Source organism: Callospermophilus lateralis, chromosome 16 (assembly GCF_048772815.1).
Source record: "Callospermophilus lateralis isolate mCalLat2 chromosome 16, mCalLat2.hap1, whole genome shotgun sequence".
Lineage (NCBI taxonomy): Eukaryota > Metazoa > Chordata > Mammalia > Rodentia > Sciuridae > Callospermophilus > Callospermophilus lateralis.
This window is the reverse complement of record NC_135320.1, coordinates 61,600,992-61,673,080: the sequence shown is the minus strand read 5'-3', so window position 1 is coordinate 61,673,080 and position 72,089 is coordinate 61,600,992. Positions and strand designations below refer to the sequence as shown.

Genomic DNA, 72,089 nt, shown 5'->3' with positions numbered 1-72,089 from the left:
TTGACCAAGATGGTGGTCACAGAGAAGGTAGAGTGAAATAAGAAAGTCAGGGATAAATTTTGTGGCAAAACCTCCACTTAGGACTAATGTCTCAGTGGCCAATTTTTCTGTTCATGGCTATTCACTTTTAGAAGATCAAAACTAAGGGAGGCTTTGATTTTCAGTGATCTTATGTTCCAAATAAGTATGTTGAGCATGGAGGAGGAGAGAAAGCAACTTAATCCCAAATTAGCAGCTAATTAATTTCAGCGAAGGATATAGTCAATGGGGGAAAAGAAAACATGATTTCAAATCCCTGATCAGCTGTTTGTTAGCTGTGCAAGTTTTACAAGTCTCTTCCTCCGACTACCCCATTTCTTAGCGTTATGAAAAAAATAAATAAATCAGATGCAAAAATGTCACATAGCACTTACTACAAAGTACTGAAAAATGTTTTTTTCTCATTTCTCATTCCAACAAGTTGATCATTAAGTGAAGTCTTCCTTAAGTAAAAGGGCAAAATACAATGTTCCTAAAAGTAGTTAGCTCTGTGGCTTGGGGCAGGATAAAACTTCTAATACTCATTAACTATACAAGTTATCCAAATATCTTAAAGCTCAATGTCCCCATCTTTTAAATATGAAGATGGCATCTACTTTGCAGGTTTTTCCAAAGATTGAGTAAAATGACATGTGAAAAATACCTAAAAATAATTACAATAGTAGATGCTCAATAAATCCTATGAAGTAAGCATAGGTGGCAAAAATTTTAATCCAGTAGTTCAGAAAGGAGATAAGGATGAAGGCCTAAATGGGGTCTTCTAAATAGAGAGGATAGTTGATGTAAGGTTGAGATTGGGAACAGATGCTCAAAGAGGGGAAAAGCATTTACTCTTCAGGAGAGCCTATATTTAGAGAAGATGGGAAAGAAGAGATTAGTCAAAGGAAAATAGAACCAAGGATTAAAGTGCAACAAATACTATCAGATTAGAGGGAGGAAGTAGGGACTAATCAAGTAGTAAATGGAGCTCAGAAGTCGATAATGAGACGCCAACCAAAAGACTTTGAATTGTGGAAACTGGATATGAAGGATGAAGAGCAGTTGCTTTTGAGCTTAAAAGAGAGTGAACTAGTACAAAGTGAAGAAGTCAGTAAATATATACCAGTTATCAAATATAATTTACAGACTGTGTGCAAATGAGATCGTCTAGATATTTTTGTTTGGGTGTTTTTTTTTTTCCTTTTTAAAGTTGGCTTTGAGGTGGGGAGGCTACTTTGGTTTAGAGAGATAATGAGATCTGCAAAATTGTTGCTTTGAAAAAGTCAACCCAAATGAATATAAGGACCTCCAAACGTTGAGGCATATAACACTGGTAGTGAAGGTTTGAACTATGCTGTCAATAAATGAGTTTATAACCGTTTGCATATGTACAAACATATGTACAAGTTATAGAAGTTTATGCTTTGGAAAATGAAGCCTCTAAAATGTATTTTCTTACCCAATACTGTAAATACTCTCTCACTTGATACTGCTGAGCTAATAGTGAATAACAATGTTTTGAAAATGTTTCATGAGAACTTAAACATGTATTCTCAATGAACAAAAAAGTTTGGTGAATATTTTTGTTTTTTTACATGTCTTGGTGAAAATACTAGATGCATTTGCTATATTACAAAAGGGTGAAGAGACATTTGACTTCTATGACTATTGCTTTCACTTTACAGTGTTATGAGATTGTCCTTGTGTTAAAATACAAAAATTTCACCATTGATTCAGATAATTTATTTTGATGGGTAAATTATCTATTTAATGCTTTCCCCCATATATCATCCTTTAAAGGATGTTTTGTTTTTAATTTCTGTGCCTGATATATCCTTGTCATTTTTTCTACTCTTTACACTTTGTTACTTTAGATTTGTCTCTTGGAAACAGAATATATTTGAACTTGAGTTTTTCTTCTCTCATTTAACATAAAATTTTATACTTATTAAATTACAAACATTTGTTCTTTCATATATGTGTTTTGACACACTATCTACAACTTCCCCTGTCCTTTAACTTGCTTCCATCTTTTGCTTTGTGGATCATTGCTATATTTCCTTGGCTTTCATCACTTAAAACTCACCTAAAGTGCCAGAGCGGTCCTGAAATAACTTTCTTCAGATCAATTAAAATGCAAGAATATGTCCCCTGAAAAATAAATGTTTTTGATTCCTTTAATTATATCTGCCTACTCATTTATAAAATGCAGCTTTCGTTATTTACAAACTAGGATTTTTGAAGCCCAGATCATTTTTATTGTATTGATTTTCTTTGGGCATGTTCTTATATTCAAACTATATTTGTATTTATATTTGCAGCAAGAATATGGGCTTATAGCTATGTGTTGCAGTATTTAACAAATCCTTTCATAGTGTAATTTTTCTTTAAGTTTGTTATTAGGTCTTGCTCAAATACATAAATTATATTACCCATCTACCTTTGAATATACTTTGAGTCTGATTTTATAAGCCAGTGTCATTTATTGTCATGGTTTGTTTATTCCTATTTCATATAGATCTTACATAAAGAGAAAAAAAAATGGGTTTGAATTTTTCCCAGGACTATAGATATAGTGCTTTAGATTCAAATATTAATATTGTGTGGAAATGTAAAAACATTTTTCATTTGTAGCTGCCTTGGTTTGCTTCTATTTTTTTTTCTGCCTGGATACTTGTTTCAGAGGTGGAAAGCACTGTATTTGACAATTCATCAGGGTGGGCATAAGGATTGTTCTTTTCATCAGCTTCCCTTGCTATTTAAGTGAGCTTGCTTCATCTACTATGGGTTTTTCTTAAATCAGAAAAGCTTCATATTCTTTCCTCCTCACTCCTTGTACTGGGGATCAAACCTAGGGCCTGCTCAAGCCCAGCAAGTGCTCTACTATTAAGCCACATTCCCATGCCCCTAGCCTTCATTTTTCTGATTAAAAACTCTCAGAATAACGAAATATTTGTAAACATCTCCTATGCCCTTTACTGCCTCTTTTGATATTGTAAATCATGCTACATAATTTTTTACTTTGAATACAAGGTTTTTCTTATTTTCACCTGAATAAAAGCCCCTTTTCTTTCACCCTTTGTCTTTTATATACTTAGGCCAGTCATCTTTTAGTAGTATAATATATTCTATGTTCTATATTTTATTGAAAATACGAAGAAGATAGTTACTAGAATTTGCCTTTATTTTGTGGTTTTAATAACTTCCAGAAGTCTGACATTTCTGTACAATGAGAAAAATTTTCCCATTCTTTATATTGTGGAATCTTTATATAAGTTGAATATTCTTCTTATCCAATTCCTTATCTTTAAATGATGAGTGCTTTACTTAGGACACAGGTTTTCCACAAAAACAGCATAAGAACATTGTCCTTAAGAACCCGGAATCTTCATTCTAGTTAATGTCCACAACCCTGAAACAAAATCCTTAGGCACCTTAATACACCACAGTGTAACAGTTCTCTGTGCAAATTCTATAGCCCAACTACCTAGGTTCAAACCCCAAACCTATCTCTGAGGAATTGTGTTAATTATATACGTGGAGAAGGCCCTTTGGGGTTATGGTGAAATAAGAATTTCAAAAGCTTAAATCCTCCTCTCTAAAACTGTAATAATAGTTTCTCTCTCATAGGGTTATGAGGAGAGAAAAAATTACTATATGTGAAGTATTTGAAATAATGCCTTGGCACAGTGTTATGTGGCATGTTTGCTACTTTTAGGAAACTTTAGCTTACAAAGAGACTGTGGGAAGTTTTTTAGGCTCAGCATTGGTCCATATCTGTGCACTTTCCAATAGGAACTGAACCAGCCAGAGAAATAGAAATAATTGAAGACTCAGAGTGAGTGGAAAATCTTTGACTGTTAATCATCCACTCCATTCTGAGGAAATTGTGCCTCCACAGAGTCAGTTCCTCTTTGGATGTGCTACCCCTGACATCATGTTCTAACAATTCCATAAATCCCAGGATGTATATTCATGCCTATTAAAACCCTCACATGGAAAAATGTGTCCATAATGATATAAGTATTCTAACTCTCTGGCTGGCAGTGAACAATAAAGAGAAGACAGCTGTGTTTTTGGAATTTGAGACATCTGGAAGGATAAAGAAGTGCACTGAGGTGGCAAAGGAGATAGGCAGCGGAAAGATGGGGGCTCAGACAGAGCCAACAAAAAGACCGAGTTGCTTAGTACAGAGAAAAATGCCCATGACATTTCCAAAAAAAGATAACAGAGAAAATTGGTCACAAAGGATTAAATGCAGAGGAGGAAACCACCCCACAAAGGACATTAAAGGACAGGGTGTGGGTGCTGCCTGTTGCTGGCTCAGAGAATACCCACTGTGTGCAGCCCACATGGAGGTCAGACCATCCACAGAAGAGAAAGGGCTCTGCACCCAAACTTAGAAAAGCTTCTGCAAAGCAATGAAATTAAAAGTGGTACCTACCCCTGGTGAAATCAGGACAAAGGAAGAAGAGAAAAAGTAGTTACACTCATTTGTTTAGCTACAAACATAGCCTACCCCATTCTGGTCCTGATCTGTGATTATAGGAGGTAAAAAATGAAAGGTAGAGAATCCTTCTCTCTGCTTGATGGACTTCTCTCATTCTTCCTTTATCAGTCGTCTTGCTCGGTTTCCAACCTAATCATCACAGGTTTTAAGAAAACTAAACAAAACTACTTAAGTGAAATTAGAATTTGATGATACCAAAGAATAAAACAGATTCTTTATGTTCCTTCACTCTAACTGGATCAAGTGTAAGACAGTTTACTGGAAATTTTGTTTAAATCGCTTTAGTAATTGGTGCAGTACAGGTAAGTTCCCCTTTCTCATCTTAATCATCTGAATGATTATCTCAATTCATGTCTTTTAAAAACTGCCCTCTCCTCCTTGATTTGCTTTTTGGCCTGTGAGCAGTCACGATTCACCAGAGCCCCCTGCAATTCTCACTGTGTCCTCAAGGTGGCAGAGGGGAACTGAGATTGAACTTCAGGCTTCTATTGAAGCTGTTTTTAGTTTTTTCCCTGGTTCAGTTCTATTGTTGAATCTATTGGCAACTCTTGTTTGAATGCATTTCATGTGACAAGGATTATATTAAACTTTGGGAGTAATGTCACACAGTTCTTAAACGTTCCTTAATTTACCGGTTAGAAAAACGTTGGATTTGTGTGTGTGTGTGTGGGGGGGGTATTTAAAAAAAAGGGGGGGGGCAAGAATTTTTTAATAGTATACTAATATAATTATACAGTACACAAGAGGCCCCAGCTGAAAAGTATGAAAGAAATGCAATATATCAAGCAAGAGTCAAAATATTGGAAAAATTAGGGCATATTTGGCAATTTAGAAAATCCTTCCAGGATTACCACAAAAATCTGAAGATTGTCTCCAAAATCCCAAACGTTTTTTGCTTCCAAAAATATTTTATTGGGAATTTAGTTTGTTTACAATAATAAAATTTTAAAATATATTTTTCAGAAACCAATGTTAACCTTGCCAACTGAAAATAGTGAGTATTTCTCAGCATTGATAATCCAAGCTATATTACAAAACTCAATAGAATTATATTTTTTTTAATAAAGGACATTTGAAAGGTCAAGAGTTAAAGGAAAATGTTCACTACCCAAAATATTAACACCTAAATCTGATAACTTTCCTTTCTACCACTTTGATACTGGACAATCTAGATTGAAACTGTTTATATTTCAGTATAGTTTATTTTTCATGTGAATATATTTTCAATTATTAAAATTAAAATCGTAAGAAACTTTAATATCAGTATCCAATATTAAAGACATTAAATAATGTGACAGTGCAAGATGGTATCATCAATGCGATTCTGGAATTAAAAATAAAAGGTATATTATTCAGTAGTAAAGTTAGTAAAAATCTGAGTAAACTTTGTAGTTTATACTATGATTGTTAATTTGTTGGTTGTGACAAATGAAACCTGATTTTATGACAAGTTAATATTAGGGAGACAGGAACTGAATGAGGGTCATCTGCAACACAGATATAGTTATAGGAAAAGGATAAGAAAATAGAAGAAATAGTAAGAAAGGAAAGGCATGTGGCCTCATCTGAAATCTCCTCAAACTAGAAGCCTGGACTGACCTGAGCCAAGCCTGCTCCTGCCCAGTCATTATCAGTAGGTGGACCCCAGGCAGTCCCGCTCATTGGATGTACTAGAGGCTTCTGAGAAAAAAAAGCCAGTATTTCTGAGAAATTTACTACCTTTAACACCCTCCTTTAGTAAGTCAAAATAATTCAGTCTCCTCCTGTCTGGGTCCAAAAACCCAACACAACAGATTATTTTCTTGAACATATCACAGTCTCTGTAATGGAGTATATTTCAGTACCAGGAGACATGGGAATGGTACAGGGGAAATTTGTAACTCAAAATTGAGTTGACTGGCCATCTAAAATGTAATGATATTTTACTAGAAAATATTTCTCATTTCAAAAACACAAAAGTTCATGAAGTGGGAAATGCTCAGAGAAAGGCAACCCCAATGATCAGAGGAAAGTGCCAGAAGTTCAGAAACATGGTTTACAAGGGCAAGGCTAGAATGGGAACAGGAAAATGAATAAAATGGTTCAGTACGTGTATTAACAGACTCATTCACCAAATTCTATAATGCCCAAATATCCCTTGAAACTTAACATGAGGGCCAGTTAAGTCATATGAAAATATTGCTCTTTCTTTTAGGTGATTTATGGAATTTAAAAGATGAGAATAGTGAATTTGTAGAAGTTAATTCAACACAGGCTTGAGGACAGAATTTTGACTAAAACATCCTAAGTGACCGCTTGACGACCGCTTTGCCCATCACGGCTCCTCCAGGAATGGATTCCTTCTCAACCTCAGTGTTTGTTGCAGGAGCCGTCAGGGGGCCTGCCTACTGGCCAGTGAGTTTCCTTCCCTGTCAGAGATCGGGACCTAAGTCAAGAGAATTGAGACTGTCCTTTCGTGTGTGCTATACTGCATCCATGAGGCCTAGGAGTTATGGCCATGTTCTGTCTTGCAGGTGGAGGAGAAAAAGCTGGGTTATAATTAACAGAGAAAAATAAACCTGAACAGAGTGAGGAGCAGAGAGAAAAATCCAGGAAGAGTCTTGTCATGGGTTCAAATCCCCAAATCCCTGAAAGAAATTTCCCGAGGCCCAGAAGCAGTCCTGTTCTTTGGTTCTAGGCAATAACCAGTATCCTCACAACAAAACTTCTGGCTAAAATCCATTTGACTTGGTTTCAGTTTCTTTCAACTAAACAATCCTAACTAAATTAAAAGCTATACCCTCCCCGCCTCTAATTTTTTTCTTTGGCTATAAAGTGAATGTGTTCTCCTAAAACTTATATGTTGAAACTGAGCCCATGATATGATGGTATTAAGAGGTGGGCTCCTCTTGAATGGGGCTATTGACCTCATAAAAGAGACTCCAGTGACCCCCTCATACCTTCCATCATGTGAGGACTCAGTGAGAGGTGGCCATCTATGAACCAGGAAGGAGTCCTTTCCAAACACCAAATCTGCCTGCACATGGATCTTGGCCTTCTCAGCTTCCAAAACCATGGGAAATAAATGTATTGTTTATAAACCACCTAGTCTGTGTGTTGTTATAGCAACCCCAACTAAGACTAAACCTTCAATCTCTGTGGAACCATAATGTACAGCAGGGAGAAAGCAGAGGAAATAAGCAAGGTCCCTGCTGATGGGGAAGTGAGAAGATTTAACCACAGGTACAGCTACTTGGGTTTCAGGCGGGGGCCGTGTGGAAGTGGCACCTGATGATGCAAACGAAGAGTAATGCATTTAGTGATTAGTCCAAGTCAGCCTGAAAGGGTTAGCCTCTTCCAACAGCATTAGGTTACCCAGAAAGATAGCTTCCAATGCAAACACTGGCTGTGCTAAATCTCAGGATTCAATATTTGCACATATTCTCTATTCATCTTGATAAGATATCCATCCCATGACAGAATTATTGAAAAACCTTAAACCAAGATATGACCGCTTGGGTGTTACTTTGGCTCCAGAAGGGGAAAAGGATAGCAGGATCATTGAATGTGGACTAGTCCATGAATCAGACGTATACGTGGTCTATTAGATCTGCTCAGAGAGCATCTCTGAGAACCTGCCACATAAGAATCAGGATCAAGATCAAGTATTTTTTATATATCTATCACAAGTATTTCTCCAGTTCCCTGGGTCACAGGACACCCACATATACTGACATATCTCATTTCTAGGAAGAAGTCCTAGCAAATGGAGCTGCTTGGGCAATTTCAATTTTTCCTTGCAGCCGAGCATGCTGCTGTGCTTTTTATATTCCCGAATGTGAAAGCACTTTGAGGTAGATGCCATTAACCAGCCATTAGCAATGACAGTAGAGGAAGTGGGAGGTAGTAAAAAGGCAGAGGAAATTAGTAAGTGTAAAAAGCCATTTATTTCATCAAAAAAGGATTTTTCTTGTTAAAATATTTGAAGTTTTTAGAACATGTCAACATCAAAATACCTCTGGAATAGATATCATGATTCATCCAACTAATTGACTCTTCATTCTCACACTTCTACGTGCATTAGCAAAAATACATATATACACACAGTCAGATTATATGGATATGTGTTTTTCCCCCCCACACTTTGAATACTACTTTGATGCAACAATACAGACCTGCTGCCTTCTCTTCAAGTAAAACCTCTGAAGAGCAGGCTGGATTAAGTTACGAGAATAACAATCAACTTTGCTTGAGAAATTAATATGCACCAGGTACTTTTCTACTGTATATGTAATGTTCATCCTATTCCTGTGTGTCAAGTATTGTTCTGTACTTATAAACATCCCTTCACAGATAGCAAATTAAAGCACAGAAAAATTCTGTAACTTGCCCAAGGACCCACATCTAGGAGACTGAAGTGTTGGGATTTGAACCCAGACTTTCTTCTTTTAGAGTTGCACTCATGATCTTCATGTAACACAGCTTTTGGAAGCCCCGAGGGTTTGTAGGATAAGATTTCATGTATAGGGACTTGGTGCTGACTCTGAAAACAGCCCCCAGAGCCTCAACTCAGGTGGAAGACACCAGTACAAAATTGAAGTGGGCCATTTTGAGAAAAATGCAATAGATTTTCATCTACTTGGCTAATAAATAGCATATGATAGGGGACCAAATACAAGTTTAAAGTCAGTTCCACTCTATTTACTTTATGTTGCAGTAAGAAATAGCCCGAACCATAAAAGAAAATATCTGATTACTATTTTGCCCACATAAAGTTCAAAATGATTATTAGGCTGCCGGGACCCAAACCAAGTCCCCTAGATCATTTAGTGGCTGCCTCAATCACTCATTCACCCATGTGAAAGTTAATAGGGCCATGCAAATAACTCCCAAGGAACTTGATTTTTAATATTGTTCACTGACTTTTAAAAGTATTTAATAATTTGGGATAATTGTCTTATTAAAATTGCCTTTTGGAATTGAAATTCCACGGAAGTATGGAACTAGTAGAGAGTTTATAAAGCAGAATTTACATAGAAGTCCAGGTTATAGAAAATACTAGAAGTCTAGCAGCCTCGTTAAGGGGACCATGGAGTTCTGGAGTCTCCTTCTCCCCCACCACACTCTCTCCTTTCCCTAAGGGACTGCCTCAAAGGAGTCCATAAAAGTCTCCATCAAACCCCTAGACCTCCAGACCATTTGAAAAATCATTGGTTATTATTGAGTTGAAAACAAATGGAAGTACTTCCAAACTCCAGCAAATATATATAATTATTTCTGAGGACCATGAAAAAGAGGTTGCATTTTGACAATCTCTGTCAAACTACCCGGTGATATCCATTTCTCAGGTCTTCATAGGAATGGAACTATAGAGGAAGGGATAACTTATGACCTTTCCTAGAATTCAGAAAAGCCCAAGTCCATATCATAAGCCAATCCCAAGTTCATTGACTTAGGATTTGAGGAGCATTTCAGTTGAAAGTCACACCGAGTTAAGAATGAACCAAGCTGAGATAATTTTAAGAAGATCATTAATGCATATAGGAAAGGTGTGAGTAGAAGAAGGAATGGCTACACTCAAAGGCAGAAAATCGGTTCATGTTTTAGTGACAAAAATTGTTTGAATTTTAGAGAAGGTTTGCTGAAGCAAACGTGTACATATGTACTTATGCACACATTTATGCATATAAATTATGTACATACGAATATATATATGTTCCAAGTCATGATATAAAGTGTTTTTTTTTCTTAGTGTTGGGTCATATTCAAGATAGTTTTGAAAGTCATTGGATCATATGACCTTCTGGTAGTGTCAGTGTAGGGGAAAAAGTCATTCCTATGCACTTCAATTGAAAATGTGAAATACTATAGCCACTTTAGAAGACAACTTGACAATAGGTACCAAAAATTCTCAAAACCCTTCAGACCTTTTGATATGTAATTCTGCCACTCTAAATTTAGCCTAAAGAAATATTTGATCAAGCACTTACATGTTTCTCACAGCATGGTGAAAAATAATGAAAACCTAGAAACAGCCAAAGATGAAGTAATGCTTTCAACAAATGTATGTCAGCCATATATCATAAAACCAAAATTGCTAGTTGTCATTTATCAATAAGGATATTTATAATAAGTTTACAGAGCATGAATGCCACCTAATTTTTCTAATGTTTGACCATAGAAAAATTTCTGAAAGGATATATAGAAAGAAAAAAAATGTAAAAATTTAACTGTGGAAAGTAGAAAGCTACTACAGATGAGTTCTATTTCCCCTCTTCTATTTTTTTTCCCAAAAATTCTATTTTTTCAATAATTCTATTGTTTCAAAAAATTCTTTTTCTATATCTAGAAATGATCTGAACTTCTGGTGCTCAGCCCAAATAATTTCTTATTTGAACATTTTGACTTAAATATGTCATAGCCTAGAGTTTGAAGTAGGGAATCAGAACTGTGTACAAAACAGACGAGAAGAATCAATCCAACTAGAATAGGCTGTAGTTTAAGAATATTCCAAAAGATTAAAAGGATGTCAATGAGATCAGTCCTTGAGTTTTTGTTTTGTGGATACTGGGGATTGAATCCAGAACCATGCCATTTCTTTTCTTTCATTCTCCCAGTAGTGGGAACTGTACCCAGAGGTGCTCTACTACTGAGCTGCATCCCTAGTCTTTTTTTTATTTTGAGACAGGGTCTTGCCGAGTTTCCCAGGCTGGTCTTGAACTTGTGATCCTCTGGCCTCAGTCTCCCAAGTCATTGAGATTACAGGTGTGTGCCACCTCACCTGGTTTAGACCTTAAGATTTAAGATTTGCAATATGGCCTAAACCTTTGTAAAGTAATGCAGAGTAATTTCATAGGTAGAACATCAATTTCTTCCTATCAGTACATTTCAAAGTTCCCGCCAAACAATTAATACATTGTGAAAACAAATTCTAAAGTGTAGTGTGAGATCCTGTGCAGAGTGAAAGTGGTGATATTTGGAATGAAAAGTGAAAGTGAGGCAAGAGAGTTCTATCATTGAACTCTTCTAAAACGTCAGACATTCTATTCCGATTACTCTAGATGGCACTTAAATTTTTATGACAAACTGATGAACGTTGCATTTAGGTATCCACAAATATCAGCTTAAGCCCTAAGCTTAATATTAATGCTCCATTTTGTAGGGAAAAGGTCTTTAAAGTTCTTTCTTTGCAATATCCCAAGCATTATGTTTGGAATGCACTGTGCCTTTATGTAATAAGGCATTATGTTGCTCTAAGGAAAATAACAGACTATACTTAGTATTTTAAAAGTTAGGACCACACATACATTTTGCCTTAATTAAGCCTTAGTTTAGGGGTTGGCAAACTTCTTTAATGGGCCAGATAGTAAATATTTTGGGACTTGATGAGCCAAATGTTTTCTGTTGTAATAGTAAGCACAGATCATATATAAATAAAATCAGCTATGTTCCAATATAACTATTTTCAAAGGCAGATTATGGGACCAATTTTGCCCATAGGCCAGTTTATGAGTCCCTAACTGGTACAATACAAGCTGTTACAAAACAAACAATTTAATCCACATTCAGAAATTTATCAAAAATTAAAGTAAATGAGCAGAGATTATTTTATCTTTTAAGAATGTTTTAGATTCTGTAAAGTAAGTCATGACATACTGAACTTACTTTTTCTTAGATTTTATAAAATTTGAAACTTTCTAATGATATACAGAGGAAGATCAGGTCTCTTTAGATACTTATACTCTAATTTCAAATTTAATATTGTTGGAATTATAACTTGGAATTTGCACACATTTTCCATATATAACTGTACAAATATGAAGATACCTTTTCTAACTGAAGTAGACTAGCTCTATGGTAGAATCAGTCAAAATATAGTTCAAATTCCCTCCACGTTTTGGTCTTTGTTCAGCTCCTAGATAGCTCTATAGTCCGAACAGTATTATGGTTCTAGATTTCATACCTGAGTTTTTAATCCCATTTTCCCCTGGATCACAATTGATACATGTTCCTCTAATGAATAGAATGGCAAATTTAACAAAACTGATTCCACTTCCTTCCTCCTTCCTGGCTTTTAGGATCTGTTGAAATTCCAAATTTCCTAAAGATACCTGGCATCAACTATAATTCTCATGATTCCTCCTCCTAGGAGGAATCTGGCTGGGCACAATTCAGGAGCCACTTGTCAAAAGAAACTAACTTTATTTTTAGGAACCACACACACCAAACAAAACAGCTCCTCAGGAAAAAACCCTCAGAGCCCAACTGCCACCACCGGCTTCCCACAAGCCACTCCCTCAACCATTTTGCCAGGCGCCATCTTGACTTGTTTACAGACTCTAACAATTCCCCCTTTTGTTTAATTTAAATAACGACCATAGTGGTTTTTACATAAACACCATAAATAATCTGCTACAAGCACAAAGGGGGGATACAAAATGCCACAATACCAAGCCAATTGATGGCTCCGTGCAAGAAGCCCTTGGAAAAATTATACCAGCAATGACACCGTTTGCAAAGATATCGAGTTAAAATTTGTTGTAGATTACAGTTTGTTATCTCAGTTCAGATAAAGCAGTGTCTCAATAGATTAACTCACAGTCCAGGTAAATCACAGTCCAGGTAAGTTCTGCAGGCAGCTAGCTTAAATCACAGTCCAGGTAAGTTCTGGAGGCAGCTAGCCTAAATCACAGTCCAGGTAAGTTCTGCAGGTAGCTAGCTTGATCCAAAGTCTCGTCTGTTCCTCAGCCGAAGTCTCGTCCAGTTTTTAGCAACACTGGAAATTCTGAATTGTGCCCAGCCAGACTGCGGCACTGACCACCTGGCGACAGACCAGGGAATAATTCCTTTTTGCCAATTCTCTCCAATCAGACTCAGGTTCCTGTCAAATGGTTTGGAGCACCAAGAAACTCAGATGGGGAAAAAGAGCAGTCCCTGACCCTCTGATACTACAATATATTGTTTCCATTTTCAGCTGTTCCCCACACCCACTGAGGTCAGTCATGTGGGGGACTTGTGAAGATCTGAGACTTGGAGTAGGTGTAAATTCAGTCTCAGATCCCCAAATCCAAGTGGCAGTGGAGGGATGTTTAAGGTGACAAGTCAGGGCATCACATCTCTACCAACTACTACCTACCTCATTATTTCCACAGGTAATTCTTAACATCTGATAGAATAAGCACCATCTAGAGCAATCCCTTTGTCAAATCTCACTTGATGAGATAGATGTTAGGATGATTTACAAACAAAACCCAAACCTGGCCTCCTAGATGGAGGCCAAGATTCTCCCAGCCTTTATCCCAAGGAAATTCACACCTCTAGTTGTCAACATCCCAGAAACCCAGGAGAGAGTGGTGGGAACAGGACGCTTGACTAGAAGAGGGAAGTAGGCGACAAATGATGAAAAAAAATTTTTTTTCTAAATGATTCATACATTTTAAAGAATTTTCAGAAGGCAGTAGGAGCGTGATTTAAACTTATAGACTAGAGAACGAAACTGCTCGGGGCCAGTGGCAGGGGTGGATATTAGGAAATTAGTCCTTAAAAGCATCTAGAAATATAGAACAGTGAATCTGAAAAGCTTTATGTTGTCTGGCAGCTCAGCAGTCAAAATGACCTAATTTGGAAACCATCTGTTCCCTTCCTTTGCTGTCATGGATGAACTTCCTGCTGCCACCTATGGTTAGCCACTCTACTGGTACAATAGATCCTTATAGTCCTAGTCCTTTGAAGAGTTTGTTCCTACACAGGCCCCCTTACTCTTACATCACCCTTTTACTACCTCAGTAGTATCATTTAAAAATCAATGTACCATTTTTAAAAGACCCCACAACTCTATCTAGCTATCAACCCTTTGTTCCCATTTACAGCAGAATTTAAGATCTGGTGTCTACTCACAGTCTATCACTTTCCACTCTAAGGAAGACGTTGGCTTTTTAAATTTTTTTTCCTAAATAAGCTTCATCCTGATCACCCCATGAAAATCTAACCCAGATCACTAACGGACAAAGCTGATGGTGAATTCTCAGACCTCATCTACTAAGATCTTTTGACAATCTTCAGCACCACTGATGGATTTCTTATTTGAAACACTTTAAGTTGTTCTCCAAAACAATATACCCTTGGAATATGCCTCCTACTTCACTGGTCCATCTTTTTCACTCTTCCTTGACGATTCCTTCCTCAGTTCTCTCCTCTGGTCCATCCTCACTTTTCCTAATGAGCTTACACATTTTTTCTTTTCTTTAAATTATTTAAGTAACATTTAGAAGTTAATAACACCTGAATCTTCAGCTCTATTCCTGACACCTCCGAGATCCAAAAAACCTGTCTTACATGTCTACTCAAACACATAGTAGGCAGCTCAAATTTTGTTGCTCCAAAAAGAATTCAAAACCTTTCCTAAGAAGAAAACAAATGCAAATAGTGAGATTTACTTAGTAGGTAGCTTTTCTTGTGATATGCATATCATTCTGAAATAATTTTATGTATATTCCAGGATATTAGCAAATGGGGATATTAGCAAATACTGAAAATAACGGGAGCCAAATATCTCACTTTGGGAGAAGTTATAAATATGAAAATTGAGACATCTTTCTGGAATTGAGCTATACTAGCATGAACTCATGGTGTTTGACATTTAGATATGGATAAACAAAATAAACCTAGATGCATACATGGATACACATTCATAGCTCTTTCTGCTGAAAAGACAGTAGCACTGACATCCCCAAAGCAGTGAACTCACTTAGCATATACATCTTGATTTCAAACTATCACTCCTTGCAATAAGCAGCCTCTTGGAAACCATGGAGCAGGGAAAGCACAATATAAACCTAGAACATCTTGTGCTATACAGTAAAGAACTGCTCAAAGAATAATGAGGATGCAAGAATTAGTATGAACAGACTCTCAGTGGCTTAATTTGAGCACCAAAATGATGTCAATAGATACTTAACCATTGACTACAACAAAATTTCAGTCAATACTTATATATAATTATATGCAGGAGAAGGTAGTATATTACCTTAGAGCTGAACAGAAGTAGTAAATGTAGAAGTAATGACACAGTAAGCGGGGAAGATGGTCACCACTTCACAACCATCTTTGTAAGAACTAATTTAGGCCAGAATCAGTGATGTGTCTGATGAGAAACAGTATTTATATAATCTCCAAATCTCTCAGATTATTATCAATGACAGAAAAACATTAGCAACTTTGCAGTGGAGCAAGCTGGTGGACATTATTTAAATAGATAAATGGAAATTAATATCACCAATAACATGACAATGCTCATTATATCCTCCCAGTATAATGGCCTAATACACAATAACATTATTTCTTTAGTATTCCTGCTGAAAATATGTAAGTGAATCTAATCATCAAGAAGCCAAATTAAAGGACTTTCTTCTAGTTAATTACCTGTTCTCACACAAAGGTCAAGAATGACAAAGAAAGGCTGAGGAACTGTTGTAGGTTAGACTAAAAAGATGTCAAAATTAAAAACTAATGCATAATACTGGAATAAACATTAGGCAGTGGAGAAAGAAGGCATAATTGGGATAACTGAAGATTTGAATATTGCATTTGAATTAAATAAGAGACAATATTTTATATTAAATATTCTAAAAGGCTATTGTAGTTAGGAAATGCATCCAGAAATATGTAGAAGTTAAAGAGGTATATTATAAAATGATAAGAGGAAAATAAAGATAAGGCCAAAGGGGCAGAAGTAAGCACTAAATCTGAAAGTTCTTATACTAGTTTTTGCAATTGTTTTTAAACACTGAAGATTAATATATAATATATATGCATATTATATATTATATGCACACATTTTTTTGGAGGGAGGGCTATTACCAGGGATTGAAATCAGGGGTTCTTAACCACTGACCACATCCCCAGCCCTTTTTTTTTTTTTTTTTTAAATTTTGAAACACTTTTGCCAAGTTGCTTAGGGCCTAAGTTGCTAAGGCTGGCTTTGAACTTGCAATCCACCTGCCTGAGCCTCCCCGCCGACCCTGAATTACAGGTTTGTGCCACCATGCCCAGCTAGGTTTTACGTTTATGCTCTTTTTAGAGGAACAGGGAATAGTAAGGAAGTCTTATGTAATGCCAGAACCAATATCAAGTCCAACAAGAATTAAGAGTTAGAGAATTCAAGGGTGTCAAAAAGAAATATTAAAGTTCATAGAGCAATCTATATCAGAAGGTGATACAGTCTAATTCATGGCTAAATTAATTGTGATGGTTAATTGTATGTGTCAACTTGGTTGATCTCAGGGATGCCTGGATAGCTAGTAAAACATTGTTGAGTGTGTCTGTTTCTGGAAGAGACTTGGATTTGAATCGGTCCTCTGACTAAAGAAGGCCACCTTCACAAGTATGAGTGGGTATCATGTGATCTGTTGGGGGACTAAATAGAACAAATAGGAAAAAGGGGGGAAGGGGCAAATTTCTGTCTCTGCTTGAGACAAGACATCCATTCTCCTCTGCCCTTGGATCTTTACAGTTCTGATTCCTGGACTTCTACATTCAGACCAGAATTGATACCATTGGGTCCCCTGGTACTTCAGGCTTGGCCTGGAACTTAGCACCAGCTTTCCCGAGTCTCCAGTTTGCAGAAAGAAGATTATGGGACTTTTTAGTTTCTATAATCACATGAACCAACTCCTTATAATAATGGATCTCTTCCTTTATATCCATGTGTATGTGTTCTCTTGGTTTTGTTTCTCTAGAGAATCCTGAGAAATGTGAATAAACGTTTTGAAGAGGGACTCAGATCACTTGGCATTGTGGAAAAAAAAAAAGAAAAAAAAAAATCAAAGAACAAAGAAGTCACTCATCCATACCACATTTGAAGTCTATAATGGTAACAGTAATTCAGTTGTAGAGAAAGACTCTTCTCTGAAATCTTTGAGTAAGAGGGAATTAGTGGATCATAACAACAAGGATGGAGAAAAGGTGGCATAAATTGATAGCATCCAAAGAATAACACCAACAAAAGCCAGTATAGGAGTAGTAACAAAGAGGCTGAAAAACAGAACCTAATGTGCACTGATCTTTCCAGGATCTATGAGAAGGAGAAAATAGGGGGAAAGGTCTCTATTTGAGAGAGTGACCAGAAAATTGACATCAAGGAGAACCACATTTCACTTAATGGGCACAAAAGGACTAGAAAGGGCTCCAGGGAGATATCACTACAGGGCTGCCTTTCCAACAATAGAGCAGGTAACATGAAGATGGATCCTTCCCTATTGCTATATGCAAAAACCAACTCAAAATGGATAAAAGCCTAAAGGTAATCAATAAAACTAAACGATTCTTAGAAGAAAACAGGGAAAATCTTCATAACGTTGAACTTGGCACTGGTTGCTTAAATGTGATACCAACAAGCAATGAAACAAATAAACAAATTGCATTTCAGCAAAATTTCAAACCTATGTGTCAGACACACTATAGAGTGAACAGTCAAATCATAGAATGGGAGAGAATATCTACAAATCATTTGATAAAGGTTTGGTGTCTAGAATATACAAAGAACTCTTATAATTCAATAATAAAACAAATCAAAATATATATCAATTTACAAATTTATTTATATTGTTTTTATATTATTTTAAAATATATAAGTACATAAATGGGATGACTCTTTACATAGTATTAGATATTCTAAATATATACATATTCAGATATATGAAAGTTGGTGTCCAAAAACTTGTATACAAATGTTCCTAGCAGCTATATTCACAATAGCCAAATAGGTTTAAACAACCTAAATGTCCAAAATGAATGGATAAGTAAACAAAATACACTAAAACTCAGCAATAAAAATAAAATATGGATACATGCTACAACATTCATGATTCTTGAAAGCAATGCTTAATGAGAGAAGTCAGATACAGAAGGTAACATACTACATGGTTCCATTTATAAGAAATATCCAGGATAGTCAAATTCATAAAGACAGAAAGGAGATTAGTGGTTGATAAGAGCTAGTATGGGGAAGGAAAATAGAGAGAGGTGATTAGTGGGTACAGGTCTCCATTTGTAGTACTGGAAAAGATCTGTAACTCGATAGTAGTAATGGTTGGTCACCATTATCAATGCACATAATGCACTGAATTTTATACTATACAATGGTAAGATGGTTCATAGCACATTTTTTAAAATTTACGGTTGTTTCATGTCTAGGTGTTTGAAAGCTGATGGGGGCAGGTATTGCACAGAGATCTCAGAAAGGGACTTTGGGACCAAATTTTGAAGCACCTTGAATGTCATATGTAAGAGTTTATGCATTATTCTATTGAAGACAATAGGCAACCATTGAAGAGTTTCAAGCAATGGTTAACTGATCAAATCTATAAAACTACTGAATGGAGGCCTAACCTGGCATTTAAACAGATGTCAAGAATTCTTTCATTGAAAATTTCATTAAGGAATGCAATTATCCCCTGCCCTTTACCAGAAGCTAGGGCTCAAGAATCCTCTTAGTGTGCAATGTTTTTGAACTTCTTTTTAAACTGTAAGCCAAGAGAAGTAACCAGACTAGTGACCAACCCTAAAAAGGTTTTACATACCTCTTACAATACTTCTTACAGAGTGGTATGGAGACTAATGCCTCTGTAAACAGTTAGTGGATTAAAGGCCTAGGCCATTTTGAAAGGAAAAAAATTAACAAAAATGTTTCCCCTGCTCCCAGGCAGCCCAGAAGCCTCTTCTGGGCTGTGGGATGATCTCTCATGTGTCAGTGCTAAAGCCAGAGCTGTGAGGTTCCATGGCAGAAAGTGAACTCTGCCGCCTGCAAGTCTGATACATAAGGCTTAAAGATCTATCTTTAATAAAAAGCCACAGGCAGTTGGCACTTTGGGCATGCCAAGAATGTAGGCAAGAATTCTCTGTGATCCAATTCTGGCCAGCAGCTCACAGGAACACCTGATGAGAGACTTGGTGAGATCTATTGTGAACATTCTGCTATTCTAGGTAGTCTAACCTCTACACTGTTTAAAGTTAGAAGAGCTAGTCAATCTCATACAGAGACCTCATTACCATAGTCCCTATTTGGATGATATCACCGAGTTTTAAACTAATTTTAGAGTCAAATATCCATGTAATATTTCTTTTATTTTTAAAACCCACAGGTTAGCCAGTGTTCCTTCAAGATGCTTGATGAGCTGCCCAGCCTTCTACCCTTCTAGAACCCTCTCCTACTGTTCCCTCATTCAGCTCTAACTTCTGCTCACTTATTACATGGCTGCTCATGCACCAGGTTCAGAGAACCAGGAATAAAGGGGTAAAAAGGGGTAAAGACGATTCCTGCTTCAAGATATCATAGTCCTTAGAGAGGCATCATGCCGTTTCAGAACAAGGGATCTCAACATCAATGTTTTAGCGTCTGCCAAAATTCTATGCCAAACACAAAAGGAGCTTTACCAAATTAGACACTTCCCCATTTCTAGGCAGGACCTTATTTTGCTGCTTTGTTTAATCTCAGTGAGATGGATATTGGTGGTAGTGAGGGGGAAGAATCCGTCTAGCCAAAAGGGGTTACTGACACTTTATGCCCAACAAGATGAAGTGCCAAGCAATATCCAGATATCACCAGCTTTGCCCATGATCATAATATAAAGGTATGCACCTTCTTCACCTGAGGGTTTCAGGACACCATAGGTTTGCATGCAACCCACAGCCATGACCTGGTGATGTGAGAAGATAAGGAGGTGCTACATATTTTCTATTACCTCCTGACCCTCAAATGGGACTATCCAATTCCAATCCTTTTACTTCTTTTGAGTCACTAAGGGGTAGGCCTCTTTCTAACCTGTTCTAGAAACATTAATCAGCCTACCAACTTTGGGTACAAAGTTTTATCCCAAATAGTTTACAAGATAAATTCTATATATGACACAGGTAGACAACATGTTTATCTTAGAGACATTTAAAAATAAACAATGGGCACAGTTTAGTAATAAATAATAAACATAAAGCAGTAATTTTTGCCAAGTGTCAGGGATTCTGGTCAAAGACCTTTCATAACAAATGCCCAACAGGATGCTGGGCATATGGAGAGTTCCTGATATGTAGCTGTCTTGCATGTAGATGCAGAACATAGATGGCTAGTGTGATCTGGATCACCAGAAGCACATGGCCTGGGAGTAGTTAGACATGGTTTTAGACTCTGTGCTATTAAATGAGCTCAAGTGGCTGTGAGAAAATTCAATCTTTGTGGTTTTGCTTTCCTCATCTGAAAATTAGAAACTGAGCTTAGTTAATTTCTAAGATTCCTTCCAACCCTAAAAATTTTTATCATTTTGTACTCTTTAAGCCATATCCCCTATGCCAGCTCTAGCCTTCCCTCTAAAGAGCCCCAGTCTCTTCAATCTATCATCACATAAGTCCCTAAAATTTTTAATAAAAAACTCCATATTTCTTTCCTATGGTGCACATTTCATAATTTTAATTTCATCTTTCCATAGAAAGACAGTAATTTTAGCGCTAAATATTAGCTTTCATAGAGAACCGATAGATGCTTTTCTTTCAGTTCATTCAGATTCAAATTTCCAAATAAAACTAGTGTTTTGAATGCTTGAGAATAATCCTATCTATACATAGGAATTCTACATAATTAGTTAATTTATCACTCTTGCCATCACTTTGCAAACTAAAGTCCATCTGATGTTTTCATCAGAAGAGTCATTAAGGCATATGCCTTCTTTGATACTCCTACCCTATGCACTGATGAAATGAAAACAAATAAAAACTGAACTTCACAAATAGTCTATGGGTTAAGGCAAAAAGCATAGTGTAGTATCTCCGAACCATGAGTAACTTTTCAGTTTTGCTTACATGGGTCATAGACATCACTATGCCAAGGCTATCATCCTGAGCAGACTCACATGGGAATGTTTCCCCTCTCCTGCCCGCACCTGGCAGTAAGGCAGCCAAGATCCTGAGGAGCTGGTCGAGTCAGGTTACTGTATGTTTTTCAGACCCAACTTTTTCAAGGCCAGTCCCAGATCTAGATTAAAAGGCAGAAAGAAAGCCTTTATTATGCCTTAATTACCAAGCAGGGAATTCTAGGTTTTGAACTGGTAAAACTAATACATTTGTTTGCCCTGGATCCGTTTTGTACTATTAGCACTTAGAGCAGAAGAGGGGCGATTAACTGGAATCCCAGAATGCCAAAAGGGTTAGAAGGCCATTTATACGCAGGTTTCATTTCACTTTATGACTCCATGGGAAAAGAAAAACAGTGAACACATGGATTCTTATATCTAGCTCTTCCTTTCCCTGAACATGGACATGAAGTCTGTAGGCTGATGAGAGTCTAGAACGTTGAGTAAATTTTTACGGGTCATCTGTTTTCTGCTTCTCTCTCAAGTAGCAAGAGCAAGAGTCTATGAAAGGGAAACCAGAAGGAATATGAGAAAGTAAGTAGGTTAACAGCCCCATAACCCAGAAAATAAATTCAACCTCAGCAAAAACAAAAATTATAATAATGGAGATCCTTGGGGTGGGGGTAGGGGAATAGAACACATCACCAGAAACGTGATGCAGAAGCTAGGGAAGCTAGATGGGCATATCAAAGGGCTCTTGGAGGGACACACAAAGGCAATAAGTTAAAAATCCTCCGAGATCCAAATGCATTGCCCAGTCAGAACACACCAAGCTGCTGTGCAGCTAAAGCAAAACTTTGAACAGCTCCTTCCCTACAGAGCACAAGAGGCCACCAGGTGTCAGTGAAAACCAGAAAGTAAAAATAAGCCCAAGTTTTCCTGAAGACAGCTTGCCTAAACTCACACAGGAGATAACATTTTGTGACTGTTTGAAGATTTTGAAAATAAAGGAAACCTCAAGTATAGAAATTCATAAATATTAAAGTCTGTTAATGAACACCATGACAAATGAACTCCCAATGTTCCCCAAGCTAGTCAGTTTTAGTTAACTAATCCCACATTTGGGAGGAAGAAACAAAGGTTTCCACTGGCTAGATTTACAGCAGGTAGTAAAGTCATTTTAATCAACTTGACTCTAAGGAATTTTAATTAGCTTTTCTACACTCCCCATGCTAATGGCCTTGCTTCAGATTCTTAACTGAAAGTATAGAGGAAGTTCAGCCTCTTTGGGGAATTGCTGCTGCCACAAAGAATCAAGTGGAAACAATCAATTCCCCATTTCCCCACAAGGAAGGTTACCAAGCTCAGAAAAGACTGACACCTCCTAGAGCTCAAGTTCAACTCTTTCTACTTCAGAGGTCAATAGATGCTCCTGGGGGCCTCACCTGTACTTTTAAATTAGTCGTACTCTTAATTAACAACCTCTTTACCCCACGAGCAAAATAATCCCCAAGTAAAAGCCAGCATTTTTATATCACTTTATGTTTATACAACATGTTCACTTATGTTTTTTTGATATTAAGAGCAACCATGTTACCTAAGGAAAAAAATACACACCCATTATATAATTGGAGAGGATGAAGCTCATTGCACATTGGGTTAACTCCTTAGCCTCATCTTCTCATCTTGGGTCCGAGAGTACAAAGCAGCATATGCTCCTAAAAATTTTTAGGTTTCTAAATACAAACATTGCGCAAAGATAGAATAGACAAATGTGACTGTGGCTATCCAAAGGGGGAAAAAATAACATTGCAAACTGTCAACTAAAGCAAATTTTCCCAAGTTTAGGCTAAGGAGATTAAATTTGTCTTGTGGTTAAAGCACTTTAAACAAAAAATTGATTGTTTTTTCTCTATTTTTGGCAGAAGTAGAATGAGTTGAGTCAAAATCACTGTATTTATAAAGCTTAAAAACATTTTTCTTATTATAAGGAAATTAATAGAGGTAGAAAAGTCAATGTTATGGGGGTTTGAGAAGGAACCCCAATAAGGTAAATCATTTATTTACCTAAATTCTGAACGGAGATTAGTAGAAATCAGACCAATAGGGCTGGAAATGTCAAATTTATCACTCAAAAGTTGATGGAAAATGTGGCATCCTTATTTAGGACTCCAAAATAATAGACCCTGAAGATTCTCCCAGAAGCAGAACGTAAGGCAAGGATTGGGCTGCAAGAGGCTTAGCTAGGAATTAATCTTAAGCAGAGTTGGGAAGGGAGAATGGGAAGGAAACCACCAAAGACAAGGTTTTAAAGCCAATTAGTTGCCTTTCTACCATAGACAGCCTGAGCTCTGCCCAGCTGGGGAAGCTGGCAGAAAGCATAAAACATACCTTTGAGTCTTATCTTGGCCCGATGTCCAGGTAGTCGGGGTTTTTATTCACCAATTCCCAGGCTGTTGTTGCATGGAGGCTGCTTCTAACGACATCAGCTCTAAACTTCACCAGCCTCCAGCTTTTTATAACAGGCCAATAATGCGCCTGTGGCCAGGAAAACAGAAAGTACAGGTGTTTGTAATAAGCAACTTTCTGCCTGCAGAGGTGAATGCCAAGAGAGAACGGGGCACCACAGCATTTATTAAACCCTTTAAGTAACAGGCTGCACCTGCCGACTTCAGGTCCCCTGTCCACAACCCGTTTCCAGGACCCAAAGGCAAGTTCTTCCCTCTTGACTTACCACATGGCCAAGGGAAGGTCAGACATTAGAGTTTCCTGAGTGACAGAGACAATAACTCAGAAGCAGGTAAATGAGGGGGTAGAGGGGACCAGGATGTACTCTGGTGGAACTAGGGAGAAAGCATTTCTCAGCACGGATAGAATTAAACATGGGAAAGAATCAAAGCAGGTGAGGAATATTTAGGAAAATCACTTAGAATGTATTCACTCACCTTTTAATCTATTGCTACTCACCAAAAATAGTTATCCTGAGCAATATACTTTTTTTTTTCTGGTTTAACTTAGGTTTTACGGAGTAGTTAGCATGTCTCTACAGAAAGAACAGCAGGCATAATTTAGGATGTCAAGATCTAAAATACATACATCTAACCCAGAGTCAATTGGCATGAAAATTAATTTCAATCAGTAATGTATATCCTCTAAGAATAAAAAAATCACAACCCAGCTATTGGGTAGTAAAATCTGCCTATTGTAAAATATAAGTAAATTGACTAGAAAAGGTAAGAATTGGGTCATCAAAATAAATACTATGAACAGCAAAAGAGCTTACTTTGTAACCTATCGGGGGAAAAATGTATTAAGTTACACAGGACTGAATAGCATCTGGATGTGGCAGGGAAGGCTTTTGTTGGGAAGGCCCAAGATGGCTTATAGTTAGGGTCCCTCACCTCAGCTTCTGGTGGGCTATGTTTTTAGTGTGTATTCAAGGTCATGAACACCCTGATTCAGCATATGTACTCGCAGTCATAAACATTTGCTTATGAGCATTCACCCACTTATATAACCAGTTGGCAATGTGCCCTCATTGGCCTGCATATTTAAAAAAGGCCTATAGAAGGTCTCAAGGGGACTGTGGACTGAAACTGAAGGCAGGGGCTAACTAAGGGATATTACCTCCTCCAAATAAAGCATATCTACTATGTCTACTATCCCAAATGTGTCTTGTATCTTATTCCACCTACTAAAGTCCCAAATCTTTTTCCTGGGTCTGAGCCCATGCAAGGCATGTTTGGCAGATCAGTGTGTATATACATGCATATATATAATGTGTGTGTTTATATGTGACACATTGACATTAAATGGAGTCTATATAATGGTCTTTAGTAATTTTCAGTTCTACAGAAGTGGGATATTACCAGCAGAAACCTAGAAAATCCCACAACAAAAGCCCATCTGTGCTGTGAGAAACAGTGGGCCACTTGAGAGCCAAAGACGGTTCATTTGTTCATTAATTCATTTGGTCAGCCTTGACTTCCCACTTGGCAGAGGGAAGGGAAGAAAAGAGATTACATAAGTTATCTGCTGTTGTCGATCAAATCAACTTATCATCTAGGAGCTTAAAATAACAAAAATTTTCTATCTCACAGGGTTTGTAAGGGTTGGAATGGGAGAGTGTCTTAGCTGAGAGGATTCCAGGTCTTTGTGGAATTGCAATGGAGATAGGGGCTGCAGAAGCAGTCACCTAAAGTCTTCCAAGATCCATTTCCAAGATCACTCGTAGATCTGCAGGCCATGGACTTTAGTTACTCACTACATATATCTTCCTAGGACTACACACACAGCAATGAGGCTGGCCCCGGAACCATATTAAATGAGAGAGAGAGAAATCAAGAAGGAAGCCATAGTGACTTATAGTCTTAGAAGTGAAATACTACCACCACTCTGCCATATTCGGTTAGTCATTCAGAATATACAGGCAGGATCATAAGGAGGCTGGTGGAGAAAATAAGCACATAAAATAGGCCTTTGCTAAGAACCTTTGGTAAAACCAAAGAAATGACATTTCTCAGTGAAACCTTTATAAATTGAGGGATCCTGATGCAAGAGCCAATTGTGGTTTAAAAACAATCTCTTAATCACTGGAGGAAATAAAATATCACAAGAGAAAAGATAACAGAAAATAAAGGACAAACCTGGGTAGAAAAAACAGTCCATCTATTGTAAAGTAAGAGTGCAAATTCTGGTCCTCATTTTGGACATGTCATATCAGATCCTACACAGAGAGGAAAAGTCTATGATTTTTTTCTTCAGTAGTCTAATTCTTTGTCTTGCCTCTCAAGATGGTTTAGCTATGGCTTCCTAGCTAATGGAGCCCATAGGTAATCTCTAGGCACACAGATGAAAAGAAGGAAAACCTATCAGCTCCAAACCTAGTGATGGATTCCAAATAGACATAATTCAATTTTATCTTCAGATCACTATTAACAACCTCCACAGCATAATGGTAAAATTCTAGGCTTCAAACAATACCACTTGTCTGACATAGTGTTGAAGAAAAATTTTATTTGTTATGGCCATTGGCCTAGGTTACCGATTTTGCCATAACCAAAGTATTTGAGTTATTGTCCACACTAAGATCAAGGCTTTTACGTATGACTTTGCGGTTGGTTGTAGAAGACGACTGCACCTGCTTTGATGTTTCTCCCATTAACTCTAATTTCTCTTCCCTTAAGTATGGACCAGGTACTAACTCCTTCCTAACAAATAGGAGAAAGGACTTCTATAGCCTTCCATAGTTCAAAGCAACATGACTGCCAAATGCACTGAATGGTCATGAAGCATTTTCCCCTGGATCTAATTTAGAAGATGTACAGACATGGAAGCAGCCTCAGGAAGAAGCAGTGTCTGCCAATGACACCAAACCCCAGGGCACTATAATCAGCAGAGCCAGGACAGAAAGCAAGCAGGGGATGAAAGGTAGCCAAAGTGCACAGTAAAAGTAATTGGAGATAAAGCAAACCACCTGACCCTCTACCCCAACAGGACTTCAACGGTTTCTCCTAAATCTGTGCATCTTTCTCTACAGGAATTATTGTCATCACATAAGGCAGTTCTAAACTAAATGACCTTGTTCCTCCTTTCTTTGGATGTAGAAAAGTAAAAAGAGCCATGCCTGGTTATTTGATTTGATTTGCTCGGTAGGACTCACAAACCTTCGCAGCAGTTTTGTTTCAGCTTGGTTTGGTTTTGGTTTTGGTTTTTTTGTGGTTTTTGTTTTTGTTTTTGTACCAGGGATTGAACCCAGGGGTGCTTAACCACTGAGCCATATCCCTGGTCTTTTTCAATTTTTTATTTTGAGAAAGGGTCTTGCTAAATTACTAAGACTGGCTGCAGCAGATTTTGGACTTTTATATACTGGTCTGGGCCTGTTCTACTACTGATGATAAATGTAATACAGAAATGTGATCATGAAATTCTTTCCAGGGTTCTGTAGTTTACCCCTGGTTCCTTATACAAACTCCAAAAAAGCTTGCTTGACACCATCTTCACTACCCAAAAGAATCATTACAATTAGGCTCTTTCAAAATGTATTAAACTAATTAAATGATAGACAGGTGTTGGAGAAAGCACATGTGTTTTCAACAAATGCTGTTAAATGACCATGGCCTTCATGTGAGTGCTTGCTGCTAACAATCTCTACAGCCGTGGTCCTCAATTCTGGCAGCACATCAGAATAACCTGGAAAGCATCTAAAAATACTGATCTCAAGCCTAAGGGTTGGGCACAGGCCTGTAATCCCAGCAGCACAAGAGGCTGAGGTAGGAGGACTGTGAGTTTAAAGACAGACTCAGCAAAAGCAAGGTGCTAAGCAACTCAGTGAGACCTTGTCTTTAAATCAAATACCAAATAGGGCTAGGGATGTGCCTCAGTGGTCAAGTGCCCCTGAATTCAATCCCCAGTACCGCCCTGCCCCCCCCAAAAAAAACACTAAGAAAAGGGGACACATAAGGGTGTTTTTAAAAGCACCTTTGTGATTCTAATGTGCTTTTTTGATGAATTTTTGCTTTATATTATTTTCATATATAATGAATCCTTTTTTTTCTCTGAATAAATGTCTGTTTTCAATACCTTCTGATCTTTTACTCCTACAGTTCAGATGTAATGCTGCAGTTAATACTGAAAATGACCCTAAATCTTGATTGAAAAGATATTTTCTGGTCAGAAACATTGAAAACAAAAGAAAGAGTCTTGAGGAGCAATTGTCTGTTGCTTGAAAGCAGATTCTATACTCAACATTATCCTGAGTCTAGTCATTTCCCATAAAGACTTGGCAATGACTTGAGAGAATCTCATGAAATCCAAATAATAATCCAAGTGAGAGTCCCATTGACCATAATCAGCATCATATTGCACCAACAAGATAGCACAAATATATTTCCAAAAAACCCTGACAAGCAGTGTCTTATATTTCTTGAAAAGTGACAGAAAAAAAAATTGTATGGTAAAATAATCTTAAAATTCTGTTTCCTCAGATTTACATGTCACAGATAGCAAATGCTTCTAATAATTCTGCTCTTTCAAAAATACTGTCTCTTAAAAGTTCAGCTTACTTAGGATGTTCCAAGATCAATATAATCCCTTTCCAAACCCATTCCTTCTTTCTATATATAACTTTTTGTCTCTTTATCAATCATTGACACCTTTTATTTCTCATATCCATAATTCATTATTTCTTTTCTTTCCAGTTTTGTTAAAGTATAATTGAAAAACAAAATTTGAACATATGTACGGTACACAATGTGCTATTGTGCTATTTGGGGATATACACATACATACATGAATGATGAATTCAGGCTAATAAATATGACATCAAATGATTACCATTTTTGTACCGATAACATTTAAAATCTACTCTCAAGAATTTCCAAGTATACAATATATTATTATTAACTATAACCATCATGTTGTATGATTAGATCTCTAGAACTTATTAATCTTTACTGAAACTCTGTACCGTAAGAACAACATCTCCTATTTCTCATTCTAAATAATAATTTCTTTAGTATTAAAACCACTTTTCCTAAAAGATAGCCTCTCTAACCCCTTTTAAAGTGCTTCTAGTTTAGTTGATCAAATATGCCTCCAGGGCTGAGCATAAGACCTGGTCAGTCATCTGCAACCCACAGTGATCTGTTTACGATGGACACATTGTCAGGCCAATTAGGAACATTGGAAAAATTCCAAGACTATTTATGCTATTAGATAAGAAGGACTGTTTTTCTTCTGAGGATACCAGCATTGGTAATTTAAAAGACCATCACTGCCAAAAGCAACTATAAGAAATCTGAAAATGAAACCAAGAGTAAAGGAACATATTTATAGGTAGGAAAAAAGTGTACCTGGACATGATAGCATCACTCAACAAGGTTAATTCCAAACCCACTAAGCTTTTGATGGAATCCATCTGTTTCTTCTATATGTGTTATACATATAGAAGATACTGAACATTTTGAAGCAAGTTGAGTTAGGTTTCTATTCCTCGATACTGAAAGCTATGTATAATACAGAAACTGGTACTTGGAAAGAAAATATGTGGAGACCATAAAATGCAAAATTGGTTAAGTGATGGTAGGTGGCAGTAGGATATCTCTATTCTTACCAAGCTAAGAGGTTGGAAATGTTTGTTACAAAGTGACTAACCTGCCACCTTTTGTACCTGGGAATATAGATAATGTGTCTAGCAAGGCTGGAAAATTAAGAAACTTTTCAGAAACTCCAAAATGCAAGAGTAGAAGGCTGCTACTCTTACAGCCTGCACTGAGGTCCAGCATGAAGGAGACTTCATTTGCAAAGAATGTCTGTGCATGCTAGCCCATCTGGAAACAGAGGGAAGGCCATTAAATTTTACCAAGGAAGACCCTTTCTGTATACAAGTAATTAAAGATAGTTTAGAGGCTGTTTCACCATTTTTTACTTGAAGTGTTAAGAGATAGGAAATTTTCTGCCCCAGGCTAAAGTTAGAAGTGAGGCTAAAAGTGAAACAGAAGATAAGATAGGAACCTGAGAGGAAGCTTCAACTCCTTCTCCTTCTGACTTCCTCTACACCTCTAACCTGTGAAGTCCCTGTCTACAGCAGAGATAGATAACCACCCCAAGGAAAAGTCAGTCATTGGACTATGTATGGAGACAAGGAAAAGATGAGATCGTCTGTTGAACTATGGTAGATAGAGGCCCCACTGGAGAATATTAAGCTAATCACTGGTCAGATGTGCAGAACTCTGTCTGGGACCCATTGGCCAGAATTTAAATTCTGAGGCATTGATTTGGTAAGGTAATTAGCTTTGCCAGCACTAAAATTAAAACAAAGCAAACAGGTCACAAACCTACTATGTTTTTGAGAGAATTGTGTCTTCAGAGAATCTTCAGTCTGTTGAGCAAAGGGATGTCCACATATTGTTCCGAAGCTTTCTTCTTTTAGGAGGAAGTCCATACCAATGCCTACCAGCTTAACACTCCCCCAGCCTCTTTAATTTCTCTTCAAATGGTTATTGCATTTTAAAAAGTTCTTTAGTTTATTATCGAATCCACCATTGCTGACCATCTGATTTCATAAGAATGATTCAATGACTATCCTCCACTGTACTTATGAAAATAGGATTTTGCTTACCACTCAAACCTGGTACTATGGGAAGAGCTAATGCATCATAGATGACAGCTCTTAGGGAATAAAGCAAGTGTCTATTCAATAGATAGATCATTATCATGAGTGCTGTGCTTTATTCACAGATCCAAGAATCTCAAAATACCTTCCATGCATTCATCAAAGATGCCAATGATGGACGCCTAGTGACCATGGACAGTGAATTTAGGTGCTGGCCTTTTGTGATGCTAAAGCAGACCACCAGCACAGTCTCCAAACCCAGATTCTCTTTACTAGTTGTTTTTGTCAAAGCTCCCTGGTCTCCTAATATGCCAGCAGCATGTTTGTTTTTCATTTGCTTGTGGCTTATTAAAGCCACAGATGTGGGTGGGTGGCAGGAACTCGGCACTTTCCTTGCTTAGCGATAAGTACTGCCATCAACTACACACATATGGCTCCTATTAAAGTAAATGGAAGGCACGTGGCTAATTCGGAGGGCAAAATTGGCAAAACTGAAACAGCTGTAGCTATTGACCCTCTGTTTTGAATGGGAGCTATGTGAGGTGAATAGTTCAGCCCCTTTTCCTAACCTGTTTACATGACTCTTTCCGTGCATAATAGTTTCATTCTATCTCTGTTCACATATTCTAGGATTTTCTCCAGGCTTTTCTTGGTTTAATATTATTATTTTTACTTTCTCATCACGAAAGAAAAAAACCAGGAAAGCCATTTCACATCAAGTCTGTAAATACCAGTGGCAATAACCATCCAGTGGCAATAGAAGCTAAGTGACCATTAATGGGATATTGTAGAGGGACTCGGATATCTAAATGGAACAGTGGATTGAAGGTCTGTTTCCTTTTGCCCTGAATTGTCTATGATTTGTGGATTAATTTAGTGAAGATATTTTTCATCATCTCAACATGCCAATGAGTGTGAGAATCTGGACACATACAAAACAAAGATGATTTCAAGGATTTCACCTTCTAAGGAGGAACAGTCAATAAGATTGCCACCTATATGAAACCATGGAGGCAGAGGAACTGATCTATTTTTTTGCCATGTTGTCAGTGCTTGAGAAATATTTGTTGTATGAATAAAATAATCACAATGTATGTGAGAAAGACAATAAGAGAAAGTGGGAACAAGCTCTAAGAACTTGGACAGGAACTTACCAATTATCACCAGAGACATTATGGAGACAACATCAAAATGGATGAGATGACCAGGAAGAATGTGTGAAATTAGCTGACTTCTAATAAATTGACAAAGGACAAAGAGTCACCAAGATGTACTATGAGACATAGATGAGAATCTATCAAGGGTAATGTCATGGAAGAAGAGAGAGAAATTTCAAGAAAGGGGTTTATATAGACAAGGAAAGCTGCAGTGTGTATATGCAAAATGCAGACAGAAAAGGATATATTTAATGAAAATGATTGAAAAATAAAATAAAGAAAATTAGGCTAAAACTGTAGAAAAGTAGACTAGAAAAAGGAAAAAATAAATAAGTTTAGAGGAACAGAAGTTTCCTTTCCCCATCTTTATTGAAAGAAGCTTCCTTTGCAGCTTTCCACAAAAACCAACTGAGATTGTCTGAAATATTCTCCCATGCAATTCAGATATGCTTCAAGCTGAACAAAAGATATTGATAGTATCATTAAAGTAAAATACTGTTAGTTTTTCCTGATTTTTAAGAAAATAATAGTCTAAAGACAAAGTATTCATTTCAAGTTTGTATCTCATATGTCTGTATTACATTTTTGGCATCCACTCCATACCATTGGTGTCAAGTACTGGAGGCTGAAAAAACAAGGGAATGCTATGTAATAAATATTAAATAGAAAAATCTAAGAAGAAGCTAACCATGTTGGTTTGGTGATTTTAGTTCATGGTCAGGTATGCTTAAAGTTGTGATTTCATGTTATAAATATAAAAGTATGTTCCTAGGTCGTGTAATAGAATTAGCCAGTCTGTTTATATGGTATTTTCATATGTACCATAAAGCCTACCCTGGGACTCTAGATCCTGACCAAATTTGAGAACCACTGGCCTAACACATTCATTGGCACGAAGTAAGCAAATGAACTTCTAAATTGTCAATTACATAGATTTCTGTGGTAAGAGTCAGTGGAGCAATGGGTGCAGTGGAGCCCTAAAACTGAAGAAATGTAATATTTACCACTGTTCTTTCTTTTTAGATGTCTAATTGAGAGCTCAACATGGAATCTACCCTCTGACAAAAATGCAGCTCACTCCTTTGGGCCTAGAGGAAGATGGTCATTGCCAAGTACATAGAGCTATCAAGAGTGGGAACTGAAACTGTTGGGAGACTGGAGAAGCTAGATAATTGAAGAGAAGAATAACAAAAATTTTAATAAATATTACTATGTACTGTTTTGACGTCTTCTATTAATGTTCTCAAATTAGCAGAAGTAAAATATTTGAGTTTTTCTAGATTCCTTTTCGAATCTGAATTATGTTTCTTGAATGTTAACTACTACTTAAAGGGGACTAAGTGAGTCTCTGGGTTCAATGGAATCACACCAAGAATTTCAGATCTATTTGGGGTCACTCTGACAGGTATATGGGTTTAACCACAGCACTTTCCTGGGCAGAGGACTTTTTTCCCATGATACCTTGACACACACATTCTCTCCACAAATTTCTAGGCCCACTGCCTCTGAATAACCACATCCTAGGCAAATGGCTCTGTCTTCCCACCTTGATTTAGTTCATTATTACGTTTAAAATCAAAGGCTTTCTGTTCATCAGCAGTACGTGTAACCTACTTCCCGTTAATACCTACAGAATACTAGACACCAACTCAAATGAAAGAAAATGTTCCCTAAGAACCTCAAGGAGACAGAGCTAAGGTGAAAACATTTGAATACTATTGTCATGGTTTGTCTAGATGAAAGAGTCACTCTCTTTGGACATACTCAAAGCTGAGGATGAAGATCTGGAGTCCTTTAATCCACGGTAAAGAATTACTCAAACATCATCTATCGATGCTATCATTTTCCAAACAATCAGTAATTGAGATGCTCAGATTTCCTATTTTCACAATGTATGTGAGAAAGACAATTGGGAGAATAAATCGACAGTGGATTGATGATCTGGACAGACTTGCCCACCTATGTGAGGAAATATTTCTCACAGAGCTTTTCTCAGCTGTTGCCTTTTCCTGACACAGTGTCAAACACTTGGCGGTGAATTCTGCAACCCTGTGGTGGCCCTGGGTTTTGGCATTTGTAAATTGGTGTATTTCTGTCATCACCCACATGCTGAAGCTCAAAAGAAAGCTACATGTGCACTAGAGGAGAAGCAGCTGCCACTGTCCCGGGAAGAGAATGCAATTAAAAAGCTTTCAGCAGACAACCTTGGTGTTTCCTTTTAGAGAAAGGTGGGAGAGCTATTCAGCTGTAGAGCTAAGGGGGTTCAGTCCAGGGGAATAGACTCTCTGGGATTAGATCTATATCTGAACAAAAAGCCTAAGGAGACAAGTAGAAGGGAAGGGTGAAAGATCAGAGCCCCATTCAATCTCATTTTGCACAAACCCTTTCACCCAAATGATTCCTTTGAATTTTCTATGACAAGACACACTTTATCTTGCATAGACATAGCATGAACTAATTAGAACAAAAGGAACTAAATGTACAAAGTTCAAGAGGCATCCTACCTTTAACCCAGCCACCTGTCTCACTGACACTGTACTAGAAGACAAGTAAGTGCATTTTTTTACCTTGTCAAATGAAAAGAAAAAAGAGAGAAAGTGGATATAACCATCAGAATGAAATGACACTTCATATATAGAAAAGAATATGGACTATTAGAGCCAGAAATTACCTAAGAATTAAGATTTTCCAACCCTTCATTTTGGGTGAGGAAACTGAGGCTCAATGTAGTGAATTCGTCCAGTTCAGTCAGCTGGTTAATGACAGTAATTGCCTTGATGTAGGTATTTGGCAAAAAGTCATTTAGTGATTTTTTCCCCAGTCCTGGTGCTGGGAACTGTGGGTGATAAAGAGGAAATAAACTACAGTATGAGTTGCTTGAGGTTAGGGGCTCTGTTTTCCCACTGAAAAGTACAGGCTGAAGTATCACACTGATAATCTGAAGTGTATGATGGAGGATAAATCCAAGAGTGGATGAGCTCCTTCAGGTACATTGTGCAAAAAAAAAATGGAAACATAAACCCAGCCTCCTCGTAAGTAAACAAAGATTCTTTCCCAAGGCTCACCCAGTGAATACTCTCAAAAGAAAACCTTAGTGCAATCTCTAAAGCATAATATTGTAAAGTCATGTGATTTAGGAGTTTTATATGAATCAAAAATGCTATAGCTATTACCAAAATGCTATTGAATCTTATCTTTGTGCAAATCACCATACAGCAAATTTTGGTACATAACACAAATACCCCAAACAGAACCTGTTACCACGATTGGAACACTTTAACCTTCTAACACATAATATTTTGCCAGGTTTTCTTTCTCTAACATTTTCTGAGTATCTCAGTATCTTGTGTCCTCTGTATTATTCAAGATTTTCTAAAGCAGAGTGAATAAATAGGATGTGTGTGTGTGTGTGTGTGTGTGTGTGTGTGTGTGTGTAGATTTACTACAGGGATTACTGTGGGCCCCCACAATTATGGAGGTGAAGTCCCCCACAGGTTTTCTGCAATCTGAATAACCAAGAACACTGGCAATTTGACACAATCTAAGACCCAAAGCCTGGGAACCAGGGCCTCCAGTATTGAAGAGGGAAGATGACATTTTAGCTTAAGAAGTCGGACACTCAAATTCATTTTTCCCTCACCTTCTTGTTCCAGTCAGGCCCTCCATGGGTCTGAGGATGCCTCCCCACACTGGTAAAGCTGGATCCGCTTTATTCAATCTTCAATCTGCTGATTCAAATGCCAGTCTCTTCAATGAATACCCTCCCTCACACACTCAGAAGTCATGCTTTGCCAGCTCTCTGGTATATAGTTAAAATCCAGTCAAAGTAAGACAAAGTTAACCATCACAATCCCCAAATCCTCCTTCACCAGCCAGCTGATTCTAGATTCTGAAGGCTGCATGTTCCTGTTCTAACTTTGCCAAACCCAAGTACAGCAGAAGCTGTTTCCCTCCATTTCTCATAGCATTGCCAAATCAAGCTACCTTTTGAAAGAAAGCAAAAGTTTTCTAAACGTAGCCCACAGATACTGCACAATTTCTGCTTCCTCTTTGGTCCTTTACAAAGCAGACACCCATCATGTCCTCTATCCTAGGCCACTTGATCAAGTCCAGGGATTTGTCCTATTCCCAACCACTGTGTGAGCTCTGGGTAACTTCACACTTCTGAATCTAGGTCAAAGGGAGCTCTGGCCTTAGAAAGAGAAGACAGTACTTTCCTAACTCTGTTCTAAGACTCACCTAGGAATTAATTCTTCCCAAGTGATTGACTTTTTTTTTTCTTTTTTTTTTTTAGGCTGGGGCTCAAACCCAATGCCTTGCATCCATTAGGCAAGATACACCCCCAGTCATCAATGGACACTTGAAATACCAATTTCCTTCTAAGGCGAATCTATTCCTATCTCACAAGGCCTTGGTTGAACTGCTCCCAAGAAAATTCTAGGATGACTGATACCAATGCATTTCCCAAAGTCCCTATTCTTTAGTTTGTTCCTGCTTGTGGAACATCAATAAACAGTGGAATCCGGGTGCTACCAAAATTATTCTGTGATAGGCAGAATAATGGCTCCCAGAGGTGTCCAGATCTTAATCCCTGAAGCCTATGAAAATGTATACCCCCTGACATGGAAAAAGGTGCTTTCCATGTGATTACATGGAAAGATCATGAAATGGAGAGTGAATCTAGGATTATAAGGCCCAGTATAATCACAGAGATCTTTGAAAATAGGTTACTTTTGGGGGCTATGGCCAGAAGAAGATGGGACTACAGAGGTACAACATTGCTGACTTCAAAGTAGAGAAAGAGAGCCCACTCCAAGGAATGCAGGCCACCTACGAAAGTAGGAAAAGAAACAGATAACTTCAATAGCCTCCAGAAAGAATGAGGCTCTGATAACACTTTGAGGTAGCCCAGGGAGATCCAGTTCAGGCTTCTCAGCCACAGAATTATAAAGTGAAAAAAAAAAATGCGTGAAGTTTTTGGCCACTAAATTTATGGCATTTGTTATTGGAACAATAGAAAATGAATACTGATTCCTTTTCAGTCTCCCCTCATCATGAGTGCAAAAATGCAAGGAGAAAGCCTTACCTAGGACACTTTGTTATGCTAGTGAGGTGGGTCTATCTTGGATATGACTGCTTAGGGGCTTTTGATAAGTAGCAGTGCTTTCCCAACCTCAGAAATTGTCAGACTCAATAAAATTACCAAAAATAGTAAATAATTTCAAGGGAATAGAGAGAACATTTAAATCAATTAGAAATAAATTATTCCAGCAAGTATTCTCTACCTCAGCACTACTAGATATTTTGGGCCAGATAATTCTTTGGGAGAGGAGAGGGGCTGTCCTATGTACTGCAGTATTTGTAGCAGTATCCCTTGTCCCTATCCACTGAATGCCAGTAGCAACACCGCAGCCATGACAACCAGCAATGTCTTCATATGTGGCCAAATGTCCTCTGGAGGAGAACATTACCCATGGTTCCAGTCCGATGATCTCCTGAAGAAGAAGAGAAGAAGATATCGTGTCAAGATTACTTTGACTTTTCAGGATATGAAATTGTTTTGGTGAGAAGTATACATTGGAAGAACATATGTCAATCCTTTAGGCCTCTGTATTTCCAGTAGGTGAAGCAAATAGGGCCAGGGATACAAATATCCATTTCTAAGTGATTCAGACATCAGGCCCTCATTAGGTAAATTCTATTATGTGTTCTCTACTTTTAATACCACTCCCTTTCCATGAGTCAACCAGTATTTACTGGTAAGAGGACTTGGAATGGCATTAAATAAAACTAGGCACTGTGCCTTCACTTGTAAGGGCATGGCATGACTTCTTGGGAGATCACGCACCAACATGATCAACTGTGTCTGGCTTCGAGTTACAGAGCACTGGCCAGTGGACAAGGTGGGATGGCGTCATAGAGCTACTGAATAAGAAGGGCAGAGATCTCGAACATAATTAACTTAGGCTAAAGTTGTTAGATGAACTCTGTTACCAGGAAAAAATATTTTTAAATTCCATCCAATTAGATGTTGCACATACAACCAGTCAATCTTTTATTCCATGAACAAGATTTGCCATATCCCTTAATTTTGACACCTCAGGCTGTCACATGCATAAGAAATCAAAGGTTATCTATTCTTCTTAAATATAGTAATGATCTAAAAATAGGGAAATGATTTAGAAACTAAACAAAGCTACTGAGTTGTTTATAACCTGTGAGTAAGTTACTGCACAAGTTCAACTGACAATAATTTGAAAATGAAGCATTCAGCATATAGCACAATGTAAATCCATCATCATAATTTTATTAACCAAGTTAATAAATTAATGGAGCAGATAATCCAAAATTCAAGGTTTTAGCAGAATAGCTAAGATTTGGGTGACATTTCTTTCAAACCATTAATAATGTCAGCTAGGTTTCCTGAAGGATTGAGACTTCTTAAATTGGGACTTTCTTTAAAGTCATTACAAGGTTTGTACACTGTAGAAGTATTATGTTCCTCTAGAACTAGGCCCCATAAATGGAAGTTTTAGAAAATCAAATGTCAGATCAAAATACAAAAAAAAAAAAAAGTTATTGCATTAGAACTGCTTACAACGTAATGACCTTTATTATGACTTAGTTCTTACAGAAGAGGCTATGTGATAATTTGTTTAAAATAATGCCGGTGAGAGTCCTGATTTAAATAGGAGATTAGAATAGAAGCTCTAAGAATGGCCTCTTCCTAAAGTTGGAGTCTACATGTGACAACAGTATCCAAGAGGTGGCTGTCATTGGGGTCTCTCAAGTCCTAAGTTCTAAGATGCCAGATGACATGACTTCCCTTGTCCTAGAGGAACCTGACATTACCCACACCAAGCATCAGTGACAAGCTTCTCTGTTGGAGCCACCCCTCCTGACCCAGCATGTGGTGTGTCTGTAGCACAGGTTAGCAGGGTTCCAGGAATGGCCTACTGCCCCACTTTTTCTAACCCTTACTCCTTTTTCTTCAATAATAAATTCTTGAGTAATCCAATTAAGTTTCCATTCCTTCTTGATGTTTTAAAATAGCTCAAAATTTTTGGCTTCAACTTTTTCACTTTGGATATCTGAAGATAAACTGAAATCATTAGTTTATTCAGTACATATGTAGTAGGTTACTATTTGTGTCCAGTACTGTAGCAAGTAATGAGAATACAATGGTGAACAAGGCTTCCATTCCATTCAAGGCTTTCACAGAAAAACAGGAAACATAAGCAAATAAACAAACAATAGCACAAGTGGAGCATGACAGGAAATATCACAGAAGCAGATGGCAGCATCCATTCACTTATTGGAGGTGAGGCTGGGCTTACCAAAGCCAGGAGTCATTGAACTGAGACCTGAGGACAGAGTATGAAATTAGAGAGGAAAAAAAAAAGTTCCAAATATAGGAGGAAGAAGTACAAAGACCACAGTCAAGAAAGCACCAGGCTTCTGAGAAAGTGTAGAAGTTGTATGTGGCTGGCTTTCAGGAGAACACTGAGAAATGAGACCGAGAGCAGGTGAAGGTCCTTCTTCCATTTGGTGATGTGTACTATAGCCACATTAACCTTGTTATCCTGGGAACAAGGAAAACACCACCCACAGTACTACAAAACAGTTTACTCTGTCCCTGCCCAGGCAATGCCAGTTGTCAATCTGTTTAAACAATCTTCTCCCCATAGCCTAGAGGGACACCAATGGTGGAGTCAATGACTGTCCATATGCCTCAACTCTGCATTTGCAACTAGAGGCTGCAGGAGTCTCTGCTCTGCCCCAGAAAGGCCCTACTGATGAGGTACATTGCACAGCACAATCTCTAGACCCACCACCAGCTCCCTGATTCTGGTACTACCCTGCAGGTACATGCCTAGTAGACAGCTTGAGCAAGGACTTCGGTGGGGTTTGACAATCTATAGAATTGTTCCCAGGGCATAGCCTCATCCAGAGAGGAAGTTCTAAGAGCAGAGTATTATTGAGATAGCATGTCCTCCCATACTGGGATGGTTTCCATTCTTACCTTTCTCCTGAGGTTGACCAGAAAGAATATTCTGGAATGAGATAATACAATCCCAGCCTCTCTTCTCCACCCTACACCACCACATTGTATAACGTGAGTGGGTAGGGAATCTGTATGGAGGCAACTTCGGTTGTGAAGTCTCCCCAGTCTATAATTAGGGCCCTTGCCCATACTCCTGCATGGTCCAGCTTACTAAAAGAAAGGAGTATGCACTTTCAGATTTCCCCACTAAGCCACTACCTATTAATCATACCACCCATGGGTGTTTGTGGGTTTTCAAAGCCTACCCTCTCCTTTATGCTTAGAGTTAGCAGTTCTCCTGGGTCTTGGCATATATTAATTGCATATCATAATTCCTTGAGGGCAAGGAATATCCTGAGTTACAAATAAAAAGGATCAATTGGCTACCAAAGATTCTTGCTAGGAACAAAGTGGCCATCAGTGGGTAACGACACATACTGATGATGCTCTCTGGAAATCACACTTGGGAAGAGAAGCTACAGTTTTTTGAAGTCAAAGGTATGATTAATTTGAGGGAATTTGAACCCTGACCTACTGATAATGATGCTAAGAAAATATTGCTTATTTTTTAGATGTGATCATGGAATTATTGATATATTAAAATAAGAAAAACATTAACTTTTTAAAAGACAGGCTGAAATAATTTTTCAATAGAATGACATGCTGTTCATTTCAACATAATCTGACAATGGAGGAAGAGTGGGAGCCTATAGAGATAAGAGAAGCTTACCCATTAGTTTATGACTGTTAACCTGGGTGATCAGCACTTGGGGAACATAGAAGTTATGCTATACATTCTACTTTCATCTGCGTATAAAATTCTTCTAGAGTTTTAAAGGATGTAATTAGTAAAAGTGTAAGCTACCGTAAAGTGCTAAAGTACCTGAAATCCTTTAAAAAGTTTTGATAAAAGACATTTCACATGATGAATAAAAGCAGAGGGAAGTGTTCACAGTATATGTTGTATTCAGCAAACCAAAATCGCTTTTGGAAGATCTGCTGATACAAGTGAAAACTTTGAATTGGAAAATTAAAACTAGATCAGATATCAGAAATGTAAAATTAGTAGAGATCTTAAATGCTATGTATTTTCTCTTGGTAATGTTATGATTGGGTTTACCAGTAAATACTCAGTATTGAAGAAGAAGAGAACATTTATTCATTTTCTCAAATGTTCTGGGTCCAGTTAGTTCTGCTGAAGGGCAGAGGTATACTTCCAACTAACCTCTAGATGTCTAATTTTAGTTTCTGGGTAAATGAGAGATTATAGGAAACCTCTCAAAGTCATTCTATCTCATTAATGGCAAGGTTAATCCAAAAATGTGGACACTAATTTTATTATCCAAGGGACTAGAGATGCCCAGATTTAAATTCATGGTGTGGAGATATAGTGAGATTCAGCAGGTGGATCCTAAGTCTACAGGTTGGGCCTGCACTCCAAATGTACCATAAAGGAGAAGAATGCAGTGAGCTGGTCATTTCATTCTAACTTAGAATTTAGATGTTGGTCACACTCCCAATTCTTAGCAATCTGCTTAAAAAAGACTGTACCAAGGTCTTAAGGTCACACTTCAGCTGCCACTGCGGAGTTGCACACAGGGACAAACAGATATGAGCATTTGAGCAAGTGTCATGGCCAGTTTCAGGTAGGATCAGAGTAACAATGAACTACTGCGTGCTCTCTGGGTGCTAAGTCCTTCACCAACATCATCCCATAGAAACCTTTCAGCCCCATTATAATTATCTTCCCATTTTACAACCAGGACATAGAGTGATTCAGAAAGTCGAGGCGATACAACTAGTAAATGGCTCAATGGAGATTTTAAACCAGATCTGCCTGACTTCAGAGGCCCTGTTCTTTGCCACCACACATGCCTATTTTATTAAGTACTTCAGAGAATAACAAAATATATCAAAGGCCATGTTTTCTCTGGCATTGGCCAAGTAAACACATGCCTTTTTGTTGATTCATCAGGCAAATCATCTAGCTATGTCCTTTACCCCTCACTGCCATTAACCTCTAGTGCTGTGAAATTCCTTTTCTTGCAGAAGCTCACAGGGCTCCAATCTGGAATAGGACAAAGAGGCACTTACACATTTAAAAGTAGCTACTGGTTCTGTTCTGTCTGTCTCTCTGTCTCTGCCTCTTCCTCTGTCTCTGTCTCCTCTCTCTCATGATTTTGTTGAGTTGAAAGTTAGAAACTAGGACAAAAGAATCGTTGAAAAAGGTGCCCAAGATAGTAAAATATAATTTTTTATTAGAACTCAAGAGAGCCCACTCTGAGGCCAGACTGACTTGTTAACTAACTTACCAGAGAAACTGTCCACTTCCTGCTCAGGGAGGAAGTAAATTTAGACCTGTAGAGCTCTGGGCAAGGTGGTTACATATGAATTGTGAAAGAGGCAGGAAAGGAAGAACTCCTTTTGGATAAGGTCTTTCTCAGGAATAAGAGGAAACGCTGATCTTTTTTCCTACAAGTTCGAGTTTAATATCTCTGTCACTGGCCTCAAATGTGACCCCAAAAATTCACTGAAATTTTTCTAAATGGGTCCAGTTATAATAGTTTTGTCTTCATAATAAGAAAAATGATTGCATTTGGTTATACCACCAACACTTGCTTCTTATAAATCAATATAAATTGTTATGAGCTTTTTAAATGGCTTATGCTCTCAAGGAGCAACTTACTTCCGTGAGTTGGAATAGAAAGAAGAGAGATCAAAGACTCTCTGTGTGAAGTGAGAATTAAACATGGAACAGAGAGACAGGTGTGGAGGCAGATGTCCCTTCGAAATTTATATATTGAAATCCTAATACCCAAGGTGATGGTTTTAGGGAATGGGGCTTTGGGCAGGTGATGAGGTCATCATGAGCGGAAATAGAGATCCCCTAGCCCTCCTGCCATGTGGTGTAAGAAGGCAGTGCCAGATGAGAATCTGTGAGCACTTTACCCTTTCACTTCCCAATCTCTAGAGCTGTGAGAAATAAAATGATGGTTGTTTAGAGGTTGTTCATGTTTTTTTTTTTTTTTTTTTTGGTAGAAGTCTTAATAGGCTAAGACAGGTGGTGGTGGAGAAACATCTCTCTGTAGTGGATCAAGGTATTATGCAAAGTAGGAGAGTATGGATTCCAGTGGATTGTTGCATGGAATTTCTAGGATAATTCTAAGAATAAAGGCAGCAGGTTTAATGAACAAATAAGTTTCTCTGGGGAAGAAAAACTGACAGTCTAGAATACAATGAAAAGACAAATCTAACTCTGCTCAAACATTGTTATATCTGAGACCCTATATGGAACTAAAACATAGAAATTAATGGTTTATCATTTAAAACATATTTTTGTCTGTTTTTATTTGTATCATTTTTTTTTTCATTTCTTTAATGTCTACGCCTGGTTGTTTTACAGTAAAAGGCTACTTTCACTAAATGTATTAAAAATGGTAATTCAAAGGAACGCTCCTTGGATACAGATATTGGCTCACATCTGGAATTATCCTATAACACTCGATATGCTGCTGTTTTCCTTCCATGTTTCATGGATGTCCCAAGCATAATCAGAGAGGCTCAAAGGCATTCAGGAACCTGAGTGGACACACATCCCACTCTACTGAGGTTTCTAATCACAAGTTCTTGACATGATCAAGACACACAGGATGCACAGAAATTGTTTGATTGAGGTTCACGATGATCGCAGCTTGGGTCCAGAAGTAGCTTTTGGTTAAGAAGTGTGAGGTCTGTTGGAAGGCTACCTTTCCAAACACAACATGGCAGTCTGCTTAGCAGAGTAGCTGGTGGCTGGAAAAGTGAAAAAGAACCTGTTCCTCCTGTTGCTATGAAACGTGAAAGGATGTAGCTGCTAGCCCAATTTGCCCCAAGAGACTCTGAAGGAATGAAAGGTTAAGCCACTCAGCTGTATTTTTAGACTCAAATGCAACTGAGTTGTTCTTCAAAGCCCAGTCCAGTCGGGGGAGGATAACAAGAGGGGAAAATGAGATCATTTGGTCTGGCCTGGTCTAGCCACTAACTAAAAAATCAGGCTATGATTTTAGGGTCTGCCACTATATTGTAAAAGATAAAACTTCACCAATTACATTCAGTAGCAGGACCCAAAAAAGATACTGGAGGGGAAAGAAATGTAATGGAAATATATTTCATGTCAAATCAGAGTACATATGGCCCTGGAAAAAAGCACAATAAAATGGGTCATCAGTCAGAAAATACATGCATTTTCTCAATGTGGACTAGCCATTACTAACCAGAAGAAAGATTTACTTGGAAGACAGGGATTAGAAATGCAAAAGAATTAAGCTCCTAATGGAGAAAGAATCAATTTGAGTCCATAGGGAATAGAGGTTGAGACTAACATCCTAAAATACCATTTTTGAACAACCTTTGAAATGGACACTAAACATCTAAATATTTATCCTTCAGTCTCCTCCTCTAAGAAAACTGGAGCTATTAGATACGTTGGAAAATTAAGGTGGCTCTTTAATATATGAAATGTTGTTCAACCTTGTATTATCCTCATGGCAGAAAACAAGAAGGAGTCATTTCTAAGATATTTAAAACTTCAATTACTAGTCCTTTTCCACTTAAAGCAATACAACTAATGAGGTTTATCAAACTCCATTCACAGACTGTGTTATCTTCCAGGAAAACAAAAACAACAACAATAAACTCTTCTTTATTCCTGTGTGTTTGAGGTTTATAACAGCCAGCAAGATTTGTAGCCACATGCCCAAATGCAGGCATTCTCTGACATGTGATTCTGATATTATTCATGGTCTCTCCTGATTATTGTTTTAAAGCAAATATAAAGACTCCTATATCTCTTTCCTGTCTCAGCAAGAGTTTTTAGCAACTCCATGGAGGTGTTCAGATTTCCAAATATCAGACGCTGTGAAATAACTTTCCAGGCTGGAAATTTACAGAGTAGAAGTAGGGTAAGTGATATTTGTGGAGTTTGAGATGAAATGTTATGAAACATACTACAAGGTAAAGAAAAGAAAACATTGCAACCCTTTTCAATATAGCTACAGGTCACTTGCACCCCTGAATTCCACCAGCACCACAATCACTTATTGAATGACTATATCCATGGGTGATGTCCAGAACATGGAACCACTTGGAGAGTCTGAGCAGAGCTGGGTTGTGAAGGTGCCACGAGACACCAGATGTTAACCTGGATCTGGGATGTCCAGAGTTCCCTAGAGCAGGGGTAGGGTGTTGGGCACAAGTGCTGGTCACCATTACAGCTCTGCCTCTTTATGCCTACATCATATTACTTCTGTCTCTATCCTTTTCTGCCCCCTGAATTGTTGTCACAAGATACAACAGGAAAAAATAAGATAGTGTGATCTAGATTCTGTACCTTTGCTTTCTATCTTATGCTATGTGTGATCTATTTAATATCATTATGTCTTAGTTTTTTTATATAAAATACATTTTCCCCACCCTAAATCAAGACATCTTAAAAACCCAGTGATTGTGAAAGCTTTGTGAAGGAAAATCTGTATGCTAAAACTAGATTATTCTCTAGTATTGTTATTCTCTAATACTTTTTAAGATGTTCAAAGAAATTTTGTCATGTTACTTTCCTAACATGGCCCACTCAAAATGCACACACACTAGTTGACCTGACGGTGCATCTATTTTATGATCACTATCAGTATTATCATCATTCCATTGTGTTGGTATTATCTAGTTATCTTCAGCTCCTAATAATGTTCTAAAGGGAGATTTATACAGTACTCACTTTTTCCACTATTCCCAAGTCAACTTTAGAGCAGGTTAAAAATATATTCTGTAGTAGTGATATTGCCACAGACAAAAAAGTAATTGATGATGTTGACCACTTAGGATTAGAGTATGTTATAAATCCAGGGACTTCTAATACAAAAATATAAATATTTTTACATGAGACATGACCTGTAAATATCCAGACTGGCATCTTAAATTGATTAATTAAAAAGAAAAATATACACCAAGTCCATCACATCAGCATGAATATCTGATACACAGTTTTCACAAGTCACACTCCTCCTCAGCAGGCTAAGGTGAGAACAGCACATTTGCATTAACAAAAGAACAAACCTTTAGTTGCTAAAGGAATGAAAAGTAATACATACTGAGAAGGATAAAGCCTTTTCTTCACCTCACCCTTTAGTGGGTTAGAAAAAAATTCTGAGGAAGAAGAGTTTGTGGAAATTCAGTTGCGCATAGCAGAGGATGATTTATGAAAGTTCATTTTTAGAATAAACCTATCTGTGGTTCATTTGCCAGGAACCAAACATATGAGTGTCTTTGGTGGACTGGAACAAAAATCACCCCTGAATACATACATAACAAACAGCAATGTAGCAGTGGTCTAGTAAAAATACAGGAACCCCAAAAGAGCATTTTGATTAAATATTTCTGAACAGAATTCTAAATACAATATACAAGTCCACTCTAATAAGCAGGTAACACAGGTATTGGCAAAGAATGGCAGGGATATACTCAGAAAGTGCCTGAAATTGTGTGGCCTGTGTAGAAGCTGAAAAGAATTGGGTGTCAGAGGAAAGGATGGAATTCATCACCTATTCTAATTTTATTGTTAGGACATAATTTTATGTCATGATGCTACCCTAAAGCACAGAGAGCTGTTTCTGCTTCCGTATTGTTCAAACTTGGCAGCAGTATGGAGTAATCAGAAATAACATTTTAGAAGTCCCAGGACAAAGTTTCTGTCAAAGAGAGGAAAAAAAAAAAAAAAAAGGATGATCCATTAATTGGTAAATCAGGAAGAGCAGACACAGAAAAAAAGAAGCATGAGCTGAAATTCATGCTGAGAAATGTCCATTCTATACAGTCTGCACTCTGTCCGTCTTGCCACCTAGCAAATAGCTTAAGGTGTTATGAGAGTCTGGGCCTGAATCAAAATGCTGGGTCTCTATCCCATGGGTGCCATCAGTTTCCACCATGATGTGGACAAATAATTTTCCTCACATTCTATGTATCATCCATAAAATGAAGATAATGGTACATGTTTTCCTACTTTGGATTGTAACCAGTAGATGTTTAGAGACATTGTTTTTAGGTAAATAAACAGACACAGGAAGCAGCTTAGGCAAGAAGCACTTGCCTGCATTTTCACTGAAGCAAATTCAATAGACATACTTGGGATTCTTGTCCTGGAAGCTCATTTACATGAGCTGGTCTTTATTCATTTAATCCATGCTGCTTCAGTGTTCTAGTCAGCTTTTTTCACTGCTGTGACTAAAAGGACCTGATCAGAATAATTGTAGAGGAGGAAAGGTTTATTTGAGGGCTCATGGTTTCAGAGAAACCTTCCATAGAAGGCCAGATCCATTCCTCAGGGCTCAAGGTAAGGCTAAGCATCAGGCCAGGAGAGTGTGGCAAAGGGAAATAGCTCACATGACCAGCAGGAAGCAGAGAGAGAGAGAGAGCTTCACTGACCAGATACAAATATATACCCCCAAGCCATGTCCCCAATTCCCACCTCAAGCCATACCCTACCACTTCAGTTACCACTCCATTCATCCCATCAGGGTTTAATCCATTGATTGGGCTAAGAGTCTCAAAACCCAATCATAATGTTTGGACTAAAATATTTTACCAGAGAAACCTTTTCCATTTAAAGAAAAAAAAAAAAAAAAAAAAAGCAAAGGCTAAAACTTCCTTGGTTTTTGAACAGAATAAATATTCTTTTTGAAGAAAAGGCTTACAAAGATTTAAAACATCTTAACTAAGTACAAATAACTCCTCCCCAGACTATATGCTGTAATGGAGGGTGGGAGGTGGGGAGGGGGTCATTCTCACCAAAAGAAAAAAGAATGTTGAATGCAAGTTTCTTTTTCAGTAATCTCTCCCAGACAGGAAGCTGTTATCTACCTTCTCTTGCAAGTGCTGCTCAGACCCTTACAGCTTAAATTTAGCTCTCAGGCGGCCTCCCCTGTCTCCCTGTGGGCTACAAGTGGTGTTAAATGACAGACATATGTTAAACAAAGATACCTCCCCACAGCTTTCTTTGACTCTAAGTAAGCTCCAATCTCTATTAAAAGAAAAAAAAAAAAATCAGAAGATAAGCCTGTCAGAGGACTCTGAAATTAACATAACTCAGACCTTTTGCCAGTGTCCTAAATCTTGAAAGAGTGAATTTCCAATTCTGTCAGAGGGCTGCAGCTTTCAAGGTAAAGCTGGTGTTCTGAGGCTGGAGACAGACTCTAGGGCTTACTTAGCCCTGAGAACATGAAGGCAGAAGAACCAAGATGAATGTCTCCATAAACGGCTACACATTACAAAGCTGGAGCCTTCTGATCTCTATACTCTAGATGATGACCACAATGACATCATCTCTTTGCAAATTTACTGAGATGTTCTACTAGCTTTGCCTTCCATGAATCATTTGATCCTTATGACAGTCCAGGCAAATGTGAATTTGCCATTCCCATATATATAGAGAAGAAGCAGAGGGAAGCTAAGTAACTGCCCAAGGCCTAATTTGACCCAAAGCCAATCTACATGATACAAAGAAGAAGTACAATAGGATGCCAAAAGAAAGTAAAAGGACACCTTGCAAGGAGTGAGTGGAATGTGGCTTTCCAAAAGGATGTGTCCACACCCTAAGTTCTGTGACTGACCTGATCTGGACAAAAGGTTATTTACAGACATAAATAAGTGAAAGGTCTTGAGATGATATTATCTGGATAATCTGAATAGGCCCTAAATCAAATGAATAGTATTCCTTATAAAAGAAAGATGTAGGGAGATTTGACTCAGACAGAAACGAAAACACAGACTCAGAGGAAATGACCACTTAAAGACAGAGGCAAAGATGGAAGAGAGGCTGACACAAACCAAAAGTTGGGGCAGGCAAGGGTAGGTTCTCCCCAATTAGCCTTGGAGGAGGCATGGCCCTAGTGACCCCTTAATTTTAGCCCGCCAGTATCCAGAAGTGTGAGAGAATCATTTTGTTTTAAGTCACCAAATTTGTGATCATTTCTTTTAGCAAGCCTAAGCAAATGATCACCAGAGACTCAGAAAAAAAGAAATCCTCAGTTGGACTCCTGGAGTCCCCTTTAATTATTATGTGCACCTGCCTCCCTGATTAACTGTCAGCCCCGAGAGGCATGGATGGCTCTGCCTGCATCTTTGTATCGCTGTCATTCTTTTTTTAAAAGTATTATATTTTGCTTTATTAGAAGAAAATTTATCTCATAAATAAAATTTCCATAACCAGAATCAAAATATAATATGATATAAAACTGAGTAGAATTCTCAAATACTAGTAGAGTTAGGTAGAAAACTATAAAGATCTCACCTAAGTGTAGCTCCGTGAATGTTTGTTGAATTGGACCATGGAAATAGCTGGAAGTCTAGGAAGTAGAGACTGTAGAGATTGCAGGCCTGGAATTATGTGAGAACTTGCAGAGATGGGGATATGGCAAGTCAAATCCTTGCAAAGGGTACAGGCCAAGGTGAAAACAACCCTGTGACCATTCTGCAGGATGGGGAGGGTGGCTGGGACATTCAGAGCAACCAAATGCTTTCAGTTCTCATCTCATCAAAACATAGTCACGTAAATGGAGACTAATTCCTATAAATTCCCAAAGAGGAGAAATGGGAATAAATCTGAGACCCTACTACCATTCACTCTTTTGTTGTTTTAGTTTTATGTTTGAACAAATTTATTATAAAATTTTGCAAAGGTAGGCAGTGAAGTCTTGCTTTTCCCACCGCTTATTAATATGCTGAGTAAATATTTATTATCTATTATGTGCATTGTTCTTGATGTTTGGGATCCATCAGTGAATAAAATGGACAAAAGCAAAACAGACCTTCCCTTTCACTATGCAGAGGAGTAGCAGTTAGCCTCGTTGACAAGAGAGGACTTGAGTAAAGACTTAAAGAAGTGACACAGATCAGCCAAGGAGATATTCTCCACATTTAGATTTTTTCCAAATCCTCCTAGGGTATCTTTATGGATGAAGCCACATATACAAACACATATTCCTATTTTCCATTTTTTTAATGCAAATTACAACATGTTGTATGGACCATGCTTTCTTCATTTAGTATATCATGAAGCTTTTAATCAGGTTAACTGTCAGAAATATACCTTTTTAATCTATTTCTATACTACTGCATGGAATCTCTATTTGGGTGGCTGGGTAGTGGTTTATTTAACCTCGTCCCTATGAGAAAATTTAGTTTGTTTTTAATCCTATGCTATTTGGAAAAATGTTGTAATGCGTAACATTGTACAAATATCATTTGAATCCCTTGGATAATTTCCCAGAAGAGGAATTTCTAGGCCGTATGGATAAGTAATTTTGACAAATATCGCCAAATGGCTTTTCATTAGGGTTTTACTGATGTATACCTCCCAACAACAGTGAATGAGAGTACTTGTTTTCCCACAGGTTGCCAATAGAGGATGAGATCGAACAAAAATTTGGGGGCATTTTGGTCACTGAGGTTGGAAGAAACATGATAATCTCACATAATTTTTAATTTTCACTTGTTTTATGATGAATAATGCTGAACATTTTCCATGTGTTTGTCATTTATATTTCTTTTCCCATGAACTCTTTAATGTATTTTTGCCCAATTTTCCACTGGGAAGTTGACCTTTCTCTCATCAGTGTCTATGCACTTTTTATATATTAGGGAGATTATTCTGTTTTATGATGTGCAAATATTTTTTTCCCGGGTGGTTGTCTTTTGACTTTGATTATAGTTTTCTCTTACATGTAGATTTTAAAAATATGGACAGTAACATTTACCAAATGTTTTAATGGCTTCTGGATTTTGAGTTATATTTTAAACGATTATCCCATCATACATTTAAAAAGGAGTTTTCTTATGTTCTCTTAGTATGATTATGGCTTTTATATTTCATGTTTAAATAAATTGGAAGTATTTAGAATGTATTCTGGTATATAGTATAAAACATGAATCTCACTTTTATCCCCCATGACTCTCTAGCATTTCCACTATCATTTAAAAATGTATTTACTTTTTAAACTAATATGTAAAAACATAGAAATTTCACCCATTAAATAGGGCATCATGTAATGTTTTAATTCATCTATATTTATTTCATAATGTTTAAGTCTAGGTGACTATATCTCTGCAACTATTTATCATTTCCTACTGGTGAAAACTTTTGAAAAGTCCTTTCTTCTACTGGTTTAAAACATACAGTGCATTATCGTTATTTATAGTCACCTTACTGTGCAATAACACACCAGAACTTCTTGTTCTAAACTGTAACATAGTACCCACTGAGCAGCCTCTTCCCATCCCTGCTCACCCCAGCACCCCACTCTCCCCAACCTCTAGTCATCTCCATTCTACTCTCAGCTTCCATTAGTCCATGACTATTTTTAAAATAAGTCTATTTTCCCCTGCTGATTTGAGATGACCCACCATCATGTACTGAATTATTGTATATTGTTGGTTTACTTTTAAACAAACATTGATCTGTCCTCAATTCATATGTGAACATAGTTCTATTTAATAATTAAATTTTCTTATTTTTCAATGTCTCCCTGGCTGTTATTGGTTGTTTAATTTTTCATATGATCTTTAAAATCAATTTGTCTCATTCTAAGGTAAGAAAACAATTGATTTTTTGTTGTTGTTGGAATAGAGTTAAATCTACCATAGACATAAATGATATTTCGATGATGTAACATCCTCCTAGTCAATATTAGGGTTTTATCTTTTTTTGTTGTTGTTCAATGATATTTAGTGTCTTTCAGGAATACTTGAAGTATTCTTCATTCAGTTTTTATATGTGTATTGGTAAACTTATTCATAAATATTTTATCTGCATTGCAGCTATTATAAATGGTGAATTTCTTCCATGTTATCTTCTAAGTGATTTTGTAAAATATTTGAGTGCAAATATATGCATATTAATGCTTACACCTCACCATTATTGTTAAAATTTTTAACAATAATGGTTATTGTTAAAATTTTTCAGTTGATTCTCATGTTTTGCAAGTATCCAGTCATATTCTTTGAAAATAATAGTAGACTCCTCCACTTCCTATTTTTCTGCCTCTAATTTCTTTTCTCCAGTGTATTTTTTTTCTTTCAATAGGTGTCTATCCATCTCTCCATAAATTCTTGACTGGTTTGTACTCTCCCTTCTTTCATAGAGGTGATGTTTCTTAGGCTTTTAATTCATGGCTAAAGTTTCACATTTTTCATCCATTTTGTGACAACTTTTTTTTTTTTTTCTAGTAAAGTGAGCATTTTTCACATGTTTTTCTTAGAGTATTTGGGTTGAGATTGTACTTTTTAAAAATAAGTATCCATCATTGAGTGAGTTAGATTTTTCTAGACTAGTTACATGGGGAAAGTTTGTGTGGGGATGGAATAGGGAACAGAGTGTCTTCCAGGTGTCACAATTACCTATGAAACCTAGATTGGCTGTTTCCTGCTACCATGGCACATCCATTAAATTCTGTAGCACACTACTGCCTCTGCACCTTCAAACCCACTGCTTTTCAAAGTTGAAGCCCCTGAGGACTGTATTGCCAGTACTACCATCAGATATCTTCACTCCCTGTAGCAAACAAAACCTCTAGTGTTTTCACTAGAGGGTGGACTTCTTCCTTTTTAAAATTGTGGTTTTGCAAAAATCTATGCCCCTATCATTTCCAAGACTTCTTGGGACCCCTTTTAACTTCCTTCTAGATGGGTTCTAACTAAGCTCAGTGTTTTAGTCAATTTTTTTCCCTGCGTGACTAAAGGATGTGACCAGAACAACTTTAGAGAAGGAAAAGTGTATTTGAGGGCTCACATTTTCAGAAGTCTTAGTCCATAAGAGGCTGGCTCCATTCCTTAGGCTCCAGCTGAGGCTTGAGCCATGGCTAGAGAGTGTGGCAGAGGGAAGCAGCTGACATCAGGAAGCAGAGAGACTTCACTTTCCAGATGCAAATATACACACCAAATCACGCCCAAATTCCCACCTTCTCCAGCCACACACCACCACTTCAGTTACCATTCTGTTAATCCCTATCAGGGTTTTAATTCACTAACTGGGTTAAGACTCTCACAACCCAATCATTTTTCCTCTGAACCATCTTATATTGTCTCACACGTGAGCTTTTGGGGGACACCTCACATCCAAACCATAATACTCAGCTAGCTTTAATGGTCATTACATATATGTCTGAGTCTGCAAGTTACAGATATCTTATTTTTCTGAAGAGAGAATTTGAGAGATTTTTTTTTAAAATTCTTATGATTTTAGAAGAGGGAGAAATCTACTATAAAAACCTATATTCAATGGCAATCTCAGCATTTTTTTTCTTTTTGTCAAAATTCAGCCCAGCACTGAAAGAAACATTATGGCACAAAGTTTCAGGAATGGGAATATATAAAACTCTGTAGGGAATGTGCATGTCTAAACATGAACTCTTGAGTGTGGAGTCATTATGGTTGCCTTTTTCTTCTAGCCTTTCCAACATTCTATTTCTGTCATGATTCCCCCTCAACACATATACACATGGACATACATTCATGTGTGTGTGTGTGTGTGTGTGTGTGTGTATGAGAGAGAGAGAGAGAGAGAGAGAGAGAGAATGAATATGGGAGAGAATATAAAATATGTGTATGGGGGTGAGACAGGAAAAGAATATGTATAAGAAAATAAAATACTATAGAAATTTAAAATAAGTGAGAACTAAACAATTCTCCTTTGTACAGAGTGATAAAGAGATCTTTGACTTTGACAAAATTGGCTTTTTAGGCAGAAACCAGGATTTTTAATTGAGAAGCAAATGGGAGTGATGAATTATGGAGCATAGACTACTTTTGAAAGTCACTTGGCCAGTAAGTAAAGGAAAGTTTTAAGGGATCAAATTGAAAGTCAGGGCTAAGAAACTCTATATTTAGATCCCTGTAAGAAGCTTATTTAGACAGTGGTGTCACAAGTTTGTGAAGTCCTGTCCTTCAGGGTGGGGGTGGAAAGTAAGGAGAAAGGAAGGACTTTGTGTTAGAGCAATTCTCAGCTACCTTGACTCTGGAGCCAGAGTGTTTCACTTGATCCTATGTAACTCTTACTGGTTCTGCAACTGGGCATGCCAGGCTTTGTCATCCTAAATGATGCCCTAATCTATGTAACAGCCCAGACCTTCCTCCTGAACTCCAGTCCCTGACTACTGGATAACTTCACATGGATGTCCTGCAGGCACTTCCAGGTTGATATGTCCAAAATATAATTGAATATCTGGTCCATCACCAAGCTCATCCCTTCCTGACACCTGAATTTCCTTTCTGGATGAATAAAACCATCATCAATCTAGAAACCCAAGCCACAAAAATCCATGTTCATCATGACCAAATCATATATATTACACCAATTACACCTGTAGAATTGATGCCCCTCTCCTCCTTTATTGCCTCCATCATGGAGGGTAGGTTACATCATCTCTTACCTGGACAGTGGCTACTGTTCCTTAATTGGTTTCTCAGCCTCTACTCTTGCCTCCATGCTGTCTTTGGATCATCCTTGTTTTAGCCAGCTTTTTTTGCTGCTGTGACCTAAAGATCTGACAAGCAGAATTTTAGAAGAGGAAAAGTTTATTTGGGGCCCACAGTTTAAGAGATTACATTCCTTAGATGGCCAACTTCATTACTCTGGGCCTGAGATGAGGCAAAACATCATGGTGGACATGAGTGGTGGAGAAAGCAGCTTAGGACATGGCCAACAGGAAGCAGAGAGAGACAGCTCCCCTCACAACAGACAGAAATCATCCCTCCCCTGGTGATCTACCTCCTCTAGCCACACCCTACTTGCCTAAAGTTACCCGGTTAAGCCCTGTTACTGGATTAATGCATGGATTGAGACTCTCAGAGCCCAATCATTTCTCCTCTGATCTCTCTTGCATTGTTTCACACATGAGGTTTATGGGGTGTTAGAAATAACGAGGTCCCGCAAGAAATCAAGCATGTGCTCAAAAGTGGGTGGGCAAGGCAAACTTTTACTTCTGCCAGAAGGATGTGCTACCTGGCAAGCAAGCATGCCTGGGCTTATATCCCTAAGGCAGTGCTGCACTTTGCACTGATTGGAGGACTCAGGGGTACAATCTATGCAATTGGCTAATTTTAAAATTGGGGTGGGAAAACAGGAAGGACTATTATTAAAACAGCTACAGTTGGATCCCATTAAAGCTAAATACTATATTTTGAAAATTGACCACCAGATTTTCTATTTTTCACAGGAAACACCTCATAACTAAACCATAATAATCCTTCACACCATCAACAAGGTGAATTTATTAAAATACAATTCTAATCCTGCCAATTTAAAATGTAATTTAAAACCCTACAATGCATGATAAAAATCTACATTTTTTTAAAAACAATGAAACAGTGTTCTTCAACAATCCCATCTTACTTATTTACCTGTCCAGCCTCAAACTGTATAGTGCATACTTTCTCAATCTCCACTGTAGAAAGTTAAGTTAAAGAAGGTACTCTACCGTCTACTCTAGAAAAGAAAGCATTTCTCCTAACAGAACCTCCTTTGTTGAGAAAAGAATTCTAGCAAGTCTTTTTAATAGGCAGAGGCAGGGGCACCTACTTTGGTGGGGATCAAGGAGGATAAGACAAAGGAAGACAGGAAGTCCTGAGGCAGGTACAAACCTGAGATCAGCGATACTGAAACTGCAAGGTGAATAACAGGAGAGGGAGTCAGGAAACTAACAAGGGCCCCAACTGTAGGGTTTTACTGACCTTTGTGAAGATATTTTTTGTTTTATACCCTAAGTGAGATGAAAACCACAGAAGGGTTTTGAACAAAGTGATGTGGTCTGTGTGTTTACAGGATGTGGCTAAAGTTAAAAACAGGTTATGAGGGCAACAGTTTGGAAGCAGGGGGGTCCGATCCATTAAGAAGGCTGGTCAGATGGGTGGGGTTTCAGATGATTCATGGTGGTGAAGATGGTAAGAATTAGTGAAATTCTAGATACAGTTCAAGGTAGATCCAATATGATATGGTGATGAACTGGTTGTAGGGTGTGTGTGGAGAATAACGATTCAAGTTTTGCTTCAAATTCTTTGGTCTGAGTAACTGGCAGGACAAAGTTGATTTTCAGATAAAAGGAAGAATACTCTGAAAAGCTCAAATTTGAAAGAAAATTGAAAATTCAGTTTTGCTCTCATTCAGGTAGAACTAGCCATTAGACAGCTATCCAACAGAGACAAATACAAAGTTCTTGAATATGCATGCGTGAAGTATGTGGGAGAGGTCAGACTGGAGATAGTTGTTTGGGAATTATCATCACAGAGATGGCATTAAAGACAGATATCCAAGAAAGAAGTGTTGGTTGAGGGGCTGGGGATGTGGCTCAAGCGGTGGCGTGCTCGCCTGGCATGCGTGCGGCCCGGGTTTGATCCTCAGCACCACATACAAACAAGGATGTTGTGTCCGCCAAAGACTAAAAAGTAAATATTAAAATTCTCTTTCTCTCTCTCTCTCTCTCTCTCTCTCTCTCTGTCTTAAAAAGAAAGAAAGAAAGAAAGAAGTGTTGGTTGAGTAATGAGAACCCAGGTTGAGCCCTGCATACTCCCATGCTATTTCAAGTAGAGCAGGTAGTAATAAAGGAGGCAGAGGACCATCCAGTGGTGCAGGAGGAACCCCAGGAGAATGCTTTGTCCCAGAAGCCAAGTGAAGAAAAGCATTCAAAATGGAAATGAGTACTCTGATGTAGCAAATGCTGCTGATGGAATAAGGAAATTTAGGATTCATGATTGATCATTAGATTGAGTAATGTAGAGATTACTGGTGATGGAGTAAGAGAAATTTTAGTGAACTGTGAAGGTAAAACCTGTTCATTTTTGGTTCAAGAAACACCCAATCCCTCTAAAAAGTTGTGCTCTTGAAGAGCAGGAGAGAGGATCAGAGTGGGTATGAGGTTAAGAAAGTATTTTTTTTTAATATACAACAAATGCCAGTGTGCTTCCCTGATGGGAATGAGATAGAGAGGAAGAAACTGTGGTGAAGGAAAGAAGAAAGACCTATCAGAGCAGTGTCCTGACAGGAATGAGGGATGCACAACTGGTCGGGCTGGTCTTCACTGAAGCACTGATGGCAAAGGCCAGGTTTATGGACCCAGATGCAGGAAAATGGGTGGACTTAAGGGTAGGTGTTCTGGGATGCCTCTAGTGGCTAAGTGAAGTGGACAGCAAGCTGGGAATGAGGGAGCTGGGAAAAAGCACTGGAAATCTAGAGAAGAGAAAACAAGTGGCCCGGGATTGTGGAAGAATGAAGGAACAAGGGAAACATAGTAAATACCTGAGCAACAACTAAGGTTGCTGATCAAAATTTCAAAGTGAGACTGGCAAATCCCCTTGTGTTTCTCCAGTCACACAGCTGTGAGGGACTGGCAGGGAGGAGACGGCGCCAGGCTGGGTATGCTCTACTCTGCAACTCAAGGAGCAGGAAGCGAGGGCATGATGCTGAAATGGGTGTGCTGTTCTAGGTGTTTTCAAGAATTATGAGATACACCTCTAAATTAATGCAGCGTGGAATTAATTGGGCCCAGTCTGAATCAAGTTAGTGTTACCTAACATAGTAAAAACTGAGCAACTGCTACTGAAAGAAAAGTATGCTTGAGTCATAATTTCAAGGCCAATTTCTAAGGCACCATTTTTTTCAGATTGAATTAGTTTTAATGAGAAATGATTATATATGTTTGTCTCCTGAATTAACTTAATATAGTTTAATAGAGAATGGGATTTTTATGACATCTGTTCTCTGAAATTTTCTTTGGGCACTGATAATGTATGTAAATTATTATTGTCTATAATATAAAATTATATTTAATATATTCTCTATGAGTTTAATATATTCTCTATGAGTCCAGTCATTTACTCAGAAGTTGGCATCATTATCCTCATTGGTGGCATAAACAACAAAATTATTAGCCTCTATTGGTGCTCAGGTACAGCGCATTAGGCACAAGGTTAATTTCTTCATAGACATCAACTCATATAAACCTGTCAGCAACAGGAGTTGAGAAGGAGGTTAATATTATTGCCATCTTCAGACAATGCAACTGAGTATCACAAAAGTTAAATAACTCCTCCTAGGGTACCCAACTTCTTTTTTTTTTTTTTGTACCAGGGATTGAACTCAGAGGAGTTGACCACCACGCCATGTCCCCAGCCCTATTTTGTATTTTATTTGGAGACAGGGTCTCAGTTGCTTAGTGCCTTGCTTTTGCTGAGGCTGGCTTTGAACTCATGATCCTCCTGCCTCAGCCACCCAAGCTGCTGGGATTACAGGCATGCACCACAGCACCCAGGTAGGGTACCCAACTTCTAAAAGAAGATCCAAGAATACAAAAACAATCTGTCTTACCCCAAATTGAGCTATTGATCACTACACTCTTCAAACATTCCTGTTGAGTATCTGCTACACTGACTGCACTGTAGCAGCTCCAACCATGGTTCTTGATTCCACTGGTACATTAAGTAAAGTGGGTGCCAGTATCCTACCCCAGACCTGCTTCCAGAGTCAGCACTTTACCCATGTTATGTTTTGAAAGTGCCACAGGTGATCCGAACATGGTTTAAGAACCTAATGGAATCCCCAGTGATTGGGAACCACTGAGATCTATATTCCAGGAGGTTCCAGGAAAGAATTTTGGTTATCACTACCAAGTAACGGAAACCTCATCTGACCTCATGCACTCAGGCTAAGAGAAACCTTTTAGAAACAGTCTTAAATGCCACAGTATAAATTACCTTAAAATAAAACACTATAAATAAGCTTTGCTTTATAGCCTCTGCTCCCTACAGGTGACCCTACTTGACCCTCTTTCCTGAAGACTCACCCTAGCCCTGCTCTGGTATCAATCCTGTTCTTGGTTAGACAGAATCTAAGAAGTTTTAATTTGCTAACCCCTGTGACTCAACATTAAGATATTGTGACCACATCTCAAGGGTTCTCATGTACCAGTCCAGGTGCTAAGTGTGAAACCTCTGTTAACTCATTTACTCCTAACACAGGCCCTATGAGGTTGGTGCTCTGATAATACTCATTTTATGGGTTCCGATAAGAAACTGAACCTTGAAGAAGTTAAATGGCACAGGTCACCCTGCTGACCAGCAGAGCCTGGATTTCCACTAGCTCTGCTGACCATGTAGTACAGGCTTCTGATGACTCTCCTTACTGGACATCTCCACATGCATTCCCCAGAGCTTCCTTTATGCACAATATAAAAACTTTCCCTTTTCACCAGTATCTCTCCTTCCACGGCTGTCTACAAACTGATGTCACCTCTTCACACTTGTCACTTAACTCTGAAACCTCTAGATCATTGTTATAGTTTGAATTTGAGGTGCTTTCCCAAAAAGCTCATGTAAGGCAACATAGATAGCAATGTTCAGAGGTGAAATGATGAGTTTATGAGAGCAGTAACCTGATCAGTGGATTAATCCACGTGATGGATTAATCATTTAAATGGATTTTTGAGTAGTAACTGAAGGGAAGTGTGGGGCTTGTGGGGAAGGAGTAAGTCACTGAGAGCTTAGCCTTGGGAATGACATACCTGCTCCCTCTTTCTGTTGTTTCCTCCCACCCTCTCTTCCTCTCTTTCTGATGCCCATGAGTTGAGTTTCCTCTATCATGCCTTTCCTCCACGATATCTTGCCTTACTCTGGCCCAGAGCAATGGAGTTGGCCAGTCATGAACTAAGCCTCTGAAACCATGAGCCCAAAATAAACTTTTCCTCCTCTAAGCTGTTGTCACTATTTTTGCCACAGCAATGAAAAGCTGACTACCCCAGTTGTATCTCACTTCCCTCTCCCCTGTCAACTAGTCAGTCCCTGTGTCCTTTTAATATTATCCTCAGTGGTTTTCAGACCTATCTTCTTTAATGCTCAATTGGTTCTTTCCAAGATATATTATTAGTCCCTGCAAACTGTCTTCCTACCCTAGTCTTATCTTTCCCAAATTACAACCTTCATTTTTCTGGCTCTAGACTAAACACTTAGCAACACAAATTGATATCACCTTAAGGCTTAAGGTTATTCAGTGATCCCTCCTTCCACACACAGACACATGATAAAACACTCCTTAGCAATGTTTTCTTCACAAAGTAGCTTGAACTTTTTTTAAAGATAGCTCTTACTACTCCATGGCTCATTGTACTTACCCCATAAACCTTGCATATTCTCCAAAGGTCATAAACTGTGAGCATCATGCCAAATCCAAGCCAAAGACATGCTGCATGGTGTTGGCTCACCCAGGACTAGTTATGTGCTTCTGTGTGTGTGTGTGTGTGTGTGTGTGTGTGTGTGTGCATGTGTATGTCATTATATATGAATTGGGAGATTTCATGTTAAATTTCAGATCACTAACTTTCTGAAGTATTAGCTCACCAGATGCCCACAACCCTCACCACCTGAGGTTGCGGCCCCAACACAAGTCACCTCAGACTTTTAAGTGACCTGCCTGACCTCAAAGGCATCTGAGTTATGAACGCTACTGTGAGTCATGAGAAAGGCTCTTAGTGTACCGTGGAATCTTGAAGCCTTTGTAAGTTTTTATTTTTGTCTCTTTAATATGATGGTGCTGGGAAGACTAAATTTCTGCATGCAAAATAATGAAATTGGATCCCTTATCTCATACTATATACAAAAATCAAGTCAAAATGTGTAGAGGACCTAAGTGTAAGATCTGAAACCATTAAAACTCCTAGAAGAAAACATAGGGGGAAACCTGAGCATTGGCCTCAGCAAGGATATAAAATAAATTTCTAAATATAATCAAATTGAGACATTTTATTTCTCATGTATTAATGTTGATTAAACATGTAATGTACTATGTACTACTAAGGATTATTGTGATCGTACATTATTTTATGGTGTCAAGAATTAATGCACGATATACATAGGAGCTATTGTGTTTTATAGCTGAATAATCAATAGTCACATAGAAATCAAATTTGGGGGAACTGGAGGAGTATTGATACAGGGAGTAGTTTAAGTTAGTAATATCAGCTTTGGGAATTGAAGGTGGAATTTATTATTTCTTCCCTGAAAATTGCTCTCAGAAGATTTAAAGCTTCATTTTGGTTTACAAGACCAAGGTAATATTTATATTATTAGTGCTCTTCGTTTAAGGAATTTGTTTTCAATTAAACTGACAGTTGGTAAGACTAGTAGAATAATAGTGAGGTAGAGGCTAGATGCTAGTTGACCAAAAATAATAAATGGGTACTCTACTGGTTGAACTCTAATTCAAGTAAGTTTGACGAGTTTGGCAACTAGGATTCAGAATAAACATTGGCTCAGGGTTAGAATATCATAGTTTGTTGTTTGGATACATGGAGAAGGGGAAACTTAGGGGAAATTTTTTTTAACTAAAAACATTAAACTAAAAAAGCATCTATGCAGCAAAATTAACAACAAAATGGAAAGGCATCCTGTGGACTGGGGAAAGTATTTGCAAACCACATATTTGAGGAGTTAATATCCAAAGTTTATAAATAACACTTACAACTAAAAAGCAGCAGAAGAACTAACCTAAATTAAAAATAAAGAACTCAAATGGACCTTTATTTAAGAAAGACATAAAAATGACCAATAAGGATATGAAAAAATGTTCAACTTCACTAATACCTAAGAAATGCAAAGTAAGAGTTGGGATCGTGGATCAGTGGTAGAGCACTTGCCTAGCATGTGTGAGGCACTGGGTTCTATTCTCAGCACCACATACAAATAAGTTAAATAAAAAGTACATCAACAACTAATAAAAATATTTAAAAAGAGAGAAATACAAAGTAAAACCACTATTATCACCCTGTACCTGTTAGGATCATTATTAAGAAAGACAAGAAATAAATGTTATTGAGTGTATAGAGAAAAGGAAACCTTTGTACGCTGTTGTTAGGAATGTATATTGGTATAGCCACTATCAAAAATATTATGGAAGTTTCTAAGGAAATTAAAAATGGAACGAACCAAGTGACCCTAGCATGCATTCTTGTGGGTATATACCAAAAGGTATATACCTTTTGTCCATCCCATAAAGTAACTGCACTCCTGTATTTACTGCAGCATTATCCGTAATAGCCAAGATTTGGAAACAACCTGAACATCCACCTATGGAGAAATGAGTGAATGTATAAAGCAACAAACAGTGGTACACATACACACACACACACACACACACAAAAAAAAAAAAAAAACCAAGAGAATAGTAACCTTAAAAAGATTCATATCCAGCCATTTGACACAACACAGACAGACTTACAGGACAATTATGCTAACAAGTTAGACAAAGAAAGAAAAATATTTTATGTTCAGACTTAGATATGGAGAGAAAGAGGAAGAAGAGGAGAGGTGGAGGAACAGTCTTCTTCAAATATACCCAGCAAATAAAATAGTGGTTAACAGAAGCAGAGTTGGGGAGGAAATGGGGAGAATTAGTTCAAAAATTACCAAGTAGGAGGTAAGTGAGATTAACAGGTCTAGAGGACTATAGTTTTTTTGTTTGTTTGTTTTTGTTTTTAAAATCATACTGGGGATTTTTTGTTAAGTAGATTTTAGCTCCTCTTGTGGAAGAAAAAAAGTTATGTGAGATGATAGATGTTACTTTGCTTCACTATTATAACCATTTTACTGTCTATCCCATGACATCATGTTGTAAACATTAAACAAACATTTATTTTTAGTAAGAGAAACAGCAGCTATGAGCAAATGTAGTTTTCTCAAGTCTCTAGGAAGCTCACCCAGCTAGGTCTGAAGGTCGGCTGTATTTGATTTTTCAGTATCCTTGAAAGAGACAATATGGAGTTCTCTTTCTTTCAAGTGCTATTCATATGATTGAATGATAACTAATTTTGTTTTTCAAAATACTTTCACACTTCTGATGCATTTCACACTTCACTAATCAGGCATGCATCTTCACCAACAATTTCAGATCTTAAGGCTTCATAGGAAACTCACATTGTAAAGCTCTCCTTACATCTTCTTGGAGATTTTGCTTCCGGTTCTTTTATACCACATAAAAGTAGAAGAACATGGAACTCCTAAGAGTCTGGATCTAGACTGACTGAGAATGAGAGCAAAACATATTACAGTTATCAAAAATGCATGACAGGTAGCATACAGACCTTGTTTTAGGGAAGGAATGTCCAAAGTAGAATGAGGAGCAAAGGATTTTACATTATCTTCTATGCAAATGTGAATGAAGAACCCCAGTTGCCATGGAGTCTGAATCTCAGAAGCATCTTTTAGAAAGCTTCTTTTCTTTTCTTTTTTTTTTTTTTCCAAAACCATCTGCTGACAATCTCAAAACCCAGGCAGCTGACTGTAATGCTTATTAATATGTGTAAGACTGTTAACATTTTGCCATCTCCATTTCTTCTCCCTTAATCAGGACTGAACCTGTAGCAGGTGTGTGCAGGGAAGCAGAAACCTGCCCTGGAAGGTGTAAATTAGCCTGATCCTTGGCTAAGCTTGAGGGAATCTCAGAGGTAGCCCATTCTTTCCCAAGAGCTTCCAGTGGGAAGAAGGAAATCTGATAAGAACCAAATAGTCTTTGGTGAATCTATATTCCAGGATGAAACGCCAGAAATTTCAGACTCAGATTGAAATCTTTGTTTGCAAAAGTTTTCTTTTCTGGTGATCCAATTCTCTCTTAATTAATTAAGAAGGATTCTGTCTGGACATTGTTGGCTTTTAGCAAAATTTATCTGATGTTGCTGAAGTCTGAACACGTCTGACAGATTTCCAGACAGAGTATTAAATCATTTCCCGAATTGTTTTAATCCTAGGACATAAATAACTGACACGATGAGAAACTGACATCAACTTTCTCCCCCAAAATAAACAGGTTTCACCATAAGAAGTAATTAACTTTTATACTTATTACAATACTTTCAAATAGCTGTTTAGTTAGGAGGTGAACTGCATGTCAAGATCAGTGAAAAGTATATAGTTTAAGGCCTATAGAACTCTTGAAGTTTAAAAACATCCCTTACTTGTCTTTAAGAAATTATTCAGTGCTGAGCCCTCCGCATTTTTATCTGGTTTAATAATATATTGCCTAGATGGTTCTTTTCTATACAAGTGACCTATGTTTCCAATCCTTTTAAAATATTACAAATATTATAAAAATATTATAAATATTTATAAAAATATTCAGTCTCTGTTCTGAGGACTGAGAAAAACAATTTGCCTACAAAAACCTAAAGGCCTGCTAACAAAGTTTGTGTTTTTCAAAACAAAATAGGAAGGGTATGTGTACTTCTGATAATATTAAATTATTTTGTTTTTAAATATTCTCTTTAAACAATTATTTGCAAATATTTATTCTAGTAATAATTTCTAAACTGCGACATGTGTGCAGGTCTTTTAATTCTTGAGATGATTAGACTGAAATTGTGATTGTCTTATGTATTAATATGACTTGTCGATACTTTGAGTAGAACCCCAAATTAGAAAATAATCCGTCTTTAACTGTGTAGACATTGGTCTCCCTGTTATCTGGGATTCAATTTTCTAATTTAGAAAGTAAAAGTTGGATCAGTTGATCTTCTAAGGTCTCTTTCTAAAGGAGTTGAAAGAAAAAGAAAAACACAACTTAGCATCTTGGATAACAGAATGAAAAAACAGGGTTGAACTAGATGGATCTGGGTTTGAATCTCAGATATTATTAGCAGTGGGAAGTTAGATTTCATTTTACTCAACTATAAAATGGGACTAGATGACAGCTGTATTGAGGGCTGCTGAGGTGTACATGAGAACAAGCCTGTAATGTTCCCGGCACAATTTGTGCACATACTGTATGTGCTTATAAATGGTAGGATCATATTTTAAGGTCAAGGAAAACATAAAGTTGAGCACATGATTTGATCTAGTAATTTCTACTCTGGCACCCAGAGAAGAAAGGGAGTGAGCACTGTCCTTTTCCAGCAGAGATTTCCCTCTGCTGTGATGAAACCAGAGCTGTCAGGGTTTAAAAAAAGAACACCATCAGGGCAAAGGCACCACATCTTGGCAAGAAATGCTTTGCATAGTTTCCACCATCACCACGTTCTCCTTCCCACTGCACACCCTGCTTCTATTTAAATCCCAGGCCCTTCGCTGGATCACACTCATTTCAGCCAGTACACAGGCTCCCAGCACAGAAGAGACAGGTAGCATGGCACCAGGAGAAAAGGAAAGGGCTGAGGGCCCAGCCAAGAGTGCCCTCCGGAAGGTACGCACAGCCACCCTGGTCATCAACTTGGCCCGAGGTTGGCAGCAGTGGGCGAATGAGAACAGTACCAGGCAGGCCCAGGAGCCTGCAGGCTGGCTTCCTGGAGGGACCCGGGACCCACCCCAAGCTCCTAAACCAGCAATAGACCCTATCCCCCACCAGAAAGCTCAGGGTGCCCCAAAGTTTCCATCCCCAAAGCCAGAGGGACGTGGAGATGGACAGAGCTCAGAGGAAGCCACGGAGGTCTCCCATATCAAAAGGAAAGAGGTGACTAAAACAGTTGTCAGCAAAGCTTATGAGAGAGGAGGAGACATGAGCTCCCTTAGCCACAGGTACGAGAATGACAGTGGCGTGCCTGAACCCGGACAGCCAGAGGATGACATCGACAGGAGGCTCCACAGACACGACTCCCCGACACGGAGGAGAAAATGCGCCAACCTGGTGTCTGAACTGACCAAAGGCTGGAAAGTGATGGAACAGGAAGAGCCCAAGTGGAAGAGTGACAGCATAGACACAGAGGACAGCGGCTACGGAGGGGAGACAGAGGAAAGGCCCGAGCAGGATGCAGAGCAGGTGGCTGTTGTCAGGATCAAACGCCCCATGCCCTCCCAGTAAGTGAATGTGTCCTACCAGTGTACCAGGATCTCTAATGATCAGGCATCATCTCCAGGAATCCAGGAAGCCAGGGAAGCACTACTAGAGTTAGTAAGAATCTGGAAGACTGGGCGGGTAGTGAGTACTATAGGGAAGGCGTGTCACTGGGCTGAAAGGACAGTGCCAACCTCAGACATGGACATTTGGGTCCATGCACTACTCTTCTCTCGACTGAAAGTGGGAAGTAGTATCAGGATCCTTTTCTGTGTTCCTGAAATCAGGCATGCATATGGCACTTTCTCAGGGAGAAATATAGAAGTGCTGAATTAGAGACAATTAGATTTGACTCATGGTTTCTTGGACAATGTTGAGTTTCTGTGTTCTCATTTAAAAAAATAGATGTGATAATTCATATTTTATTGAGTTATTTTTATATTAACTATGAAAAACAATGGATTCAGGGGAGCTCTTTAGTAAGTTGTACCCATTATATTGCAGGAGCTCAGACTTGGTGATCCCAACCCTTTGAGGTGCTAGGGGTCTGATTCTCTGTGGTGTTTTGGTTTTGGTTTTGGTTGCAAGGGAGCATAGTAAACTTCCTTCTTCCCTTCTTCAGTTCCTTTCCCCAGTCTCAGAGTACACAGGGTACCAGAAGGAGACCTTCAACAGCAGCTCTTAAGGCCAAAGGTAATCCTAGCTGTGCTTGGCAATTTCAGCAGAAGTCCAATGGGATTTTTTTTTTTTTTTTTTTGCCTGAGGAGACTCTCGAATATTACTTGAGAACTCAAAGTTCCATTATTATGTCTATATCAAAGAGCATGGTTTTTCTATTTTTCATTGTAGGTACTACCCTCTCCCCATAAGAGACACCAGAGCAAAAATTTTGTCATGGTTACTTAAGTAGAAAGAGTTCTTGGTGGTAATAATGTTCCATGGAGTGGTTTTGCTAACTAGGATTTTACTATGAAAATTATTTATATTTTATGCCTTATTCTAAAAAGGGTCTTTTGATTATATATGACTTGTTCTAGTTCCTTTAGCAAAAGAAATCGGGTCCTCTCTCATAAAGGTGTATAAATAAAGCACCAATCATCCACTCTTTCTCCCCAGTTGTGTTTGGTAAAAGCAGCAGATGTTGCATGTGAAGGTGCCATTTTATAGATAAATGAATGGACGTACACAAATGTCAAGAAATATACAAGTCACAAGACTAGGTAATTAGAGAGTTAGAAAGGTTGATCTAGAGCTTGTGTTCTTAAACACTTACTCTCCCACTAGAGATCAGTATCAACTTCATCAATGGGATCCTAGTAACTCCAAAAGTGTAGGGCATTTGTACAACCAAGTAGAAGGACTTCAGAAGTAGAGGCAAAAGTATGACCTCCTATTGCCTGCCCTTAGTTCTAGAGCAGGGAGGGAACTCTTCTCTTGGGACTCTGGGGCAGTTACCAATTTGCAAAGAGAATCACAGCCCAGGTCTCAAAACTGTTGATAAGAGAACAGAGAAGAACATGAATGATCAGAAACGATCATATTGCCTTTTGGATGCAAAATGATGCAGTCATTTTGTTTCTGATAAAGGTGGCCCTATTGATGTCATGCTTCCCTTAATCAAATTAGCAACACTTCCTCCAGGGAAGCTAACTCATACACAGAGGAACAAACTCTCCCCAGCACTTCTTTGCAAGGACAGAAAGTGTGGCAGATGTTCTTTACTTGACTCACAGGGAAGGGCGCCTTGGCACTAGGAGAAATGCTTCCTTTAGTATCTGTGGGGAGGGTCACCTTCACACACTTCCCAGACAGACCAGAAAACTCACCTGTAGGCTCCCATGACATTTCAAGGCTGGGATGCTGTTGAAGGGCATCTGCCAGAGAATGTTTTCCATGCCAATCCACTCGGGTAGGCTTGAAATATACCTTTTAGATATTGTTAGTTGTAGGAGCAAACTTCTTTTGTATTTTATGTTACTCCATTACATATTTAATAATTTACCCAGATAACTGTTACTCCAAAATGACAAAATTAGGGTAAGATGCATTTCCATATTCTCACCATACTGCAACAAGGCCCCTTCACATTAGCAGCACTGAACTGATGTCATGTTTACCATTGACAGATACAAAATTCTTTGTAAAATTATTTTCAGTGAATGAAGCTAGATTTCCAAGAGAGATTGCTTGCAATATCTGGTAGAATTAGTTACTTTTAAAAAATGCAGAACGGCCATTATTTATTTATTTTCATAATAGAGATTGAACCTAGGACTATGCTTAACCACTGAGCCACATCCCCTTTTAATTTTGACACAGGGTCTCACTAAATTGCTCAGGGTCTCTCTAACTTGCTGAGGCTGACTTTGAACTTGAAAGCCTCCTGCCTCAGCCTCCCAAGCTTTGGGGATTATAGGCATGAACCAGCACATCCAGCAGAATTTTTTTAATTAGTTACAAGAAAATTTGTTTCTGATAATAAAGAAACTGAAGAAGTGGATATGGATTCAATATTGATCTCTTAAGTGGTTCTTTGCTTTCTTTTAATTTATTAGATTGACTTTCTAAAGCTCCATGTAAACTATTTTTCATATTTTTCACCTGAAAATAAAAAAAATAGGATAATCTGGCATTCATTGTTAAATTCATTGACCAAGAAAATATTCAGGGTATGAGGCTTCCTAATGCCCAGAGGCTGGGGTAGTAGCTCAGTGGTACAGTATGTGGAAGACTCTAGGATCCATCTCTAGCACTGAAGGAAAAAAAATCCTAATTTAAACCTCATATATTCAAACTTTTTAAAAATTAGAAATATAAAACAATAATGTTTATAGATTGAGAAAATTACCCATTAAGATAGATTTCTTCCTAATTTTTAAAATAAACTTATTTTCTAATTGTTAGTTGTAGGATCAAACTTCTTTTGTTTCCTTTTCCTTCTATTATTGGAAATAACAATTCGACAATGTAGCAAGGTTGAGAAAGTGTTTCTTTTAAAAGATAAATGTCTTTCTTCTATTTAGATTTATTACCATGTCAACTCCAACCCTTATAACCAGTGACATTTAGTTTCAACACTCAGGAAATCTAAATTCCTAATTAAAATCAGAAGAACACTACATCAAAGAATCAGAGGACTGTATGACATAAACAAATTACCTCTGGAGGGCAATGTCTTTAAATTTTATTTCTTTAGATTTTGTAATTCCTTTAAATTTATTTTCTCATCATTTTCTGAATTTCTTTTCTTGGAAATTTCTTTCAGCTACAAAATCAATATAATACCAGTGAGAGAGAATTTTAAGAAAAAGAAAAAAGTTATCTATATACCAACATAAATAGTTTCATTTGTGCATATGCTACTGAATTCTTTACCCTGGTGTATATATTTTAGAGTGGCAATTGTGTCATTCACTGAAATTTGTATTAGATTATTTTCATGAGGGTCTTTTAGTGGTTTTCTTTTTTTTTCTTTCTTTTCTGTTTGTTTCATTATTGAATATCCAGAATATACCTAAAGCAGTGCCCAGTAGCTATTCTAATAATTATAATAAAGAACAGAAGGATTGTCACAATGCCCTGATGCTCTATAAATGTAGGCTGTATTACTTTTATACAATAGGACCAAACTACAGTTGGTGCTCAGGAGACAAAGTATGAGTCAATGGGTTCCACTATTAACTTTCTTCTGAGATATTTCAGGTCTTTTTTCATGCCCTAAAATGAAGTAGGCTTGAGATTTGGGTTTTGCCAAGATGGCTTGTGCTGGTTATGAAGACTATGCCTGCCATTGATCACTGTGGCTCCAAGGGGACAAGGGGCTTGCTCTCCTTTAATAACGAGACCAAGCTCTGCATGCTGTGGGCATTTGAACAGGGACAGTCGATTGTGTGGCAGGTGATCGTGAGGACCAGCCAGACTGACAGAAATCCATTCTGCTCCAATGTGGTGTAGCTTCTAGCACTTTTTCACATGTAAAGGATTTTATAAAATTGTATTAATGCATATAATTTTTATATGTTGCTTTTTTCCAATTAATTCTGGCACACTTTTCTTCATATGACTCATGCAATGAAGCACCAATTCTATTCTACTGTAATAATGCAAGCTGGAATAGGGCTTTTGAAACACAAGGCATGAGAATTAATGAAAGGTCGCCATCTAGTGGATGTCATTCCCCTTTTGAAAGCGATGTTAATGTACCTATGCATTCCTCCCTTACTGCATCTGTTTGATTCCTGCACCTGGCTGGACTCTTTACCCCATTTCCAAAGGAGCAAAAAGGCCATTGTCTTCTTGGTACCACAAAAATAAATGACAGAGTCTTCATAAATAGCTCAAGGCCATCTTGGCCAAACCCAAATCTCATATCATAATTGAGGCTGAAGTTTCCTGCCAGGGAAGAGACTTGAAAATCCTCAGAAGAAAATTAATAATGTGATTCAGTAACTCATATTTTGCCTCCTGAACTCCTCCTGAGCAGATTTTATGAAATGAGTTTGAATAGCAAGGGACATCCAAGTGTGATCTGTATCTGGTTTTGAATAGCAAGTTGTGAGAGTTCAGATAGCTCAGGCATGCCATTCACACAAATAATTACAGCACTACTCTCCAATCGCAATGCATCAGGGCATGAGCTGGGGGAGAAGGAAATGTGGATCACCTGTGAGATCGACAGGTACAAATCTCTGTTTTACTAGTGCATGCAAAAAGACCTGGAGAAAGAAGTCTAACAGGGTGCAGATACAGAAGTGTCAGAGAAGTCTTACAACTCATTTATTAGACACTGTATCTGCTCATTGAGTGGCATCATTATAGGTAGAAAGAACATCAACTGCATCTTCAGTCTTGTGCTTGGATCCTGTCTCCGCAACTCATTCAGGGAGTATTTCCTATTAGTTATATACAGGCTCTGCCACCAGCTCAACTGTGGTCCAAATTCTGGTTCTATGACTTAATATTTCTGTAACTATAAGAAGTGAATGTCTCTGGACTGTTTCCTCATCTGTGAAGTGGGAATAGTGGTATTTATCTGATAGAATGGTTGTGGAGAAAATTAATAAAAAGTATTTAGAAGAATGCTAGTATAGTGTTCAATAAATATTATTGTTGCTAGCCAGTGTTTTGATTGTACAACCTATACTTAAAGTTTGTAAATATCATGTATATATGTTCTCATTAAAAATCCAAATATGAAAATCTATTCATAACTGGATATTACAATGTATGTGTGGGTAGTATAAAGATTATCTTTGGAAAATAATTGATTTAGAGACCCTATACATAGATTCTCCAGTATGATTTGTTTCTACTTCTGAAATGTTAGTAACATGTGACAATAAAATTTGCATTAATTTTGTATGATGGTTGCTTCTTGAAATAGCACTTCATATCATAGTAGTTTTAAATATACTATTATTTATACCAAAAATAATCTAGAGCACACATCAAAATAATAATGATAGTGGGGGTGTACCTTTTGTTTTGCAGTTCTAATTTTTTGTGGTATATTTATGTCTTTTATAATGAAAAAACTATAAAGACTCACATTAAGATGCAGATGCATGGGAGAACAAATGGAAAGCAACACTTGAGTGCTAAATCATCGGTATATATTTTTGAAAGACATTTTTAGTTTTAGGTGGACACAATACATTTATTTACTTATTTAAAGTGCTGAGGTTTAAACCCAGTGCCTTACACGTGCTAGGCAAACGTTCTACCATTAAGCTACAACTCCATCCCAAATTATCAGTACCTTCATTCTTCATCCTCTCTCTCCTTCAGGGCAAACAGATTTACAGAGCAACTCAACTGCAAGGCCCATCGGAAATACAGCCAGGTGGACAATTTGAAAGGGAGATGGCAACAGTGGGCTGATGAACACGTACAATCCCAGAAGCTCAACCCTTTCAGTGAAGAATTTGACTACGAGCTAGCCATGTCCACTCGCCTGCACAAAGGAGACGAGGGCTATGGCCGTCCCAAAGAGGGAACCAAAACTGCTGAAAGGGCCAAGCGAGCCGAGGAGCATATCTACAGAGAAATTATGGAGCTGTGCTTCGTCATCCGCACAATGGCTCGCCACAGACATGATGGCAAGATTCAGGTTACTTTTGGAGAACTCTTTGACAGATATGTTCGTATTTCTGATAAAGTAGTGGGCATTCTCATGCGTGCCAGGAAACACGGACTGGTGCACTTTGAAGGAGAGATGTTATGGCAAGGTCGGGATGACCATGTTGTGATCACTCTACTTGAGTGAGCCTTCAAGAATAAAAATCAAACTTGACCCTCTCCTGTCTTACTACAAAATGCTAATGCACTAAATATTAAAACACAAACTGCTCTGTAATAAGTCTGTAAATATTAAAACATTTTTACATAAACGACTTTTGGGCTCTACTTCTGTGAAGAAGATTGAAGCTTTTGAGAAAGCACACAAAGCATCTTAGAAAGCATGTAGAGAATGTTATTAATATATTACTATTATTAACATTTGAAATTCCACTTATCTTTTTAAAATATTTTTATTTAGTTGTAGGTGGACATAATACCTATTTTTTTAATGTGATGCTGAGGATAGAACCCAGTGCCCCACACATGCTG

The 72,089-nt window shown here is 37.9% G+C and overlaps 1 protein-coding gene across 1 annotated transcript; it reads left to right on the top strand.

Moving 5' to 3' along the window:
- The first annotated feature begins 64,778 nt into the window (after window positions 1-64,778).
- Abra (actin binding Rho activating protein) lies at window positions 64,779-71,872 on the top strand. Its single transcript, XM_076836216.2, has 2 exons — window positions 64,779-65,503; window positions 71,268-71,872. Exons 1-2 carry the CDS (start codon window positions 64,836-64,838, stop codon window positions 71,743-71,745), a joined length of 1,146 nt encoding a protein of 381 aa, XP_076692331.1. The 5' UTR covers window positions 64,779-64,835; the 3' UTR covers window positions 71,746-71,872.
- The last annotated feature ends 217 nt before the right edge of the window (window positions 71,873-72,089 follow it).

What these genes read in the sequence shown, in the direction of transcription:
- Abra (XM_076836216.2), top strand. Translation starts at nt 64,836, where the DNA reads ATGGCACCAGGAGAAAAGGAAAGGGCTGAGGGCCCAGCCAAGAGTGCC. An exon ending in AAACGCCCCATGCCCTCCCA is followed by an intron (nt 65,504 to 71,267) that starts GTAAGTGAATGT and finishes TCTCTCCTTCAG; the next exon opens with GGCAAACAGATTTACAGAGC.